This window comes from Lygodium microphyllum, chromosome 2 (assembly GCF_053477565.2).
Source record: "Lygodium microphyllum isolate KBCC chromosome 2, Lygodium_microphyllum_v1.1.10, whole genome shotgun sequence".
In the NCBI taxonomy this organism is placed as follows: Eukaryota; Viridiplantae; Streptophyta; class Polypodiopsida; order Schizaeales; family Lygodiaceae; genus Lygodium; species Lygodium microphyllum.
The window spans coordinates 51,522,025-51,594,113 of NC_141136.1; the positions used below are offsets into that span (position 1 = coordinate 51,522,025).

The 72,089-nt window shown below is 39.5% G+C and overlaps 1 protein-coding gene across 1 annotated transcript; it reads right to left on the bottom strand.

Annotated features, from left to right (window-relative positions):
* Positions 1-28,311: 28,311 nt before the first annotated feature.
* LOC148039724 (pentatricopeptide repeat-containing protein At2g33680-like) lies at positions 28,312-31,951 on the bottom strand. Its single transcript, XM_087693430.1, has one exon. It carries the CDS (start codon positions 31,365-31,367, stop codon positions 28,932-28,934), a length of 2,436 nt encoding a protein of 811 aa, XP_087549556.1. The 5' UTR covers positions 31,368-31,951; the 3' UTR covers positions 28,312-28,931.
* Positions 31,952-72,089: the final 40,138 nt, after the last annotated feature.

Here is a 72,089-nt window from a genome sequence, read left to right on the forward strand (position 1 = left end):
GGTCATGTTCCATTTCTACCCCCCGAGTCCCCCATTTGCCAGTGGCAAGCAGAGGACTTCCCATGATACTGCATGCCGGTTTTGCTTGCCTACAAAGCTCCGTATAAAGTTACTGCTTAGCTTCTCCATTCTAGCCCAACTTGATTAAAAGAAAGCATTTGCTCCAGCTAAAAATGTTGCAGCTGGGTTAATAATAGTGTTGACTACCACAATCCTACCAGTTAGACTGATTGGCAGTCTTTGAAACTTTCCAATCTTTGTCTCTACTTTGGATAGTAGTCAATCAAATCTCTGCTTCTCTTCACACCAATCCCCATAGGGTATCCCAAATACCTGAGGATTTGGCCCAGCTTAATCTCCTTGAAGCCATACTGCAGCAATTCATCTCACGTTTCCATCACAGAAATGTATAACATCTCAGTCTTCCTCATGCTTATCTGGGAACCTAAGACAAAATAGAATAACTGTTCATAAATATTGAGTAATGCTTCAATATTTTCTTTCCTAGCCTTGACGATAGCATTTGTGTACAAAAGATCGAGTTGTTTTGTAGTGGCAATCCCTTCAGAGCGCACTGCTGGATTTTGAAGCCTATCATTCTAAGCAAAGGGTCTGTGTATACAGCAAACAAAAGGGGGGCTAAAGGAAAACCTTGTCTCAGTGATCTCATAAGCTGGAAAGAGTGTGAGGTCAGCCCATCCACATTCACTCCTGCATATGCATTACTGAATAGCCTCGAGATCATTTTGCAAAACAGGGCTCCAAATTCCATACACTCCAATGTTGCAATAACGAACTCCCGTCTGATCCTGTCACAAGCCTTAATATCCATATCCATGTTGATCAAGACAAATTGCCCATTCCTCTATAAAGCATGATCCACTGCAGATATCAGGTTGAGAATATGATCGTGTATATGCTTGCCGTGAAGAAACCCATATTGGTCTCGACGGAAGGTTTTGGGCAATAAGAATTTGATTCTTAAAGTTGTTGCTTTGGCAATGATCTTATAGCACACATTTAATCGTAACTGGCCGCTACCATGTGATAGAAAGCATGTCAGTAGACTTGGGTGTGAGCTTTATCATGCCATGGCTGATTTTCTTCGGCAGGCAATCCTTGTTCCTAACTAATTGGCAAAATCGCGTACATCCTTACCGCACACATCCCAGAAAAAATTGTCAAAATTCCACCAGAATCCCAGCTAGTCCAGGCGATCTGCCTGACTTCATTTTCCTGACAACAAAGAACAATTCTTCAGCAGAGAAAGGTCAAGCAATTACTTATACTACCTCCGACGACACCCTTTCGATAAATGGAGCTCGCAAGGTACCCAGGGCTTCCTCATAGCCTGCATCAAGCCTTGGCTACAGACAATGCATGGAAGGTTTGGTTCACATCGGCTTCAAGTGCTAAAGGTCTGTCGCATGAACATTGTAGTTAATATGATGAGTAGTAGCATGTATCTTAAAACAAATTATTCTAAATAGCTTCTCTCTCAAGCACTTGCTGGCATGATTTTGATATCCTCAAATGTAGTGCAAGCTGATCCCAGCAATACTAAATGTAGAGGCACCAACTCTAAATGAGGAGGTGAACCTATTTGCCATGAGTTTGTGAGATTAAGCAAGCAACAACTTGGCTCAAATTTGAGTAGCATGTACCTTAGTACATGTTAAGCAGAGTGTTGGTGAAACACTTATTTATAGAGTTTTGACACCCTCAAATGTGATAGACATGGACATTGGAGCATTATTATTATTTTTTAAATGTAGAATGTGTTAAGTTGTATTAAAGAAGAAAAGTAGAGAAGTTTTTACATGAGGAGAGTATTGACCCACAAAACCATCCCACTTTTGCAATGGAGATGAAGGCTAATGTGATCTAATGCAATTATTTAGGGCCATAAGTTGAGGGACTAGGAGTCATTTTTGAAGTTACTACATTTCACAAAAAAGAGGGGGGAGGCCATATGTATGGACATGTTCTTGCTTGCTTTAGGGCTTCATAAAGAAGGCTTCCCTATGTTCCATTTGCAATTGGCGCTTCTCATGTACTTGAAATTTCCTAAGAGTGATAGATTCCTCTTCCTCACATGATTTTGATCCAAGCTCTCAATTCCTTGGCCATAGTTTCAAGGGGGACCCCTCCATAGAGAGAGTTTTTCATGTTGGATAGGATTGAAGCCACCTCTTTGACCTTCTGCTTAAATGCAACCACATTTTCTCATTTGCTTAGCTTCTAGTGGGCACTCTTGATCACCAGCCCTACCTCCTGCTTAGCTATGCCCTTGGCCAATCACAAAAATTGTGACAAAAGGTCCAAAGTGAGATGTTGGCTTCTATCATCCTTTTTTTCTTGCAAACATTTTTTCATTCCTAGACAACCATGTATGCCCTAAATAGATGCCCCTAATGCATGTCCATATTAGGGGAGGAAGGTTGTTAGCTTCCCCTAAAAGAATCTCTTTCCAATTGAGAGGATAAGGGTGATAGACCATATGACTAAGTGGAGCCAATTGAGGCCCTTTTGATTTTTAGGGCATCCAATGAACAAATGGGGCGATAGTTTCCTTTTCCTTTCCACATCTTGCACATAGGTCCATTGCCTATGCCTAGTTGAAAGGCTCTCTCTTGAGTCTAGATACTTTTATGTAGGATTAGCTAGAGCAAGTATGATATTTTAGGTTAGACACATCTTAACTAGATTTGTTGAAACTGGTAGTTCCATTGCTTGTCATTCCACTAGAGGAGCCACATGCCATTCAACTTACAGATCAATTGCCTATTAGGTGAGGGGAGGTTGGGCAGAGGGAAAAGCTTAGGCTACTGTTAACCGTCAGACGAACAAGGTGGAAAATTTGGAAAAGCTAAAGCAGAAGATAAAGGCCAAGACAAAGTGAAACGGAAGATGAAGGCGCACCAAGAAAAATCTAGAAACACAAGAAGCACAGAAAAGCCCTAAATAAGGGGAAAAGGCGCACAAGGAAAAGCGCAAGTCAATACTTTTGTAAAAGAGCACAAGCGCATCATGATTTAATTTAAGGAGCATCGGGCTCTCACCTATGCAATATGTAAATGTAGACGGGCGGTGGAAAGGAAGCTAGGAAGATAGAAGGACAATGGGAAAAAGGGCCTAGGCCATGGCTGGCCATGTAAAAAAGGGGATGACCGCCCAAAAGGGATTTAGGGTTTTATATATAAAGTTGAAAAGTGAATGAGAAGCTCATTCTTGTGTATGGCCAAAAGTGGCTCTCCTCTTCTTCTTCTTCTTCCTCTTCTTCTTGCTTGCTTGAGCTTGTGCTTGAGAGAGGGAGTGTGAGAGTGTGAGGGAGTGAGTGTGTGAGGGTGAGGGACCAAGGAGGAAAAGCTCTCCATCTTCTCCTCTCTTCTTCTTCTTCTCTTCTCTTTTCTTCTCTTGTCTTTCACGCGGCTATGGAGCTTGGAGCGTGAAGCTTGAGGATGGAGCTTGCTTAAAGCTTGCACTTGGATCGTGGAGCTACTGGAGTGCGCGGGAGAGGAGGTAACTCAATCGGCATGGAGGTAAGCTCACAACACCCGTAGATATGGATGGCGCATCGGCTATGTGAGAGGTAGCCATCAGTGCTCGGCTTGGAACACTTGAAATAATAAGCGGTCCGAGAGTCTTGGCGGTTGAGCGAAAGCTCCCACAGCTACATTTTCCAGCAAAACTTATTAGCAATCACATTGAGATTACATTGAATGATTAGGGGGTTAGAATGAGACCAACAAGCTCTTCTATTGTGTAGCACTCGCAAATCTATGGTATTAAGTCTAAATTTTGCTTTTAGATGGGCATCAGTCCCAGGCTACCTTTTGTTGTGAAAGGCCCACATATCTCCCCAAGTTTGGATTCCTTTCCTTTTCAATCATGCTATTTTTTTAAACGAGTCCTTCTTAATAGGCATTATAGTTAGGCTGCATCAAATTTAGTCCTCGATAGCCTAAGGTCGATCTTTGATTTTACTTGGTATTTCTAGCCTCTCTGCTTGTGCCTCTAGCACACTTCCCATATACATTTGATGAGGGGGGAAGCACCTATAGGTGAGAAACTTGTTTTGGAGAAGATGACACTATGGGTCGGGATTTTTATGAGTCACGAGTAGCTAGTTGCTTTGAAGTTGCTCAAGTTATGCATGAAGAGGATTGTCCATGTTTCTCTTGATGTTGCTGGCATCAAATAACCCACTCCCCTACTAGTTCATTAGCCATTCTATCTATGTATATTATTCCCATCCCCCCCTCTTTTTTGGTAGAGTGCAAGTTTGCCATGCCACTTTGGGTACTTTAAACTGTGTGGACACCCCTCCCCCCCCCCCCCCCCCAAAGAGAAAATTCTTGCGTAGTGCTTCCAATCGCTTAAGGTCAGTCTTGGGAGGCCTCTAACATGCTAGAAAATAAATGCAAGTAGGTGAATGATGTGGTTGAGTATTTGGACGCCATGTTTAACTTCATTTCATTTCGTTTAGTAAATTTAGTTTTTGTTTTTAGAATGACCCAATCCCATCTCTGTCTCGTCATGACCCCAAATCCCATCAGAATTCCAATAGGTCCAAAGATTTTACCTTTTGTTGACAACTAGGATCCAATGTCCATTATGGGGGTTGATCTATCAATGTCTTGAGGCCTATTAGTTTATGATCTACTCTTGAGTGTGAGATAGGGCAAAAGAGTTCTAGACATTCCCAAAAAGTAGTAAGAGAGGAGGGGTCATTGTTTAGGGTCGTAGTGGTGTCATGTGCAAACAAGTTTACGGTCATTTCTTTAGCTCTAGTAGTGAGTTTGATTCCTTTTGTTTTCCTTAGGTTGACTTGTTCCTCTATTAGCCAACTAAGTCAATCTACTACAATGGCAAAGAGTAAAGGGGCCAAAGGGCATCCTTGCCTAATAGATCTTTTAAGAGAAAAAGGGGTTGTTAGTTTCCCTAGTGATTGAAATTTTTGTGGAGGTATTCCAAAAAGGACTGAGACAAATTTTATATGAAGTCCCATTCTAATGTATCATATGCCTTATCAAAGTCAATTTTTAAAAATACAAAATCTTGGTTATTCTTTTGGGTATATCCCATCCCTTCCCAAAGATCTATTATTGCATCTAATATATACTATCCTTAAGGAACCCTTTCTACTTCTTTCTTATCCATTTCTCCATGTAAATTGAGAACCTTTTTGGAGAGGGTTATGGCAAAGACCTTGTATGTTGTGTTTAAACAAGTTATTGGCCTTCTCCAGCTAAGTATATCATATCTCTTTTTTGTGGATCTATTCTACAATACCCTCATTGATAAAGGATGGAAGTGCCCCATAACGAATTTCTTTCTTCCAAACTACTAGCAAGGGATTAATGAGTTCCTCTTGGAATGTTTGAAAGAATTCGTTGGGAAAACTGTATGGTCCAAGAGATTGACCTTTGGACATGTTGAGATTGCAAGCTCAACACATGTGGACATTGATGATGGGTTGCCTGGCTAGATGGATCCGCATGTCTACACTTAGCACGTCAGTGGTCATTATGATCATCACATGGCCACAATCATCGAGTAACCTTCCTCTTTTGTGTATGGTGTGTGTTTGATGCAACAGCTCAAGAAAGTCCCCATACCACACGATTCTTGACATAGTATCAGAGCAGTGCCTCTAAGAGAGTTTGGTTTTAAAGGCTGAAATGAAGGAGAAGAAGAAAGGATTCAAGCAAGCAAGCAATACATAATAAGCTGTCCCATTCTTCCACTCTTTCTCTTGGATAATACCTATGGAGGCACTAGAAGCAGGGTAGAGTGAAAATCTCAAATTGTTGCGAGATCTAGTGTGCGAGCAAAGCACTATATATTCTGTAGATAGGCCCTTAAGGACTATTGTGCTGTTTTTTTGGGTATTTGAGAAGGCCGGTTTGGGCCTCGTTTTAGAGGTGCAAGATTGTAGACAATAGTTTTCAGGGTATACTACGATTTCAACTGTATCAACCAAAAGTGGGTACATAGATTGCATATTTCAAATCTGTAAAATTTTAAGGTGTTTGCCAAAAAGAAAATATAAAATTTATATGCAAACAGGTTGCAAATTACATGTACTATTGAGCAATCAGCAAAAAAGATTGCTTGGTGTATTGTTGTACACTTAGTGTGAAAGGTTATAGAAGTCTTACTTGTTGTTTTGTATTATTTTTTGTGATAATGGCAAAGAATAGTGAAAATCCCATCATTGAGAAGCTTGACAAGAATAACTACCCTTCATGGAAGTTCCATGTAACGAACTTTCCCTTTGAAAAGAGCCTTTATGAGTTCATTTCAAGTGAAGAAAATGAGTTAGAGCTAAGTATCCCTACTATTGTAGATAAATTGAAGGCATGGAAAGAATGGAATGCAAAAGGCAAAAAGGTAATGTATTGACTATCTGCAATCATTGATAATACTTTTAGGACATATTGAGAATGTAAAAACTTCACATGCAACTTGGACAATTTTTTAGAACATGTTTTCAGTAAATACAAAGACACGAAAGATTGAACTCAAGCAAGAATTGAATACCTTAAAGAAAGAGAAAATATCTATCAATGGGTATGTTTTGAAGGTGAGGAGCATTGCAGATGCTTTAGCAACGATTGATATAATGCATGATGATGATGACGATTTGGTTTCATTTATTTTGGGTAGCCTTAATAATGAGAAGGGCTTGGAAATCATTTGTCACTTCTTTATATGTTCAAAAGCCATTTCCAGATTTTGATGCTCTCTCAAATTACCTAAGAGATCAACATGTAGGGTGACTCATCTGAAAGAAATGGTGATTAGGTCTAAGCATTTTACTCAAGTTCAGGAAGAGGATGTGGTAAATCCTCTTCGAGAGGTCGTGGTATGGGATGTACTAGTGATAGCCAGCAAAACAGGTTAAATCAGCAATTTGGTGAAATGTAGGTTTTAGGAGGCCTGGAGAGGTAGGGGGAGCTCTAGAGAAAGAGGTGGATGGCAGAACAGAGATTCTAAAAATTTTGCTATTGTTTGTAATTATTGTGGCAAAACAGGTCACATTGCAATCCATTATTATCCTAAGAATGATGATATCCACAGTTGTAAATTACAGCAAGGAACTATGCATCGTCTTCACGACTGAATGAAGACAAAAATGAGTGTATATTTGCTATACAACATTATGATGAAAGCTATTATAGGAAAAGAGACACATGATGATGTATGGTATGTTGATTCAGGTGCATCTAATCATATGATCAGTCATGTTGAATAGTTTGAGAGATGTAAGACTTATAAAATCTAGGTTATGTACATGCCACCCAATTTCACATATTGAAAAGGTTCCCTTGTCCTTGCATGATGGCCAGACAAAGAGTCTGTCAAACGTACTGCATGTGCCATCAATCACAAATAATTTAGTGTCTGTTGACCAAATGGTAGAGCAAGGGTTGTAGGTTTGATTTAATATAAAAGGTTCTTTTGTAGAAGACTTTAATTATAAGTGCATGTTGGTTACAAAGGGAAGTAGAGTTGGCTCCATGTTCACTTTAGATATTGGAATTTCTGTAATGAATGTTGCTATGTATGTTAAAGGAAAAGGAGTGGTTGCAAACATTCAAATATGACATAAACATATTAGATATATAAATGTGCAAATGTTAAAATTAATGCAGTCCAAAGGACTAGTTACATGGTTGCCTGCTTTCAGATTTGTAAAATTTCATAAATTGTGTGAAAGCTTTGTTCATTGGTGGATCTAGTTTTCCTAATGGAAATTTTCAACATAATTCTTTGCTTGTCCCCTTGGTTGGACAGTGTTGAGCCTTCCTACCCTTGTTCACTCACCGTTCTCTCACTTGAAGTTCCTAATTGTTAAGTTTGATGGTAAACTTCCCTCTTCTTAGCCACTTGCTTTGCTTCTTCTTGCTGAACCCTATTATCTTCTTCCTTCCCAAGGTTCCCTATAGAGTAAGAGACAGGAGAGCTCAGTGGAATGGGTAAGTGGTGCTCATGGATCAATGATTGTTATGGTGTTTTCTCCCCTTCCTCTTCTCCCCCACGGCCTCTTGAATTAGGGCCATTAACACTCCTCTGAAACCTACGTTTCATGCCTTGGATGCCAATTTTTTTCTTTCTAACTCAGCTCTCGCCACTGGGGATTCTCCAACTATGGCTCTTAGGGCTAATGCTACTACTTTAGCTGGTGCCCTAGATTTTTTTTCACACATAGGATTTCAAGTTAATTTTGTCTAGGGTTTTAGTTGCAATGCTCATGAGTAATGGTACCTGTATTTTGTTCATGAGTGGATTGTACCTCTGGCTCGAAAAGAGAGCATGCACCATCTTGGCTTGCAAACTAACAGTAGGCTCAAGTATGTCTCCTATGTTGATTCCATCATTTGTGTACACTTATTGCTTATTCATCCCCATCATGCCATACACATATCTCTTTGGTCCCTTTTTTGGCTTGTCAACTGATCCTAGAGCTTTCTCAACCAACTTTGGGTTGAGCATAACTTCCACAATCATGGTTTCATGTCCTTGTTTGATTGTCATTTTACCATTGATCTTCAAGGCATCAAAGGATCTAAGGATCTCTATGCACCTGTTGTGATCTATTTATTGGATGACCTTCTCTAAGCACTTGGCTAGATTTCATTGCTTGACAATCTACCTGGTTTCATCCTCAGTTGTTGCCATGAGTTCTTCCAACTTGTGTATGCTTTGGTATCGTAACTAGTTGAACACCTACATTTTTGTGGTTAGGTGATAGTTTTTCCATTCTTTCTCAAAAAATGATAGCCCTGCCATTTGGAATCCTGTCATAACCCAATAGCTTATAATGAGTTCTTTTTTAAGGACTATTTTTTCTTTAAAAGAAAAATTAAGTAGTTAGAAGGAATCATTATCAAATATTGAAATGTATAAGTCAAGGAATGAAAAATTTTTCCACAATCCATACATTCCAAATGTAAGAACTTTGTGAAGATTTTTTCACTGAATGAAAATCCAACTCATCTTTCTTTTTGGAGTTCAATCATATTTCAATTTTTATTTACTTTTCACCTTACTCCCTCCCCTCTTGGAGTGATAAGGATCCTTTCTAGGATTGGAGAATGAAGAGATACGGATGCTAGGTACACTCTTGATGTGCTCTAGTGTTTCAAGAGCCAATTGTTGAAGTTTGGGTTATACTCCAATGTAGCCTGTGGCAGTCCATATCTTGTGGGAAAATGGCCACATGTGTAATATAGGTCAAGACATCGGTTAAGAGATCACTTGAATTCAATATGCTAGCAACATGAAGTTCTTCTTCTATCAGGATCCTATGTAAGTATGCATTTAACATGACATTGTCTTCTAATGGTATGTTTCATGTCATAGCTAGTAGTCTAAATGAAGTTGGGGCCACGTAGGTGGGGTCATATTCAGAAGTCTTGATAGTGCATCTCTGTTTTGCATTGGTTATGATTTGCCAATCCACTTGTTCCCATTGGATGCAAAGAGAGTACCATTTACGTAGGAAATTGGATTCAAATTCAGCTAGCTTTTTTAGCTCATCAAGTTTATTGGGCAACGTTGGAACTTCGCTTTTCTTAAAGGATGTGATTAACCACTGGTTTAAGAAGTTTCTTGGGAAATTTTAGTGGTAATCGTTTCCTCTAAAATTGTGAAAGTTTTTGTGAATATTGATTCGAATTCCTCCCAAGAACAAGGCAAAGAGTGTACATCATTTGTTATTTGTTCGTCAAGCATGCCTAGGTCCAAGCGTTCATAGTTTCTAGCAAATAGTATGAAATGTGAGTCCAATCCTCTAATATAAGTCATAAGTCATCTCCCATGTTCAAGGACATATCAGATGCCAATTTGAGAATTGGTCAGTGTTGATAAGATAGTTTAAGGCCTACAGGTGGTTGGTTGACTCGACTAGATTGCTTAACTATGGATGCCTTCACTCTACGAGTTGGTCATTGAAGTGTTTGTGATTTGTCGTGTGTGATGGAGCTTGTGGTTTAGAGGCTGTGTGGGTCTCTATTTGTGTAGTGGGTGGTGCATTGGAGGTATTAGGGCAAGGCATATTGGTAGTGGGTCTGACTTTTGGATGATAGACCCATTGAGTGTTCATGGATTGGGCATCCTTTCTATCACTCTTATTTTTACCTCCCACTAGCTCAAGGGTACACAGATATTGGTTGTAAGATTGTGGTGGATGGGCAAGTGTGCCATTCATGGATTTAGGCAACCACACCAAGGTGTTTCCATCATAGAAGCCTTGGGAATGCAATAGGGCTTTTGGCATCCAATGCGGTTTGTGATCCTTTGCCTATTCCTGTGACACCAGCTTTACCTCTTATGTCTAAAGTATGGGACACAAGAGCCATGAAATCTTACATATGTGCCCTTGGTAGCCTATGATTTTTGCTTGGAAACCCACTTGGTTATCTGAATTGCAACTTTGGTTGGGGCTTCTAAGTGTTGCAAGTATTTTCCACTGGATATCTATGTGAATTCACTACCTCCTCCTTAGGGATGGCACTCGGTTTAACTACTGGTGGCATTGTGGGCTTTGACAAAGCTACAATACCCTTGCTAAAAGTCAAAACTATCCTAACATTGCCTATGGCAAGGTGGATGCACTGAGAGCTGTAGTCAACGTTGTAGTGACTCTGTTTCTTGAAACCCAAAAGTGATTCCTTGCCAACACCATGTTTGTTAAGCAGTACGTAAAAGATGATCAGGAGGCTCTCAATCTTGATAGAAACCATTACTTTGCCCTTTCCTAATATTGGATAGGATTGTCCTCCAAATAGGTTGAGTTTGGCATTAGTCGATTGCACTGATGAGGGTCCAATGATCATATGTGAGAATGTTGTTGTCAACTCCCTCGTCAATTAATTCATCAAAAGTATGTACCCTTTGGGCATTTTCCATTATGCACAAGTAGGTTGGTGCTACTATTTCTTCATCCTCATCATCTATGCTTGTGATAGTTGCCAGGTTCACATTCATGGGTGGTGCTATCATTAGAGGCTCATGTAATGGGTGTGATGGAGGGTAGTACTTGTTGATGCGATTTCCATTGAAAAAGCCTATCTCCTCTCCTTCTAGGGTTTCAAGCTCCACATTGCTAGTTTGATTAATGTTACAAACTTTGAAAGGTCCCAACCCCCTAAACTTCATCTTTTTGTTTGTGACCCTTTACATAGTACAACAAGACTAAGTCTCCTCATTCAAATTTTTGTTGTTTGACATGCTTGCCAAACCAATTCTTGTGTCATGCCTTCCCATAGATTAGGGCATGGGTTGCAATGAGTCAGGTTTCAGATAGGTATCCTAGTTCTACTAGGTGATTTGTCCATGCTTCCTTGCCATCCCATCTCTCTTGAACCGCTATTCTCAAGCTTGGAATGATTCTAGAACTCTACTAGTAGGATTGCTTCAGCTTGACAGTTGGCTTGAGGGTAATATGGTGAGGATTTGTTTATGGATTATCAAGAAGGTGGATATAAGTGGGCAATTTTTTCATTGATGAAGTGCATGCCTTGATGACTAATTGATTCTATGGGACATTTGAACTATGAGATCACTTTCTCCCAAAGAAATTTGGTAGTGATCCTACCATTGTTTTTTTGAGTTGCCGGAGCTTCGGCCCACTTGGTGAGATAGTCTATGGTGGCTACGATTATGTACCTTGCTTGTGAGTATTGTGCTACAAGAGTGATTGGACTAATGAAATCAATCCCCCATTTTTCAAATGATTGGCATGCTATTACTGGGTTCAACTCCATCTTATCCCTATAAATAGGGACTTTGGTTCACTAGCACTCATTATAGTGCTTCACAAACTTGGTTGCATCATGGAGTAGTGTAGGCCACCATAATTGAGACTAGAGCATCTTATGTGCTATATTGTCCCCACCATTTAAGTGTCCTCCAAAAATTCCACTATAGGTTTCTACAAGCACATCATGGATCTCATGCTCACAGATGCATCTCCTCAATAGTCCATCCTATCCTAATCAGTAGATTTGGATGAATAGGGTTGAATCCTTAGAATGAGACATTTTAGCCTAGCCTTCTCAATTGGATGTTCAGAAAATTTGTATTCTAAGATATGGACTATGTCATCTACCTATCAATAGGGTGTAAGGCGTGCTCTTAAAAAATATCTTTCATTGGGCATTCTAAAAAGATGTACATTGGGTAGGTCATCAATGCCTTGTCCTGCCACTTCTCTTGCGGTTATGTGAGGCATATGGTCAACCATGTAATGTTGTTTACCCTTGGGTACTAACACAAAAAATTCAAATTCCAATAGCAGAAGTAACCATCAAGCAATGCATCCAGTTGTCCATAGTTTGTTCACAAGATAAAGTAATGCTTGATTATCAACAAAGAAAGTAAAGGGTGTAGCTTGAAGATAATGTCAAAGTTTCTTAACAACAAACACCATAGCTAGACCTTCCCTTTCTATTGTGGAGTAGTTCATTTCTATTTAAGTGAGTTATCTACTTGCAAAGCTCACTAGGGCTAATCCAAGTTATGCTCTCCAGGTTGGCACCAAACTACTCCCACGGAGAATTTTGATGCATTAGTGTGCAATGGAAGGTAATGGACCAATTTGGGGCTTGCAGAATAGGTGCAATTATTAGAGCCTTTTTCAATTCTTCATAAGCATGTTGGCACTCCTTAGTCCACTCAAATACAATCAAAATCTTGTAAAGTGGTTGTGGAATGAGTGCATAATTCAACACAAACCATCGATGGTACCCCATATGGCCGAGGAAGCACTAAACTCCCTTGTACTTGGTTGGTGGTGGTAAATCAACAATCTAACTTTGGAAAAGTAAGTGGCAATGCCATTTTTTGAGACCACGTGCCCTAGGATACATTCATGGTTTATCCAGAACTCATATTCTAAGGGGTTAAGTGAGAGAACATATTGTCTATACCATTCAAAGACTATGCAGAGTTTGCCTAGGTGCACCTCCCACAACCAGAATGAACACATAGGTCATCAACAAATACTTCCAGCCACTTTCTAAGAATTTCCTTGAAAATAGCACACATAAGACACTAAAAGGTAGCAAGCATATTAGTGAGCCCAAATGGCATGACTATGTAGGAAAACACATCCCATTCTATTGTGAATGCCATTTTATGCTTGTCATCTAGGTGCACTTGCACTTGGTTATAGCCAGAGAAGGCATCCAGGAAACTGTAGGCTTTCTTCCCTGCCACTCTCTCAAGCATGTGCTCGATGTACAATAATGGATAATTGTCTCTTTTTGTCGCTCTGTAGATCTTTTTGTAATTTACACACACTTGTATCTTTCCATTATTCTTCAAGACAATTACTACGAGTGATACCCAATCCATGTGCTCAATCTCATAAATGAATCTAGTATATAATAGCTTGTATATTTTCTCCTTTAATGTATGAGCATCCTTTGGATTCATTGCGTATAGTCTTTGCTTGGCCGGTGTCGTGTTGGGGGTCATAGGAATGTTGTGAGTCACAATACTTGAGTCGATTCCTTTCAAATCTTCTAAGGACCAAGCGAATATATCTATAGACTCTCGTAATAAGAGATTAATGAGATTGTGCTCCTCTTGCTCAGTTAAGTCATCAGCTATGTACATGAGTTGACGCTTGCCCCCTTCCTTTACCAAGTTGACTTCCTTAACTTTAGCAGGTCCTTCAATGGGTTCACTAACTTGTCTTGCTTGTTTGGTGCCTAACAACACCACTATGTTGTCACCCTTCTTATAGTTAGTGAAGCGTTTGGGTAAGTCATGTGGTTTCTTTTGTCGTGTAGCTTCAGAGGACTTGGATTGTTTCCTTCTTTCTTCTTTGAGCCTCTTGTGCCTCAGATGGACCAAGAGGTCCTCTTTGGTGCATTTGGTCTTAGGTGGTAATGGGATTTATGGATCACGCTTAGAGTTAACTTTTGACTAAGAGTTGAACTCATAGCCTTCACTAGAAGAAGGAGTTTCCCCTAGTGATCATAGATCTAAGATTGATTCCCCCCTAAGCAATGGTGCGACACTTGATTAAACTAATCCAACTCACTCATGGTGCACTACATCCAGGTGCTCTAACCAGGTACTCTTTCCATTCTAAAAGCACCCGCCCCTTGGGCTTTAGAGTTTGCTCTTATTATTGGCTCAATCACTCATTCCTCTATGTTGTATTCTATGGTTTTGGCTTCTTTCTCACTTTCCTCACCACTAAAGATGTAGTCTTCATGCTCATCATCTGTGTCCTCATACTCAGATTGCTCATCATTCCCATGGTCTCCTTCATAGGACTTTTCTCATCTGCAATGAGGACCTAATTGTACCATAGATTTAGGTCATGCACCTTAGTCCATTGCCACTTGAGATTCTCCATTAGATCCTTAAGAGGTTCAAATATTGTAGCTAGGTCTCTAGCTAGCTCTCTTTTCAGGTACTCAAGAATTCTATGGAGTCCTAATTTATTAGGTGCTGGATGATGTTGCATCATTCTTGGGTATCTCAGAAGCTATGACTCCATTGGGTTTGCTAGCTACATCTATAGCTTTGTCTATAGTCATCCTTATCATCTGAGAAGGGCAAATCAATGGTTGCAAATACATGCATCCAACCACACTCATCCTCATGGCAAGGAATGTACCTAGTTAAGGGTCCATGTTTGTGCTTTCCTTGTGAGTCACCCTTCAGCATTGCAGAGATAGCATCAAGGTCAATTGGTGAGGTTTTTGAAGTGTCCATCTCTCTACTCAAACATCTTCTATTTCATTTCCCAAGAATGTCAGGACATTACCCCAATCCTCTATCACTATGGCATTTCTCATCCATGGCACCTAGAAAAATATTATAGTCCACTCCCTTCATGACTATGAAGTTAACCAAGAATTGAATCTATGCTATCTTTAGAGGCCAATCTTTTAGCACTATGAATGGTCTAACTTTCATTCCATTTGCTAATGTAACATTAAATCGTGTAGTTTCCACTGGTGGGTTTCCCAAGCTTGCAAAACTACATGGAACACTAACTCCTAATCATGTATCCACAATTCTTTTCCGTGTGGCATCACCTAATGCAACAACAGGCAAGACTGTGTGCATTTTTGTGCCCTCCCAAAAGGCATTCACTTGTAGAGATCTAGATAATGGGTTCAAGGTTAAGCTTGGTATATGTGTCTCTGCGTTAAGGTCCAGAAAGTCAATTGCTCCATGTTTGTTGGGTCATTCTACCCATTTCTTTAACACTTGCCATAGCCTAGGGTTTTGCCTAAGTGATTCTCCTAATGGCAAGGTTACATGAGTTGATATCAATGTTGTGAGCAAATTGCCAACCTTTTCCTTTTCCCCTGACTCAAGGCCTTTCTGTCAATGCTCTTGATCTATACGTCTATCCATGGCATTTGGATTCTGCTTGTGTGGTGCTACATGGGGTATTGATATGCCTCTTGATCTTAGGTGTGTAGGGGAGACTAGTTGACTCACACTAGAGAACTCATTAATCTCATCCTCCATGACAAGCTCTGTGTCCTACAAGTGCGCTTGAGCTTCTCTCACCCACTCTTTGACTTTGTCTACAACTTCTAATTGGTGTTTTGGGTCAGGGTATTCTCCAACCTTAGCACTTCCCTTTGCCACTGTCTTAGGAGCAGAGGTCTTTTGCCTATGTGCTTGTGACCTATTTTCCTTTGGTCAATGTGGTGGCACTATCAATTTTGAGTGTTATCTTCGCATCTACCCTCTTCCCCCTCAGATGTTGCATTTAAGTTGTTGGGTACAAGTAATGAGATACTGACTTGCTTCATTTGTACTCGGGTCATGATGTTGAGTGGGATTGGTATGGCCTCATCATTAGGTGTTTTGTCACTAAAGAGTCCAAGTGGTAGTGATGGCACAATTACAGTACTAGTGGAGGGATTCTATTTAGGGAAATTAGCATACAAATGTGTAACTCCACAATTTGGACATCTCAATTTAGTCTTGTCCTTGTTTGCTTGCTCCTTTTCATGGCAATTAGATGAAATGTTCTTAGGATGTCAACAAGTCCAACATGCTAGTGGATCTTGGTTTAGGCCCCCTCCTAGACCTCTACCTCTTTCCCTATCTAAAGCCATAACCAACACTAGTCTAAAGGCCATCAATATAGGATTACCTTCCTCATCATGAGACATAAGGATTCACATATGTCTTCTCTCTAGTGGCTCCTCTACAAAGTGTATTGGCATCACTCGATGGATGGGTCATATGGGTCGAGGTGGCCTTGGATTCCTATGGGATTGATGTCCATCCTAGGGGTACCTATTCCCTAAATAGTAGGGTTGAGTTTAGGGTTACCTATTACTAGCCATTGGATGTTGGTAGAGATAATGGAGCTCCTCTTTCAAAGTTGGGCTACCTATTCCCTAAATAGTAGGGTTGAGTTTAGGGTTATGAGTATGGGAGCCTTCTTGGCAACTGACAATCCAATGCATCATGTCCCAAACTACTACAATTATCACAAGGCTATGATCTAGGGTTGAGACATTCAGCTGGAAGATGATTTCCACCACAATTCACACATTGCATATGGGGTTGCACTAGCCTTCTTAGCATCTCTTGTAGCTTGGCCAACTCTGACTTCAAGTCAGCTATGTCTTGGTTTTGGTTGATTTTTTTTCCCTTATCCTATATGCCATGGCTTGACCGCTCACTAAGGATCATGGTTCTCTTGGTATTCCTAGAGGTGATGTTGACTCTTGAGCTTCTCTCTCTCAAAAAGTTATCCACACAAATTGCCTCTTCAAAGACCCTAGCTAACACGTCCCTTTGCAAGTTCAAGTTACTAGCTAAGGCCTTATAGAGCTCTTAATTTCAGATTCCATTGATAAGCACAGTGGAGACTACTCTCTCATTGGCTCACTCCGCCACTGGAATCCTCTTGTAGAGACTTCCCACATGAGTCTCATAGTCTCGAATTTCCTCCTTGTCTTTTAAGTTGGCATTCATCAACCCGACAATGAGTTTGTTTGAGTATCTAGCCTTGGGAAATGTTCATCATTGTCTAGGCTAGTAAACCAAGTTTGCCCCTTATCTCCTAGGCAAAATCCAAAAGCTTGAGAATGTTGAGCAAGGTCCATGAGGCAGTTTTATTGGAAGAGAGGGAGAGACAGAGAGTGAAGCATAACCATGAGCATCAACTCACCGGTGTCCTTCTTCTCAGTTATTCCATTCACCTAGTCTACTAATTAAAAGAGAGACTACAATAGGTTTTACACTAACCGTCATGTAACTATTGTTAGATCAAGTCTACACTGACTTATTCAGTGTCACACACATGTATAGCTGTATCTAGTTGGTGTTTGTCTGTCACATAGACATAAAGAGATATGGGTGGAGCTTGATTTCTAACACTCCCCCTCAAGCTCGACCCTTGTAATAGCCTTGAGCTTGCAATAATGTTTTGGAGACCCATCGCAACTTGACCATTCATCAAGGTTGGTAGTGCCGTCTCGGCCTTTTAGGTTTCGAGTGCGAGTTCTCAACCTTGCAGGGTTGTGGGAGCCTACTCCTAGGTGGAGGGCCTTGATGTTTAGGGATCCATTGAAGCTTTGGTCCATAGGCCTCAACTTTCACTCCCAAGATTTGCATACCTTGAGGTTTGGTGGGTTGTGACTAGTTACTGCCCCCCTCCTTAGACTTGATGATGGGTTTCTCTACCGGTGGCTTTGCAGGCATTGAAGGAGTCACGCAGTTCTTGTTGAAAGCGATGACTATGCATGCATTGCCTATGGTGAGGTGAATGCGCTAGGACTCGTAGTCGAAATTGTAATGAGTTTGCTTTCTAAACGTGTGTCATAACAGTGATATTGTACCTTCATCTTTAGTATTTGGCAGCACATAAAAGATCATTGGTATGCTTTCAAACTCGATAGAGATTGCTACTTTGCACTTTCCTAAGAGTGCATATGAATGGCCCCCAAATGGGCTAAGTTTGGCATTTATGGGCTATAACTACGGTTTGTCAATTTGGGTCCAATGCTTGTGAGTTAGGACATTAAAGTCAACTTCCTCATTGATCAATGCATTGAGGATAGTCGTGTGCTTGGCAATGACCATTATGCTTAGGTAAGCTAGTTATACTATTTTCTCATCCTCATCTTCAATCTCCGTAATTGTGGCCACTCATATGTTGACATGAGACTCTAACATTGGAGGTTCATGTAATGGGTGCGTGGGAGGGTAGTACTTTGATGTGAATGCTATTGAAGAAGCCTATGCCCTCTCCCTCTAGGGTTTCAAACTCCACATTACCAGTTCTAGTAATGGTGCAAACTCTAAAAGGCCCTAGCCCTCTAATCTTCATCTTTTGTTTATGTCACTTGACTGAGTACAAGAGCACTAAGTCTCCATGTTCAAATTCTTGCTATTTGACATGCTTGGCAAACCATCTTTTGCGTCTTTCTTTCTCACATATTAGTGTGTGGATGGCTAGAAATCAAGTTTCCTATAGGCATTCAAGCTCAATTAGGTGCTCTGTCCATGCCTTCTTCCCATCCCATCTTTCTTGAAGAGAGACTCTTAGGCTAGGAACCGAAGAACTCTACGGGCAGAATTGCTTCCATCCCATAGGTCAACTTAAAGGGAGTCTATCCTATAGCCATTTTATAGGCTATACGGTAGGCCCACAAGGCTACCATCAACTTGTTACCCCAGCCGCTACATGAAGCACAGACTACTTTGGTGAGGACGTTTACTAAGATTTTATTAGTATACTCACCCTGGCCATTCACTTGACGAGAGTAAGATGAAAACTTCCGATGAATGATTAGGAAGGTAGACAAGAGGTGAGCAATCACTTTATTAATGAAGTGCATGCCTTGGTCACTAACTAGTTCAATGTGATAGCCAAATCGTGAGATCACCTGCTCCCATAAGAACTTGGCAGTGGTCCTAGTGTCATTCTTGCAAGTTGATCATGCTTTAGCCCACTTAGTGAGATAATTTGTGGCAACAATAATGTAATTGGCTTGTGTTCTTTTATGAATTGTGTTGCATCATAGAAAAGGGTAGGCCACCATAGTTGAGATTGCAGCACCTTGTGGGTTGTTGTATCTCTGCTAAATTATCCTCTTGCAATCCCTCCATGTGCCTCTACTAGTATGTCATGCATTTCATGCTCACACACACATCTACATAACAACCCGCAGTCTATAAAGTTGGCATGCTACCCTATCAAGATAGGGTTGGATTTAAGGATGAGTCACCTAAGTCGGGCCTTCTCAATAGGTCATTCAGGGAGTCCGTGCTCCAGCACTTGGACTATATCGTCTACCCAATATGGTGTCAAGTCAATTGTAAATAAATCTCTTACACTAGACAGGTGAAACAGATGAACATCCGGCAATTCGTCCGAGATGCCCTGTCCACGACTTCTCACATGGGTATGTGAGACACATAGTCAGCCATGTAGTGATGCTTTTCCTTGCGTACTACTATGGAGAAGTCAAATTCCAAAATCAAAAGTAACCATCAAGTAATGTGTCATGTAGCACAAGACTTACTAACAAGATAAAGTAATGTCTAATGGTCAATGAAGAAGGTAAAAGGTGTGGCCAAAAGATAATGCCAAAATTTCTTTATAGCAAATACCATGGCTAAGACCCTATCTTTCCATTGTTGAGTAATTCATTTCTATACCCGTGAGTTGTTTGCTAGCAAAGCTCACTGGATAGTCTAGGTTGTGTTCACTAGGCTGGCACAACATGGCTTCCATAGTGAATTTTGAAGCATCGATGTGAACATGGAAAGTGATTGTCCAGTCCGGGGCTCGTAGAATTGCTGCAGTAGTTGGAACCTTTTCAATTCCTCGTATGCACATTGGCATTCCTCGGTCCACTCAAATATAATTAGCAATTTGTATAAAGGTCTAGCAATCGATACATAGTTCAATACAAAGCATCGATAGTATCCAGTGTGACCTAGGAAGCATTGAACTCCCTTGTAATCAAATGGGAGTGGAAGATTGACAATAACCGTGACTTTTGAGAAGTCTATATGGCAATGCCATTCTTTGACACCACGTGTCCTAGGATGCATCCATGCTTTACCCAGAACTCGCACTTCAAGGATTTCAGCGAGAGACGATATAACTAACATCGTTCAAAGACCACTCTGAGCTTATCTAAGCGTTCCTTCCATGTAGAGTGAACACACAAATCGTCTACAAAAACCTCTAACTCCTTTCTAAGCATGTCTTCGAAGATGGCACACATGAGCCTCTAAAAGGTAGCGGGTGCATTAATCAACCCAAAGGGAATGACCATGTAGGCAAAGAAACCCCAGTCAGTGGTGAATGTAGTCTTATGCCTATCATTAGGATGCAGTTGCACTTGATTGTATCTTGAGAAACCATCTAGGAAACTATAGGCTTCTTTACCAGCTACTCGTTCAAGCATGTGCTCAGTGTATGGCAATGGATGATTGTCTCTCTTTGTAGCAGCATTTACCTTCTTGTAGTTGATGCACACTCTAATCTTTCCATTCTTTTTCAGCACAATCACTATGGGCGAGACCAAGTCCATGTGCTCAATCTCATAAATGAATCCTACTCTCAAAAACTTATCAATTTCCTCTTTCACTACATGAGCATGCTTGGGATTCATTGGATATGGTTGTTGCTTGACCGCATCGGCCATCATGGGTATGTTGTGAGTCACTACACTCAGATCTGCCCCTTTTAGATTGCATTCTTATTTCCGAGTCTCAAATATACTTGGACTTAACAATTTACTTCCTACCTTGAATACCTTGAATATGAGAATTCTTGGAGTATCATTTTGCTCCTCTTAAGCATGTTCTACATATTGTCACTTATTTGAAAAAGGAAGTTCATTTGTGACACTAGCACTCCTCTTGATATGAACTTCGAGATTATCACTAAGAGTTCATTGATCCTTTTGTCATTCCTTAACAACATAGTTATCCTCAATGAAGTACAATTATCCATCTATTAGCTCATCACCCTTAATTTGTTCATGGATTTGAGCAAAGGTGGATTTAGATCCATCTTTTCTTACTCTCACAAGACCTAAATCCTCTTGAGTATAATTGAGGATCACCTAAATCCTTTGAAAAGATCCCATGAAGCCTAGGGAGTAAGTTTGTTATTTAATTGCCAAGATTGCATTGAGAGGATGTTATAAAAACTTGAGCTCCTTCATAAAGAAAATCCAGTCATTCTAAGTGTTGTATTTGTTTAATCTCTTGTGATCAACACTCTAAGTCTACAATATAATACAATTATATAGTGGCTATTCACCAATGTTTCATACTTGCTAATTAAGAAGGCTTACAAATACTAAATCTATACCATGATATAAAATATGAGACAATGCATACAGTAAATGTCAAATTCTTTTGAAAAACTATTAAGTAGGCAATTTGTTTTAAGTCACATAAGAACGCGGAATCTCGGATGCATTCATCTTAAAAATTATATAACCACATAACTAACTTAAACTTGAACCATTAAAAGCATGGTTGAGTATTAAGTTAGATTATATTTGATCAAACAGCCCATGAGGATCAAAGTGAGATAAAAAAGTCCAACTTACCTACAAAAATTCAAATAAATATAGTCATGTTGAAGAAAAAATTGGTTTACAAGAAAGCTAGTACCACCATTTAAGAGGGATATAAACAACTAAAGAGCACATTTTCTAACATTTGAAGGCTTCCAAAAGGATATGTAACTCTTAAAAAAAAGAAAAATAATTACAAGTCATATGATATGGTATTGATCACATAAAAGGTTATTTAGATAAATCTTAGCTCCGTTTCTTTTAGGGGATACATAGCCAATTCGCCATTCATACCATAGCGCTTACAAATATGCCCATTTATCTCATCAAGTGGGACCCTTTTTTATGAATCCATTCATCATTTGATATTCTAAAACATTAAATAGATGTTAATCATTGCTAAGGATGGAGAGGGAACGTTATATCAAAGCAATCAAACACATCCTCATAGAGGTAGCAAAGCTCTCATAGTATCCATACGAGGGTATATACATCAATATCTTAGATATAACAACCCTTTAATGTGGTATCTTGCAATTCAAGGGCTAATCATTTTCTGCATGCATAGTTTGCTTTACATTGCTCTAGATTTTTTACATACATTTTGTCATCATCAATACACTCTCGGTGTGGTTTGGGAAATGACTTTCTATTCTCTTAGAAATCCAAAGCTCTACCCCAATCTAAATTCCCACATGACAAACATCACCAACAAAATCTAATAGAATATTACCATGATATAGATCAATGTGTAACCACCTTACTTTATGCGAAGGACACATTCCTAAAATTAGTTCATGCATAAGTGATGTGATACATTTGCAAAATATATTTATTTCCACTATTTGATCAATTTTTAATTTAGTCTCTTCATTACTTTTTTAACATCAAAATCTTATTGGAAGCCAAGCTTACATAGCTAGCTTATTGAATCTCTATTAGTCATCTACAATGAAGGGTCATACTAAACATGGTGTCTATGTCCCAAGTCTTTATGGATTGGCATTGCAAGATACTATATTTAGCATCACTATTTTATCAACTAAAGAGATGCATCCACATTGGTCATTTAACTTTAGCAAAGGATCCTAAAGCATATTATGTCTTGGCATATAATTTACATAAACTAAGTTCATCCATGTACTTCTTGGTACTACATTAATCATATACATGTTTAAAAGCAAGCACTTGATCATCCATATTGCTTCACACAATAGTGTTACACTCAATAATCTCAAAATTTAAGAGTGAACTTTTGATTATATGACCCTATGTGTGTGTGTGTGTGTGTGTGTGTGTGTGTGTGTGTGTGTGTGTGTGTGTGTGTGTGTGTGTGTGTGTGTGTGTGTGTGTGTGTGTGTGTGTGTGTGTGTGTGTGTGTGTGTGTGTGTGTGTGTGTGTGTGTGTGTGTGTGTGTGTGTGTGTGTGTGTGTGTGTGTGTGTGTGTGTGTGTGTGTGTGTGTGTGTGTGTGTGTGTGTGTGTGTGTGTGTGTGTGTGTGTGTGTGTGTGTGTGTGTGTGTGTGTGTGTGTGTGTGTGTGTGTGTGTGTGTGTGTGAAACCAATGTGTTCTATTGGTTCAACTTGTTAGTATGGATGGTAAGGAAAAACCAATGCCCAAGAAAATATAAGTAAATTAGATTTAAAAATTATTTTTGAAATATATAAATATGAGATATTTAGATAAATATGCTCTATAGAGGAGATTAGAGAAGCTTGTTGGAACATTAAAAAAAGAGATATATTAAGATGTAAAGTGATCTCACAATAAAAAGATAAGTACATTGTCCAAAGGTGGCATCGGTTCAAATTGTGATGTGTTCTTCCAAGAAGAGAATACAAATGGAAAGATCACACAATCGTTAAAGACAAACTCTTCGAGAAGTGTGAGGAAAAACAAAAACCAAAGTGTGTGGTACTTGGGGATGTGTCCAAAAGATTAGAAGAAAAGTTGGCAATGCCTATGTAGAGCGCAAGAGAGGGTTCAACCTCTCAAATAGGCCATCGGGGGTGGATGTTCAACTTGGATGGTATCAAAAATAAAAGGTACCAAGGAGTTTTACATATAATTTGACTGACCTTGATATGGTAGACATTGAGAGTATAATTTTCCTTGCAAATATCACTTATAATTGTAACAATAACAAATATTAACTTGATGAAAATGACTCGAAAATGACATTGAGAGTATAATTTTCCTTGCAAATATCACTTATAATTGTAACAATAACAAATATTAACTTGATGAAAATGACTCGAAGATCTTCAATGAATTTGTGCATGACCATTAAGAATAAGTAAAGGAACATTATTTCATCTCTTCTTCAATATTTATTGCTGTGTAAAATGACCAAACAGGAAGTCTCACTAACTCTTTCTTGGTGTTTACCTTGATGTTAATTTCTTGTATTTTTTTTGTTTGCTTCAAAAAGATGACTAGTGTATTATGGAGATGCATCTACACATGTGAAAACAAGGATGAGGTGCTCAGTAGAACACATTTATGGGCTTGAGAAAAATTTTCATATTCACCTTTTTGGTATTACCTACATCTACATCCACTTTATAAAAGAAAACAAGATAAGTTTTGTATAGATAACCCTATATTTTTACTTATGGACCATAGAAAAGCAATATGCTTTTCCCTTTGATTTAGCTACCTTCTTCAACTACAAATCAAGCTCATATTCATTATGTCTTTTGTTATGGCTTGATAAGATATCAATCAAATGGACTATTTGTCTCTTTTTATCTTTAGAATTTATGTGTGTGTTACATGCAGTTGATATACTTTGTAGGCATGGTGGAGAAAATAATTTAAGATGAATTAGATATAAAGGATGCAATGATATAGTCCACTACCATCACAAAACAAGACAATACTAAGATCAATATGACAATGTAAGAGGGTCCTAAGATAGTGGTTGGATGGTTAGAATGTGTATTATTTCATTTCTATTTCAAATTTTGTGTTAAAGATCTAAGTATTCAAGCCTGATCGCAAAGCTACTAATGTGGATGTCCTTTGAAGTTCCATCATCATCAAAACTATGAGAATTCTTTTATGAACCTATAAGAGCTAGTTTGTGATCAATTCCATGATAAAACTAGTATTTTATATCTATTACATAAGGATTTATTAAACTCCTATATGAAAAAAATAAATTGATAGAAAGGGATTTATTATAGAGGGGGCTCCCATTGCCTCCTCTTAGAAGGGGTAGCAAGGGAAGGGTAAACAAAATCAAAATCAAGCTATGAGACCCAAGGCAACTCCCAATCATCTCTAAAATTAAGGTAGCAAAGTATACTGAAGAAAAATCGGTATTGTCAACATTGTCAGAAGGCTGGTCACTTTGACAACAAGTGTCGATCAAAGGCAAGAGACAAAATACCGAAAGTTAAGACTCAAACCCACGCCCTTCAATTGGGCAACCCTCAACAAGGGAGACATTATGGTGGCAATCCTTAGCAAAGGCAACAGCGAGGCCAGACCCATGTTTCCACTTATCAACAATCACAATCGACAACATTTTCAATGAAAGAGGACTTGTTTGATTGGTGTATAGAGGCCCACATCGTCTCCGAGAGACGTTTAAGGCATACATATAGATCTATGGTAGGAAAACTCTTTTGTTTGATTCACACTAGGCAAAATCTAGCTTACTCAATTAGTTTGCTTAGTATCTTAGCACACCTAGGATCTTACATTGGGTTGCATGTCTTCGTGTTTTGAAATATTTGTAATGTATCTATTCTTATAGCGTGACTTATGGTTCTAGTTTATGCTTGTAGGGGTACACTAACTTTGACTAGGTAGGAGATCCTAACACCCAACATTCCCATGGTGACCCTCTTCACCTTGGACACAGCACCCATCTCTTAGGCCAGCCATAAGCAAGAGATGGTGGCCACTTCCACAACCAAGGTTGAGTATTATGCTCTCCTTAATGGTAACACGGAGGGTATCTAGTTGAGGAGCTTACGAGCAATGCTCAAGTTCCCATGTTTTGTACATATTGTCCTACTATGACAACCAAAGTGTGATTGCACTAGTTGGTAACCCCATCATTACATCTTAGACGTAATGTGTTAGAATTCATTTTTACTTCACCAGAGAAAAAGTTGAGCTAGGCACCATGCACCTAGGGTTTGTGCCTTCACTAGATAAGTTTGCATGCATATTGACCAAGGTGGTTAATTGGTTGGTGCTTCAATACTTGCTACCCATGATCGGCTTGGATACACCCCCCTCTACTTCTTTAAATTAACGAGGAAAGTGATTCCTTCCAACCTTTTCTTCTAGTTCAAGGGGGTGGCTTTCTTCTCTTAGCGGTGACAGGATGTTATTTACATTTTCTTTTTCAAACATCGTGTATATTTTACTTTGTATCTTCATTCACATCATGAGGATAATTGCAAAATGGCACTAGGATAAGTGAACAATTTCCCTATAAGCGCATTGTCCAAGCAACACCATTGCATAGCATTTTACATGAGTATGATCAAACTTATATTGTCGCTTGCATAACTCCAATGCATTGGTATTTTGTTCTTGTAAACATGCATCTGTACGCATTTATCACTTTTCAATCTTTGGAGTGGTGGACTCTTGATCCACTGTATTCCTGGCATTGCACATAGCAATCTCCAAGGCATTCTCCCTTGCTTGCTTAGCTTCACTAGCTTACTTTCCACACTTTTTTCCCTCTCTAAATACACTCGATATTTGCTTTACACACCCTTAAGTTTATTCCTTTGTCATCGACAAACAATCATGGTAGGGATAGCTTGCTTATTTTGTGAAGAACTTGGGTCTAACCATTGTTAGTCTCTCATTAGTTACTTAATTGACTACAAGCCATACTTTTAAACAAACACTCAAGAAAAAAAAGTTCATTGTGATTTCATGCACCTTACAAAACTTGGTAGGCCACCGAGCAACCAACGTGCACTCTTTGTTTGATGCCATATCCTCTTTGGAATGATCTCTTAGACTCCCTTAGTACGATAAGCATCACTTCTATAGTCTTGATAGGCCACTAGGTAGCCAACGTACACCCTTTGTCTAGATGCCCTAGCTACTTTGGGATGGAACACCTTTGGGATAAAAACACCAAAACAAACAAAGCTTTGGGTTTCCCTTCATTTCTAGCTCAATTTTTTGCCTAAGAGGGGGTGTTGAGCTAAAATATGCATTATCTACTGAGTTAGTCTCTTAAACAATCCCAAAAATGTTTCATCAATGAAAAACCCTAAAACGAGAACCATTTCAAGAGAGTTAAAACGCGAAGAGATTCGAGGTCTTGAAACTTTTTATAAATAGGCAAGCTGCCCTCCATTCAACCCAATCTCATTTTTGCAAGCTTGAAATGCTCTAGCTTTGCTACCAACATCCTGTTTGCAAAGGATACCGCGGCTAAAGCTATCCATTACTGTCTTTTACACTTCAATGTACATTTCCAACCTTCCCTTCACAATCTACTCTCCCTAAAGTTGTCCCCTACTAACCTCTACTCTTTAGGTGGTTGTCATTAGCTAGTGACCTATTACCATACGTTTAGTGCTCTAATCAGCATGGCAATTGTCCACACTACTGTGTTTAGCCCTTACAACTACCACCTTGCACTCTATCATCCTCATACTATTGTGTTTCGTTATCCCTGTTGCCGCCTAAGCTATTGTCACTCTGTAAAGGCTAGGTTTTACATATTTTTCACTCTTCTACTTGCCCCGTGGCATCAATGTTTGTTGTGTTTACTATTGTCCAATATTTGAAGGCTACATTGCTACGTTTCGAGATCTATCAGGAGTATGACACTCTCTAACTCATTACCTTTGCCTCAGTCCTTGAGACATGAGTTCAAGGTACATTTTTCATTTCCTGCACGGTTTGTTTGCTACATGAATATCGTATTATATTTATTCATTCATTCATATCTTCACTATGTTCATTGTCTCTGAGTTACCCTAACCCTAACTATATCATGTGTTGAGCTCATGCTTTCTTGTACGCTTTTATTTATATGTTTCTGCATTAGGGTGTTTATTCACACCACCAACCATGAATGTTGGTCCAGAAACCATCTTTACATGAAAAACACTATCAACAATAGTTTCTTTTAGACTCAACTAGTATAGTGCAAGTTCTTCAACCTTTTCCCTTTGGCACATTTGTATGATCTTCACCTTTTCACTCATTTTGTTGAGATTTACTCAATCTCTTCACAACATAGTACTTGGCTTGTTCAGACTTGCCCCGAATTCATGAGTTTAAGCACCGCAATGCTTCAATCGCCTTCCCCATCAAATGTTCCTTCAAACCTTCTCCTTCACTCTCTTCGTCACTTTCTATGTTCTTATTTCTCTTCATCATAACTAGACTCAACCTTTGAATCCTCATCCTCTTCATCACTATTGTTTACATTGGACTCAATATCACTCGCCTCGTACTCACTTTCATCTTCACTAGACTCTATCTCTAAATTGGTATCCCCTTCTTTTCTTGGTATCCTTGGTCCTACACTATCCATTTCCTTTTCCATGAACTACTATAACAGTGGCTTCTCTTCATTGGTACTAAGTTTCAACTCAAGTGTCTTGTTAGGCATCATACCCACAACTACTTGGATTCTATAATCTTTTGCTACTTGCTTTTAGAAAATCATTGACATAACTCTACATATCCCACTATTGAGACTTCATAATCTCAACTCCAACTACATCAATTCTAGCATTCACTTGCTTTAGTCTATCCTTTAGGACACCTTCGGCCACGATCACACTTCATTTCCTTGACATGTTCCATTTTCTACCTCCACAAAGGCCCCATCTTTAACCCTTTCTAATTTGGTCTGTCAGCAATAGACCATACCTCTAATTAAGAGCCACATTACAAATAAAGATTTACTAATTTCCTTGGCTTCTCCTTTGAAGGAGGCTTTGATTTCCATGAAATCATGATTGGCTCATATGTATTTGAAGTATGTATTTGAAGAATTTTACCCACTCACTATAAATACATCCAAAGGTCAGGATTTTGTAGCTCATGGGAACTAATCCTGCAAAATGGCAGCTTCACTTCTGCCAAGCAACTTAATGGGTGAGATATAAAAATACATGATATGCACCGCTATGTATAATGACTCAATCCAAAAATGTATGTGGTGATGATATTTTCGTCATCAAAAAAATGAAACAGGAGCACGTAGTAGCAATTTCATCTCTGGGCACTTCAAACCATGACATTTGTTATGTGCTCTTACTTCATGAGCATGGGCTACTCATTTCTTAAATCCTGTGCTGAAGCTCAACGGCTTGTCATCAGTTTGGAAAATTCCCACCCAAAGGAACCAGAACAGCTGCTTCCTTTTCTATTACAAAGCAATATCCAGATTGGGTACATGGCCTCTCTTTCTCAAGTGCAAACTGACAGTTTCTAAAATCGCTGAAACTTCTTCACATGGAAGATTTCCAACCACAAATTCATGCATATGATAATTTGCCTCAATCACTGCACTTGCAAGCTTTTTCATGGCCCCTGCTGAATTCCTCAGTACCTCCATCTCACACACATCATGCCATCTTCCAGCCCCTGCATAAATGTTCTCCATTAGTACATAAGAGGTAGCAAGTTCTGGATCCATTTGGACTAGCTGCTCAAAGCATCTGAATCCCAATTCAGCTTCCCCATAAGTTTTGCAAGCAGTAAGCAAAGCTCTCCACACCTCTACACATGGTGCACATGGCATGCTTTCAAGAAACTTCTCTGCCTCATACAAGTGACCTGTCCGTCCAAGCAGATCAATCATACAAGTAAAGTGTTCAATTGTAGGTGAGATATCAAAGTCTTGTACCATCATTTTGAATAACTCTTGTCCCTTGACAGCCATATTAGCATGGCTGCAAGCACTAAGAAGGCAGGTGAATGTAACCTCATCAGGTCTCACACCATATTTTTGCATGTCCTCAAAATACTGTATTGCAATAGTACCATCATGATTGGAACCAAATCCACTTATCAAAGCATTCCATGAGATGACATCTTGAACTGGCAGCTTATCAAAACTAAACTGTGCCTCTAATGGGCAGCAACATTTTGCATACATATATACTAAGGAAGTGCCAATAAAAGAATCATTCTCAAGACCCTTTAGCAACACACTACTGTGCATTTCTTGCCCTTTGTGAACCTGCCCAATAATGCCACAAGCTTTAATTGCACAGGCAAGCATAGGGCCGTCCAAGGAATTTCCCTGCTCTTGCATCTGCTCAGAACATATCAATGCCTTTTCGGCAGGTCCATGTTCAGCATATCCAGCAATTAATACAGTCCATGAAAGAGTATCCCGGACTGCTAATTGGTCAAAAACTTTCTGGGCCTCAGTAAGTAATCCACATTTAGCATAAACACCGACCAGACCAGTTTGAATGAAAACTTCTCTTTCAAATCCCCTTTGTACTGCCTCCCTATGTAATGCATGGCTTTTGTGGAGATTCCCTGAGCTTCCACACAACTTTATAATGTGGGCTAATGTAAAAGGATCTGGTGATATGCTTTCAAACTGCATCTCATAAAAAAAGTCAGTTGCTTCTTGAACAAGACCAAGGTCAGTATAACCTGCAATCAATGCATTCCAGGTGACTGCATCCCGAGCTGGCAGGTCAATGAAGACATCTTGACACTCCGAAGATGAACCACATGCAGCATACATGCTCAGCAATGCACTTCCCACTACTGAATCTGTCTCAAACCCTTCTTGAATGATCTCCTGGTGTATTTCCCTGCCCTTGTCCATGGCTTTTGAGGTGCCACAAGCTTTCAAAGCACAAGCATATGTGAAATTATCAGGGGAAAAACCCTTCAGTTTCATCTGATTATAGCAAACTACTGCTTCATCAGCTAGTCCTTGTTCAGTGTATCCAACAAGCAATGCAGTCCACAGGACAACATCCTGGACTGGCAACGTGTTAAAGACTTCCTGTGCCTCCAAAAGGGCACCACATTTTACAAACATATCAACCAAAGCACTGCCAGTGCAAAGATCTCTTTCATAACCCCTTTCAACAACTTCTGTATAGATGGACTGGCCCTTCTCAAAGGCTTCTATGCTACTACAAGCTTTTAAAAGACAAGCAAATGTGTACATATTTGGTGAACATCCCTTAGTTTGCATAGATTCAAAACATTTTACTGCTTCATCAGCACCTCCAAGTTCAGCATATCCTGATATCAATGCAGTCCATGAGACCACATCATGAACCACCAGTTCATCAAAAACTACCTGTGCCTCTAGAAGTAAACCACCTTTCACATACATGTCCATCAAAGTACTGCCAGCGTGCAGGTCTTTTTCAAAACCCTTACGAATCATTTCAGTATGAATTGTTTGTCCATTTTTAACATCTGCTGACACTGCACAGGTTTTCAATAATGCCACAAAGGTATAGCTACTAGGACAAACACTATCTTCATGCATTTTCCCATACAAATAAAGAGCATGCTGCAAGTGGCCATCTTCAGCATGTCCCAGTATTAGTGAAGTCCAAGAATGTTCATTTCGATAAGCCAACGAGCTGAAAACCTGTTCAGCAGCTGGCACACTTCCACAGTCAACCAACATTGGCACAATGTGATTCCCCAAAACTACATGAGCTTCCAATCCATGACTGCAGATTTTTGCATGCACTTCTCTGGCATGGTCTATTCTTTTCCTTAAGCGGCACTCTTGCAACATGTGCACAAGAGTTTCCACGCAGGGAAGTTCTGATGTCCTATTCAGGGTGTGGAGAGTTCCTTGTAGATTCAGCATGTCCGAGCACCTTGATATTTTATTTCCGGTATAAACCTAAGGCAATCGCACTGGCCTCAGTTGAACTGCTAGAAAATGCCATGACTGCAGTTCTCTCTCCTTGTTGCCCTTTCAGCCAAAATGGCTTGAGGCATAGTTATATGATACAGTTGTAAAATAATTATGAGTGTGACCAGGCCAAGTCGCAGAAATGTGCATTCATATCAAGGGAGTTATGGACATGGAATTTCATATAGAATGTTATGTTTCAGCATCATCTTGGCGGCCACTTTGAGGATCCATGGAAAAAATCCACGGCAGCAGCCTTTATCCTGGTGCGATGCCTCTGTCTGCAACGGCTACGGAGGATGCCAGATGGTGGCCACCGTATGCTGAAATATAAGATGGCGGAGCTCACGAACGGAAGCAGCCATGGCGAGGTCTGCATCCTGCGGTGTGCGAGGGAGAGGCTTTTGCCAAGCCAAGTTGTCGAGGTTACCAAGTTACCGATAGGACTCTGATGATTAAAAAGGTCGATCAAGAACCAGGACATGTGCAGGGTCGAAAGGTCCCGGCTGCCCTTGAGGCTTGGATGCATAACATCAATTCGGACTCGGATGTGCCAAAACAACCCAAAAACCCCCCTCAACATGGCATACTCCCAATATTTAAAAAATCGAGGTTTAGTGTCAAGTAAATTGTTTTATTTGGATACAGAAGCTACTTTATAGTACCCCTAATGGACATAACCAAAGTGTGCAGGTGTCCATGAGCATTGCCCATTGCGAGATATTTTATTGGTTAGCTATTTGGCATAATAAAGGGATTGAAAGAATAAGTTACACATCATGTGAGCATGTGCATGTCCCCTCACAAGCATGCCACCATAATGCTTTCCAAGTTGTTTCCGAATTCGAAATGAATCTAGATTAACCACGACTATGGTTTCAAATTTCGTTGGACCCTCGAAAGTTGGGGCTTTGAATGGACTCTTATTCTTTCAAGAGTTTCCTCTAGAAATGAGACACAACTAGCTCACTTAGTCGACTGCTAATCCTCTCCCTCTCTATATGCCTATGAACGAAAAGAAAGCATGAAAGACTTAGTTTGTAGTCAACTTGCCTATCTCACCTTCTTCGTTGTAGTCCCCAATTGAAGGAGAAGTAGGTGACCACATGATCCAAGTGAATGTCTCTTGCATGCCAAGCCCTCAATCCACTGCCAATTTACTCCAATCCACACAACCAAGAAGAGGTAGAAGAGCAATAGAGGAGGAGGTTTTTCCTTCCCAATCCTTCACCTCTCCCTCACTCTCCAAGAACAAATATGGAGACAAGAAATGTCTGCATGGTATGCAAGAGAGGAAGAATCTCTCTCTCTCTCTCTCTCTCTCTCTCTCTCTCTCTCTCTCTCTCTCTCTCTCTCTCTCTCTCTCTCTCTCTCTCTCAATCAAAAGCACAAGCTATGGTGGACGCAAGAAGGTGAATAGAGAGCTTGAACATTACACAAGAATAAGACTCTCTATTCATGTTACACATCAAATACACGGTAGTTCCTAGATAAGTAGCCTCAACCCTTGTCCTCTTTTCCATATCTAGTCACTTCATTTTTGCATGCATATGGTTCATTTGATGAATAGACTTGCTCATGGATCTTTAGTTTACTCTTGTGGGTCTTGCATTTATGTAATGAATATAAAATAAAACACAAAAATATGACTCCAAGAGATATTGCAATTTGCATAATGTGTGATCTTATCTCTCACTAACATCAATTCTAATCAATGACTAACTGTTGGATTTAGAATTTTGGTTTCCTATGGAATTTTAATATCTATGCTATCTTTCTTATTATTTTAAAAATGTGGTTGGTCTTCTTTGACTCCTTTGAGTGAGCTACTAACCGCTTTGACCTTGACTTTTTCCAATAGATTTTTTGAAAACGTGTGCCTTTTTACGCCTTGCTATGTTTGGGGTTAACATTATCCTCATCTCTAGAGTGCTAGTCCCTTGGCATGTCCATCTAGTTGATGATGGAAATATCAAAGACTTTAGTGGCACCAACAATGTAAAGAGATGGAGAGGTAATGGTTGGGTTGGGAGTTGCTCCAAGTAGAGAATAGATGTTGATAGTGTTAGGACATCAATGAAAACATTGTGCTCTCTCCCTAAGGGTCGTGTCTAACTACAAGTGCTAGTGGTGTGGGTACTCATGCAATGCAGACACTAACATTAGGCAAGTTGAATCCTCCTAAGTGCATCCCACACTTGAGGACCTAATCATCGCACTTTTGGTTTGTGTGGTGAAATTCAAGGTGATAGGTCCTCTTAGCAAGCCCAAGGGTGTCGAACCTTGATGTGCCCTAAATATGCAATCTAGGGGAAGATATGTTAGGGGTTAGAGATGGAGTCAATTTTTTAAGGCCATTGGGTACACTTCTGATTTGAGAACCCTTAGGTGCAATTGTCCATGCATGTGCCTAGTTGAGGATGGAGTTTTCACTCTCTTTTATTGCTTATAGTTTTTCCCTTTTCTCTTCCCTCCTCCCCCCCCCCCCCTTTTCTTTTCTCTTTTTCGTTTGATGTGATTTACTTTTTAGTAATTGGTCATAAGGTTTGAGCAAGGCTTGCTATGTCCACTGGCTAATCTTTGACTGCTAGTTGTCTCTATATAGGATTTTGTAGAAGGAAAGGTTGAGAGTGTCATGTCCTATAGTAGCTCCAAGTAGTATGCAAGTAAATTGAGCTTAGCCATGGTAGCTCAATCGATGTTGACATTTACATCAAAGAACGGTGGTGGTAGTCAATCCTCATACATAGTTGGCTTTTTATTGAAGTAGAGGTATGATCAAGTGAAGATAATTGTAGGTCACTAGGAAAGCTAGATTTAAGGAAATTTGTGAAAGTTTTGATAAAGGTAAAAGATGATGACACCAACCCCCTTGGCTAGAACAAGAAAGTTGAGTCAAGATCCTTGGAATGTATTTTTAAAATATTTGGAAAGTTGAATCTCCCATGCCTATCAAGATCAAATGAATCAACATGTTGTCTTAAGTAAGGGCAATATGTCATATTGTCGCTCTACTTTGATGTGGTTTTGCAAAAGCCAAACCTTGCATGGTCATTGGTATCTAATGTAGTCCTTCTCCATGTTTATTGAACTCCATTAGCTTCTTTTGGCCTAAGCACGCATATGGCCTTCCAAGCATTGTTGTCCTTGGATTTCATGGGCTCACAAAGTCGAAGGAAATAGGAATATTAGCCTTAACTTTTGCAGATTTAAATTCCTTCATTAGCACTGCAAATTCTTGTGGCTTATTGAACTTTGGTATCTTTAAGGGTTTCTCATGAGGCACATGCTAGGTTGAAGACCTGAAAGGTCAAGTTGTTGCAACTTTATGTTGACTACTAGTGTGCTCTTCAATCTACTCTTGGGGCATGTCACTTTATCAAGGTCCCATTGGTCATCAAATATTGGGGATGGTGAGACCATTCAGGGTGGTTCTAGTGTTTCTTCAAGTTCTTGCTCTACTTCTTTGAGTCTTCCACTAGAAATTAATGGTCCTCCAAATGTTATAGTGCAATCACATCTTTGATCTCCTAGTTGGTAGTTAACATCTTTGTATGCTTTAATGAGGTCTTCTTTGAGACATTCTATCTATGGCTTAAGTACTAAGGTGCCAAAATTATTATGGAGAGTTGCTTCGACTATTGTGAGCTTCCTTCACAAGCTCTCTACATCACCTTTGTGGATGGTTGTATAGTAATCTTTATAGTTTTGAAGTCCTTATCGTGTTGAATGAGCATGAGGTTAGCTGGAACTAGCCAAGAGAACTCTCTGGCTAATAAGGTTCTCACTGAGGAGGAGTTACATGTTGCTAGTAGACTCGGACAAGGTGCCATGCTACTCGATGTTGCAAAATATCTATTGTTATTGAGTAAGCTACCACAAGTATTGGATGCGTGTGCCATACTCCAGTACAATCTGGAGTTCTACAATTGGTTTTTATCATTGTGAAGTGACATGGATTTGTAAATATGTACGTAAATAAACAATGAATTTTGTGACCTTGTATAGATAATATCAACACACACAAGAAATTATAGTCAAGCGCAGGGAGAAGAGTTGGTTTTGACAGGCTAAGCTCCTCAAGTCCTCCTCTCACCACACATTTAGAAGTCGTGTGACCATTCCCGTCTCCAGGTGGAGGGCATGTAACCCTCTTTACCGCCATAGGAATCCCTGACCAACATCTCCGATGGCGTAGATGGGGCACCATCCTTTTCTCTACACCTTTTCCCTTTTTGGTCCATCCTTCCAAGGACAAGCCCTGCTCCAATCCATGACAACCAGTCCACGCAGCTTAGCATAAGCCAAGATCTGCTATAGCTGGAATACGCTTCGTCGTCGAAGCAGAACACATATCATCACTAGGGCCGTCCCTTTACAACAAACACAACATGCCTCACCTCATCCCTCCTTGTCATATGCACTCAATAACCCACTATTTAATCCCTTCCATACAAATAGTTTTATCCTGCCTCAAGGCCTAATCCTTGGTTCGCATTTTGCAGGTTCCCCTATAGTAGTAGTCATGGACCACATAGTGCAGCTGGCCTGCAAGGAAGCTCTCCGCCGTCGGAGGGAGCATAAGGCACTAGCACCCCCACCAGAACTCTACGTGCCTACTCTAAAGAGGTACGCATCGAAAAGAGGCCCCAAACAACACTGCCCAAAACGTAGGCCAAAAACCCCCTAAGCCAAGAGGACGAGGGCTCAAGGGAGCACACGGGGTGTGGCAACACTGGCCGTGCAGGCCCCCACCAGACGCTCGGGCACCAGGTGCTTGAAAGAAAGTGTTCAACGCCCAAGTCATTGCAAGACCACCAACCTCACAAGAGCCATGATGGAAGCCTCATTGTCGAAAGCAAAAATCACCCTTGCGATTTTCCACATCGCGTGACCCGCAGCGTGATCAGTGGGGCAACTCTCTCCTTTTGAATCTAACTCTACACCTGGCACTCATGACAACTGTCACCGCAATTGCACCAACATCGCATGTTCCAAAGAGGGTTGCAAAATCTCAAGTGTATCTCCCCATCTCAACAATTGCACCAACATCGCATGTTTCAAAGACGGTTGCAAAGAGGGTTGCAAAATCTCAAGTGTATCTCCCCATCTCAACAACTGTTTCTCTAACAACGAGGCTAGGGCACAATCATCATTGTAATATCCATTTCCTAAGCCTTCAAATCTCGACATTTCCCAACCCATTGAAAGGCTGATAGCCTCAACATATTGCAATGGTTGTACTCAAGTAAGTCCAAAAAAAAAAGCGAGAAAAGAAAAAGCAAAAGAATAGAAAAGAAAAGAAAATATAAGAAACGAAAAGCTAAGAAGCACCCACGATCATAGCCCGTTGTCTTCTAAATACGTAATATCTAAGTATACATGAGCACTCACATAATATCTGCACCGAAATATATACACAGTTTGAGTCCTCGAGTGTAGGACAATACTCTCAGCTTGCTTAGAGTTTGACTTGTCTCCCAAACTAATTGAACTACATCTTGTGCACGATAAAGAAGACTAGCACTACCCCTAGGGAGAGACCACCTATGAGAGGTTTTCAATTGCAGGTATTGAAAACTCCAACGAAAGTGTCGTTCGCTCTTCATCGACCACTCAACTCTGAATTCTTATCCTTTATCATCTTGCAAGCCCCCCAAGAATCATCATGTGCAGAATCCCCAACCAACCAACACTTGTGCTGGCTATCAATGCAATCCCCAACAAAGAACAACCCTACCACTAGCCACCTAGGCCACTAACGTGCCCCCAACGACCTTCCTCCACACCACTACCAACACTCCTCCACGGCAACCACAGATGTCCCTTCCACCCACATCTTCAATGCATGCCAAAGCCTGCTACCTACGACGATGAGTGCCATGGGACTGGCACTCGTCTAGGAGGGGGTAATGTTAACTGTCAAACGAACAAGGTGGAAAATCTGAAAAATCTAAAGCAGAAGACAAAGGCCAAGGCAAAAGTGAAACGGAAGACGAAGGCACGCCAAGTAAAACATGGAAGCACAAGAAGTGCAGAAAAGTCCTAAATAAAGAAAAAAGACGCACAAGAAAAAGCGCAAGTCAATACTTTTGTAAAAGAGCACAAGTGCATCATGATTTAATTTAAAGAGTGCTGGGCTCTCACCCATGCAATTTGTAAGGATAGATGGGCAGTAGGAAGGAAGCTAGGAAGATAGAAGGACAATGGGAAAAAAGGCCTCACGGGGCCAGCCATGTAAAAAGGGGGATAAGGGGATGACCGCCCAAAAGGGATTTAGGGTTTTGTATATAAATTTGAAAAGTGCATGAGAAGCTCATTCTTGTGTGTGGCCAAAAGTGGCTCTTCTCCTCTTCTTTTTCTTCTTGTTCTTGATTGCTAGAGCTTGTGCTTGAGAGAGGAAGCGTGAGAGTGTGAGTGAGTGAGTGTGTGAGGGTGAGGGATCGGGGAGGAGAAGCTCTCCATCTTCTCCTCTCTTCTTCTCTTTTGTTGTCTTGCTCGTGGCAATGGAGCTTGGAGCGTGGAGCTTGCACTTAGATTGTGGAGCTACCGAAGTGCGTGGGAGAGGAGGTAACTCGATTGGCATGGAGGTAAGCTCACTACACCCATAGATATGGACAACGCGTCGGCTATATGAGAGGTAGCCATTAGTGCTCGGCTTGGAACACTTGAAGCAATAAGCAGTCCGTGGGTCTTGGCAGTTGAGCGAAAGCTCCCACAAAAAGTTACATCCTTTTGTAGCATTGCAAGGTACCATGTATATTTGTGTGCATATTTTCTTATGTGCGGTGGTCTTTCCGTTGTGGGTTTATTTATGTACATCTTAAAGGAATGGTTTTTAATTTATGTATAGAAAGAATGGGTTCTATAATAGAGATTCACTCAGCTTGAGGAATCAGTCGATCATTGAAGTCTAGATTATACTAGAGGCCAGTATACACATCACAAAAAATATTTGTAAAATTGGAACAATAAATGAATACTAAAGAATGTGCAAAAAATAGTGTAGAAAAATAGTATTCTTCGATCATTATATTCGTAAAAGAGGCATCGGCCATGTTGTTGCATTTGAATTATGGGAATATCAAGAAACTAATAGATTCAAATGACACATTAAGGTGGACATGCATAAAGTGATAGGACACATGGTTGTTTTAGCCGCAACATGTGACACAACCCAATGGATGGTTGTGTGGTAGCCATGACCCAAACCCACATATCTCTCAATGGTTATATTCAAACTAAGTCCAATCAATTAATTGAACCTCACCTAGAGCCTTGAACCTTGAAATGAGGCACATCAAGTAGTCATAAGCAAAGCCTAGATGTAGTACTAGGAGTACTTATGACCCTCTTGAGCAATTGTCTATCTAATGAATTACATGGGTTAAAAACAAAAACCTACAGGAAATGCATATATTAAGTAACAAAAGGAAAAAAAAGGATGAATAGATTGCAATCACTGATGATTTGCAGCAATAAATAGGTGATTGCTAGATGGTTTCTACATATACATCCGCATCTTTCTTTCCTTCATCACTAATATTGTCATGCTTTTTCATTTTCTCAACCTCTATCTCATAAAAAACTCTCAATTCTATAGCTTTACTTTTCAACCTCCATTGATATAGCATCATTAGTAGTATCTTTAACATCATTAGCATGCAAAACATGAATATTCACATCAATAGGTATCTTCCAAAACAGAAAAGCAAAAAAGTACAACTCTATTGCATCTTCTCTCATTTATCCGATATCCAAAAGTAAAACACATTTATGTATCTTAGAATGAAACAAAATATATAATCATCCATGTCATTATCTTGATTCTCTATCTATATGTTTCATCTACAAATGTTTCTTGACTACTTAATAGACCCTTGAATGTTTCACTTTCAAGAATTCCTGCTTAGCCGTAGAATTTTGCACCATCTTCTCGGCAAAATATTTTGTTCTATCCTCACACTCTAGTTGATATATTAGACAGAATATTAGACAAGACCTTTGCTACATAAACTTAAATATCCATTGTTTTATTCTACAAATTTGGCATCAATGCTACTCTAGCATCCTTAGCCTCCCTTTTAGCATCAACGACATTCTCAAGTTTTCCTTCCCACTTTTGGACCTATTATTGGAGGCTAGATAAACATGGAAAAGTCGAGGTCTCTTTATCTAGCCTCAACTATTCCATGTTTTTAGAAATAAATGAGCCTTACAAAACTTCATATGATCTATTAACTACAATCCCTAGCTAGACACAATTTTGGCACACGTGTCTTTTTGTTTGTTGCAATGGTGATATTCTCTTTTCCAACATCTCCAACTCTACCAAGCGTTCAACATTATTTTATGCAAGCAACATTTATTCTTTCTCTACTTTGGACTTGAGCTCTTTAGACTACTATGTAGACATTTTTGCAAGCAATTTCCCTTGCAACACTTGTTGTTGCAACTCCTCTATCAGCTATTGCAATTGTTCCTTCTAGTTAGTGTGATCAAGTTGAAAATTTGTAAACATGCAAATAACTATGATGCTTTGGACACTTATTTTCATAATGTGTTTTTCCTTCACAAATTCCTCCACATTCACCATATACTTGCTAGTCATGCCCATTAAACTTAAACACATTTGTTCAAGCATATTAACTATCATGGGAAATTTTGTCCCATGTCTATTGCAGCATCTATTTCCTTGACTCATTGCCAAGCCATGAAAGTTCTACTTGGAATGCTACCAATGGATGTAGATCCTATTGTGGCAAAATTATTTTCTGATTGCAATGGCACCAATGGATATAGATCTTGTTGTGGCAAATTTATGACCATCCAACCTACCTAGCTTTGACTTTACTTTTTTCTAGTTAGATTATGTTCCTCATCAAATTTAGGATCTAGGTAGGTGTTGACTAAGTTTTATGGAGATTATCCCCTTCCAATAAATGCAGAGAAAATAATTTTGGTTGAAAAGAGATTTGCATTACGGGTGTTTGGCATTGAGTATGGATGCCAATCTTTAAAGGCTCCAAACTATATATCATCATGTGCTACTACTCATTCATTGCAATGGGGGTCAAGGATGTGTGCAATCTACATCCTTACTCAAAAATACAATTTTTGTGTCGAACGAAATACATGGTTCCTATGGAGTCATTGCTTCCAGTAGTACTAGCATTACATGTGCAGCTGCCAACCTTAGAGAATGAGGATGATGAAATGCCAACAAAGAAGATGGAACCATCCTCTTTGAGCAAATGTAGGGAGGAATAAAAGCTTGTATTAACTACTCTTTGAGCCCCATTTCTGGCATTGTCTTTCCCTAGAGGCCAACTATTGTAAAAACTTCTCATTTACACATGAATTATTGTAAGCTTTTGTCTCTTTTGTTTTGCCATTTGTAATGCAAGGGCTATGTTTGAGTTTTGCCGTGTCCTTTTCACTTATGCTATTGTTCTATATCAAATTACTCTATAAAACCATTAGAAAACTTATAGTAGGCTATTTGCCTTTTGTGCACCATTGTCGTGTCTTGTATGTCAGAGGTACCTAGTCGTGGCTTGGTAATGGGACTTCTCCATTCCTTGAGTGGACCAAATCGACAAACTCCCATATTGCCACACAAACCAGAGGGATCATGACTATAAATAATATGTTGTTCATGAGAAATGAGAGATGAGGTTAATTAAGAGCTAAGCAATAAGTTCAAGGCATAGAAACCCAAAATGATGTCCCTTACTATATAGTGCATGAGATTATCTACTCCCCATGCTACCTTCATGGAGGTTTTGAATTTGTTGAGGGCCTTCTTGAAGCCCGAGAGATCCTCCATGACCCATTGGTTGTAATGAACGTGAGAAGAACTTGACGTGGAGTTCCTTTTTTTGAGATTTCCATGAAGGCCCAAAAAAAATCTAGCCTTACGTCCACCTATTGAGGGGTTTCCTTGGAGCAATGTTCTCATTTTTTAATCTATGAGGATTTGCTTTGATCACAACATTGCCCCTATGGAGACCACTGTTTGACAAGACCCTCTCAACAGCCCTGATAGCATCACCCTTGGCCTTTTGGGGTTACAGTTTCCATGAAAATCCAATGTTCAAGTGCACAAATTTCTCTACTATTCTACATAAAGCATATAATGTGCACATGTGGATGTTTGATAAATGTATATCTAGAACTACTTGAAGGTTTGGATCTTTCGTGTGTCTGCTAGGTGCCTTATTCTAACTAGTAGCATTGCACTCCTTGGCCATGGCCATGGCCATATAGTAAATGCAAGGACTCTTAAAAGTTGCACCTCTTGACATGATATACATGCACTTCTGTATTTTTAAGTATGTTGCCATGTGCCACTCCAATTTATATTGTCCAAAGCCTTCAGCACTTAGTTTCTTCCCTACTTATTGAGCATTGATCACCTCAGGTATAGAAGTTCATTGAAACACCCAGTGTGACATGCCAAAATCTTCCGTGTCAACTTGAAATGCTCCCAACCACAAGATATCTTGCTTTGATGGCATGTTAAAGTGCACTAAGCCCTCTATACCTTCATCGCCCTCACTACCTGGTTGAAGAGCCCTATTAATTAGGGTGATAGAAACTCTCTCCATCTTCTTACTCTTTACAATCTCTGTTTCATCCAGCTTTATAACAAAAATTGCAAGCCTATAAAACTTGATCATGGCTCTCTACAAAGTTCTCAGGTCAAAGAATATGTAGTTACCACTATCGTACTTTACCACTCTCTTCCTTCTAGGATAGATATCTATGATGTGAAAGCACTCAGCAAGGGCTTCCAAGACTCTCTAGTTGATGTTGCATGTTGTTTGTTAAACTGAGGATGGCTTTGGAAGTAGATACTCCTTTACCCTTTTCTTCTTCAATGTCTCTTGCGTGACTTTGAATAGTTAAGTATAGCTTTGCTTGCTAATTCCCACCTTGTGTAGGGTGCTTTGGATGTCCTCTTTATCTAGGAAAGACCTTTGTAGGAACTTTTCAGTGCATTATTCTTTGGCCTTCCTAAACCTCTTCTCTCGGCCAACACATTCCCTTCATCTTTGGGAGGAATGATGTTGCTATAGGCTGGCGATGGTTCTTCCATATTCCTCATTACTTTGTCTAGATGGAGAGTGGCCCTACCGGTCACAACAAAAACGATGACACACATATGAGTAGGGATTTCTAATGCATCCATAAAATGCTCTCAAAACACAATAGAAGAATTAAACTAATTTAGCGTGAGTGACCAAATGTTACCATATTGATGTCATTCTTCTCTTGCAACCTCCACTTGCAAGCTTGAGTGTCTCAATATTCTTCATACTCCTTTGCCTTTCACGTGATCCAAGAGTCATTTCCTTCCATTTGGCTACACATAGTTGGGTTCCAAGTCTCCTTATTTTTCCTTGGCTCTTCTCTGGTTGTTTTCTCGTTGTATTTATTTCCTAACATAACCATTCGTTATCTTGCTTCAAAATTCAAGAATGGCCTACTAGATTTTGAGTATATGCTAGAAGCCCTTGATGCCCATCTCCAACAAACCTCAGTAATGAGGAACACAAAGAGAATGAATGGATACTTGTTGTCATAGGATCTAGAGGATACAACCTGTCATCAGCCCATAAATCGATGTTCTTATCGCCCTTTGTCTCATTGCTTCCAATGCACTTGATGTGTAACTAGACACCTTGTTTCTTTTGCGAACATGTGCACACTCATCATCTAGATCAATATGGAGGTGGTATGGATATTTATGGTTATCCATTCTTGAAATTGAGTTACCAAGAGGTGATCCAAGATTGCAATGGAAGTGGTTTCAAGGGACAAGAGGTGATCCAAGCTTGCAATGGAAGTGGTTTTTTATAGTCTCTTGAGATAAAAATTTGAAAACAATGAGGAAATATTTTGAGAGAGTCATTGACTCGTGAAGGGAAACAGTGAGGCATTGAAGGTAACAAGTGCATGTGATGCTTTTGAGGTTCATCGTCTATGAATGATAGACAATGAAAGTACTAAGGTACAAAACGGTCAACATTCCCCAAGATTGTGAAACATTATTAAATAATGTTTTTATAAATAAAATTGTATCCATATATTATTTTTTATTAATTGCATCACACTTTCTCTCTCCTCAATTTCTTGTAGGGCCAAAAAGTGACCTCAAATCTCCCATGGCAGCTAAGGGGCTTTACGAATCCCTTACGTGCAAAGATCATCCATGAATGGATCTATTAGAAGGCATTATCCCCTAACTTCCTATGTCTATAGGAGATTAAAGCCCAAGACTTGTACTAGGAAAAAAACCTCCATATCATTTCTTAAGAATACATATGGCATTCGTGCAAACATGCAAGGGTACTAGGGGTACCACTATAGGTGTTCATAACCGATTAAAACACCTTATTCTCCAAAGTGTTAGTGATATTGACAATAAATGGGTGGTTGATATTATCAAGGGGAAGAAGAAATAACAGTGGCATCAGTGTATGGTACAAGGTTAGCCCTAGGTGGGGCAAGACTTTGGCGATTGCTAACATCCATTCAATGCTCTCTGATACTAAGTGGGGATTTTAATATGGTAGAATCTATTAGGGATATATTTGAAGGGAAAGGCTTGGTTTTATCTTGCCAGCAAAAGAAAGAGTGGACCAATCTAATAGGATATCATGGATTAGTAGACACAAGCCCCTATTCTATGTTTACATGATGGGAGAATAATTAGAGACCCCCCATATTTGTAAAACTTGATTGGACATATATTATATATCAACCAACCTCCTAGAGATCTACTTGGATTGCAAGCAAAAAGTGATGCATTATATCGTCTTGTTAGACCATAAACCTATTCTTACAATCTTATGTTCCTTGAAAGCAACCTCCATCAAAGTGGACTAGATCTAGCTAACCCTACTCTATTCTAGTTTCAACATACCCAGAGAGGTTTTGTTGATATTTGGAGAAACCAAATAAGGCAACAGAGAAGAGCTAAGACATACTTGGAAGTGATCAAGTTTGAAAATTGCATTAACATTGGAGAAGCCCACCTACAAGATGAATTATCAAGAACAAAAGCCAAAACTAAGGAGGGAAGATGTGATTGAAGTAGAGAACCTTTAAAAGTTCTCCAGTAAATGGTGGTTTGATAAGTTGAATAGATCCTCCAAGGAAATTTCCACCTGTTAAGACATAACCATGCCAAGGATAGGGTTCCCCTCCTCAAAAAGCCCGATGGATCCCATGCAAAAGACCAATACAAGAATTTGCCCCTAGTCCATGACCATTTCTATTCCATATTTAGCCAACCTAGTTCACCCACACCCCAACAAACATCGACCAAAAGCCAAAATTTCCCTTTGTTGTTAAAAAGTTTTCCCCTAAGAAGTAGCTAATATTCTTCATTTGGACTTGATGTCTTCAGAATTGATGGATACCATTAAATCAATATCATGTCAAGAATCACATGGTGGGGGGACTTCCTTGAGTCGTTGTGCTAAACACACACCATACACAAAAGAGGAAGCTTATTCAAGGACACAAGAGGGGAGATGGAGACCAAATGTTTTCTTGTTGGTTTTTCCTTCTTCTTCCACACACAATACAATGTATACAAAGTATAATTTAGATATAACATAAAGGAAAGTGGCTTACTAAGTCAAAAAATGCATAACTGATTGTACTAATCGATTGTTGGTGCTATAACTATACCAGCTGTAGGTAGGTGCAACAACCTAAATATAATAAGTGATAAGTCAATGGCCATGTGAGGATCATAATGACCATTGATGTGCTAAGTGTAGACATGCATACCCACCTAGCCAGGTGGTCCATCATCAATGTCCGCACGTGTTGAGCTTGCCATCTCAACACTCCCCCTCAAGCTCAACTATATCTCTGCAACTCCAAGTAAGCTTCGAAACTTTTGAAGATTCTCTGTATCCAATGCCTTTGTGAAAATGTCAGCTATCTGATCTTGCATGTTGACATATACCAAGTCAATCTCTCTTGTAAGTATCTTCTCTCTCACAAAGTAGTAGTGCATCTCAATGTATTTTGTCCTCGCATTGCTCATGTTGTCATAGTGAATGACAATTGGACCATCTCCTTGCACATCCAAATCACCCAATAACTTTTGTAGCCACACCACCTCACATATTGCCATAGCATCATCTCTATACTCGACAAAGCAACTGTAGGTTGCTTTTTGTTGCTCCTCTAAGTAACTGCTGCATTGCCAAGAGAAAACATAAATCCACTAGTAGATCTTTTGTCTAACATGCTACCAACCCAATTTACATCTGTGTATCCAAACACCTGTACATGCTTATCTGTCTCATAAAAAGTCCATAATGTAAAGTGGACTTCACATACCTCAATATGTGTCTAATTGCATCCAAATGAGGCTTTCTAGGTATCTGCATAAACTAACTAACAAGCCCAATAGCATAGCTTGGCCATGTGATAGTCATGTAAATCAGACTTCCTACTATCCCCTTGAATATACCAGGGTCTCCTATCTCATCCCCAACATTAGCACTCAACTTCACATTTTGCTCCAATGGTATTGAAAGAGGCTTACATGCTATCATACCATACTTGGATAACACATCCAAGCCATACTACCTTTGGGATAGCCATATACCATCATCACATATGATCACCTCAATACCAAGAAAGTAACTCAGTTCACCCAAATCCTTCATCTCAAACTTCCTCTTCAAAAAGTCCTTAACTTTAGGAATCCCATTGTCACCTCACATATAATAATCAAGTCATTCACATAGATGACTATGATCATCAAACATGCATCTCTCTTTCTAATATAAAGTGAGTGATCAACATAAAAAATATAAAAGACAATATTGACAATATACTTTCTAATCTCGTTAGACCATGCTCTAGGTGCTTGCTTCAGCTCATAGAGTACATTCTTTAACCTACATACATATGTGGGATGCTCTAAATCCTCATAACCTGTTTGTTACTCCATATACACCTCTTCTTGCAATTCACCATGCAAGAAGGCATTCTTAACATCCATTTATTGCAAGTTTCAAACTTTGGCTGTTGCCAAAGCAATCATGCATCTAACAATTGCCATTCTAGCAACTAGACTGAATGTCTCTTCATAATCTATGCCATATGTTTGAGCATAGCCTTTTGCAACTAGCCTAGCCTTATATCTATTAATCAAACCATATGCATTATACTTGATTTTGTAAACCCACTTACAACCAATAGCTTTCTTACCCTTAGGCAAGGGTACCAAATCCCAAGTCTTATTGGCTTCTAATGCAACAATCTCCTCATCCATTGCTGCATCCCAATGAGCATGACCAACAACATCCTCAAAACAAGTGGACTCAACATCCTTAACTACCTTCACTATATAAGTATAATGGTGAGCTACATAACCTTCAAACCCAAATCTTTTAACAAGGTATTTGACCCTATTAAACATGCATACCACTAGATCACTCCATGGAGCCTTTATATTACTATGTGCTCTCTATTCTCCTCACATCCTTGACTAAAGGAATATCAAGCTCATCATCCAAACTCTTTAACCACTAGAATCTCCATCAAATCCCAAATGGCTAGTAGATGCATTATTACCATCCAACACTTTCGTCTTTTCTTTGTTTTTATTTGCAATACTTGTAGATCCACTTGCAGATGTGGGGCTACTCTTTAGTCTCCCAGACCAAGGGCTAACTATAGGTGTAGTACCAGATGATGTTTCTGGTCCACTAATACTTTGTGATTCTTGCTTTTCTGTCTGGACATAGCTATCATGATCATTATCATCATCTAAGACATCATCAATAGATGCACACCAACTACTCATCTCATAAAAAATAGCGTTCATGCTAACTCTAAACTCACATGTGATAACAAAGTTATACCAATGATATCATTTCTGCTTTAAGAATATCCGATAAAAATACATTTTTCAGACTTTTGATCAAGCTTTTTTCACAGCTCATCTGGCACATGAATATATGCGATACAACCAAATACTTTCAAGTATGACACATCAAGTTTCTTGCAAGTAAAGCATTCTTGGGGGGTCATCACATGAACTACAGTCATGGGAGCTCTATTCATAATATAGATAGTAGTATGAATAACTTCAGACCAAAAATATTTTAGCATATTCTTTTCAACCATCAATATCCGTGCAACTTTTGCAATATGCCTATTTTTTCTTTCTACAACCCCATTTTGCTGTGGGGTATATCTACAAGTAAACTATCTCTTTATCCCATGAGACCTCAAGAAGCCACTAAAGTCATTAGAGAAGTACTCTCCCCCTCTATCTGATCTCAAGTATTTAACTTTCAAGACTATTTCTATTTCAACAACTGCCTTGAAAGATTTGAAGTGCTCAAATACATCATTCTTTTCCTTCATGAAATATACCCATAGCTTACTTGAGAAATCATCAATAAATGTGACAAAGTATTTGCTGCCTCTAAGAGATACATTTTGTGTAGCCTCCCAAACAAAGGGTTGAAGAATAATCAAGGAAGCTCAAAGAGAGACATAAAAAGAGGTAGGAAGAAAGATTGAGATGAGAGGAGGAGGAGAAAGCGACCCTTTCCATAAGAAGATCAGTAGAATAACCCTCTCAATCCCAAGAGCTAGCCATGATGAGCCCAACTCATGAAGATGTGCCTAGCACAAGTGCTATTGTGCAGAGGAGGCTGAATGAAGACCAGTGGTAGAAAGCAAGGGAAAGGCCCCCATGCATACAATATCACCAATCATGGCTATCACAACCACCCCAACATAAAGAGCCATAGAATTGGTGGTCAATAAAAGTAACATGATGGCCTGGATGCAATACCTATTGGGCAAAGTGCATGAGATGGCACAACGACATCAAAAGGGCCCCAATGGTAGGAGCGAAGAGACCAACAGTGACGATGTAGAATCTTGCCAAGGTCCAAAGGTGCCACAAGGTATCCATCACTTTGATACCATCGATAGCGTATAACATAGAAGAATATGATGAGCTAGTGAAAGAGCTCTAGAGCCAATGTGAGAGAATGAATGAGGAAAGAAAAGTTATGCTTCCCAAGCTAGAAGTAGAAAAGGAAGGTTTCACAACTTTTTGATTGGAAAAAAAAGGTAAATGATGATATGCGCAAAGGAAGTGACAGTGCTGAAAGAGGCCTTGAAGGTAAGATGGGCTAAAGAAAATATGAAGGACTTGTATGAAGAAGAAAGGGAAAGCCACATGGCTTTAGACCAACTATGTGCCTTAAACTCCAAGGAAAACAAATGTTTGGAGTTAGAAAATAAGGAGTTGAAGAGATAGAGAGAGGAGTTGAGACAAGAGTTGCATGCTACAAAGATAAGAGATAGAGAGAGGAGTTGAGACAAGAGTTGGATGCTACAAAGATGCAAAAAGATGAAGAGGCCATGAAGAATATGGAAGAGCTATATAATCAATTCCATGTAGCATTCCATGAACAAGGTATCTCAAGGGGGCAAGTGAAATGTTAGGGCCAAGACAAAGAAAGGATGCTTGTACTATGAAAGGAGTAAAAGAAAATGGCAACTACCCTCTCACAAGAACATAACTAGAGCCTTGAATAGATGAAAGAGAGAGCCGAAGGATGGGAAAAAAAGTGGGACCTATAGTATGAGGAATCTCATTCTAAAGATGTACCATTATGCAACCTTGGACACCTTTGAGATCTTTGAGGCAGTGACTTGTTAGTTGATTCCCTGATAGTGAAATCACTTTGTAGTCTCCCTAGCCAATTATGCCTTTGTTGATAATATCTTTCTTAATTGTGGTCTTGAGAGGATTTTACAATTGCCTCTTGATGTTAGTCTAGGGCTACTATCTAATATGGGGACTGCTTGTTGCTGATATGTCCTATTTTGGCTATTGATGGTTAGTATGGGTTATGAGCGAGGTGGCGATTTACCATCTTCCTGTTTTATCATGGACACATCAAATCGTACAATGGCATAACACCCCTTAGCATTTATGCAAGGAGGTTAGCTAATAATTTGATGCATTTAGTGTAGGGCCTAAATGGCCATCCTCTTGGTCTAGTTTTGTACTTTAATAGGGTTTATGTGGGAACCAAAATAATTGGTTTTGCTGAATGGTATGCTTCATGGTTTATCTCATTTGGTCAAGAGGGCCATTTATTTGTTTGGTGCGGGTGTGGTTAATAGATTTTGTTTTAGTGCTGCCCTAAACAAGTTCAACAAAGTACTTGGAGGGAGCCTCTTTCTGCATAAAAGCTTCTTGTAGCCAAGTCCAGGTGATATCCTTTCTTTGCAAGTTCTTTCCCTTTATGCCGTATGTGTGTATGTATGTGGGGGATTTTGCTTTTATTGGGGATTGCCTATCAAGGCATGAAATCCTAGGGTTAGGTTAGGTGCATCTAGGGAGGTTTGAGTAGTTGTCCACCTCCTATGCAAAGACATTGTTGAGCACTCTTAGAGCTATTTTTGAGGGTAGTCCTAGTGACCCTATTCTACTAGCCTACTAGGCAGTTGTTTCTAAGAATCCATGTTAGTGTGAGATAGCTAGGGAAGCTTGCCAAATAAAAGAGGAAAAAATAATGAATATAATTGAAGTATATAAGATACGTGGGTGTGTAAAAAGGGATTTTTAACCCTTAGAAAAATAGAAATAAAGGAATAAAAATTCCAAGGCTAGATGTTCATTGCCTTGCAAAGGCTTGGTAGGTTCTTGGGGACGAGTCCTTGCGAGCACCGATGCCTTGACTTCCTAGGGATGGCATTTAGATGGAAAAAAAAGGATGGTTGGAGCGAAAATAAAAGTGAGTGGCAATAAAAAGGAAAATTGTGTTGCCTTGTGAGAGCTTGGTGGGTTCTTGAATACCAAGACTAAACTTGAGACTGATACCTTATTCTCCTTGGGTTACAATATGCTCAGCTCTCTCCTTTTTACGCATCTAAGTATAAAGTAATAAAGAAAAAAATGTGGTAAAATAAAAAAATACATGATTTTCAATAGACCAGGCTATAGGAGTCCTCATATAGTAGGAGTTCCTAGTCCAGTTGTCCTAGGTCAGTTAGGCAAGTCAGAACACCACTTAGGATGACTCCTTTGATAGGTCTTTTAGCCAGTTATGTTGGAGCAGTTGGTTAGAAACTAGCTTCAGATCTCTGTCAGACTATGCTTGGCCTATTCCTTGTGGACTTCATGCCTTGATTTTGTCAAGGGGTAGGGTGAGGGCTGTGTTTGTACTTTGTGGTGTATTTTATTTGTAGCAACTTGATACTTGTTATGGTTTATGTTTGTGCAGATCAATTCGTGGGTTGGACAGGCTGAGTCACCCTATCTCACGATTGCCAATGAAAGCTGAATTTTAGAGCTAAATTTAAGGTGTAAATGTGGCCCAAGATCCATAAATGTGGCAGTTTTGAATTAGTAGATCACAAATCGAGGAGCTACAATTTTTCTAAGTGGATTTCGATGTCGAGAATCCAATGCAAGTGTCAATTCATCAATTAGAGTCCGTTCGACCCCCCATTTAATGGCCACAAGATTTATGAAGGAGCTCTTAACTGGAAACTAGAAGCCAAGTGACAGAGGCTAGGATAATAGATTTCATTGTTAGAAAGCTACCTGACTAATCGGATTGTGAATCCGAGGTCGTTTGCCCCTCCCTTTGACTGGAAACCACTTGTGGGAGAGTGTGAACGCAAGAACATGAACCAATTATTTTAAAGGTTAAGGGTTAGTTATGTTTAAAAGAGGAAGAAAATAGAGGGGGTGAAAAGTTTTTTATGCCCCATTTTTTGGAAAAAATGGAGATTCGTGATTAATAGAATCATGCTCCTCCTCGACTCCATGGATTCATGCAATTCTTCACTTCAGATTGCTCTAGACCACGCATGATTTGGTGAAGTAAATGAAAAGATAAAAATTCAATATTTCTCTCTCTTGTTTTGTTCTTTGTTCCAATGCATGTATGTGTGAGAGAGAGGGAGGGAGGGCTGAGGTGATGGATTCATGGTTGTGGGATGCATCGGATATGTAATAGCTCGTAGATCGAATGATTTGGGTATGCCAGTAGTTGCTAGAAAATAGTGTCAACATCTCCAGTTTTCTGAAATACGATGCATTGCATATGAAGCTTATAGAGCAAGCAGTCTTTTATTGAATTTTATGACGAATCTTTCGTTCTTATTATGAAAAATGATTGAAAATATTTGAATATCCTTGAATATGTCTAAAATTATAGAATAATTAGTCATTTCTAGCAATTCACATAATGAAAATTAAAACCGTAAAACCCGAAATGTGAGATTTAGTAGAAAAATGATAATTTCATGGGTTTTAATTGTTCAAATGGTGTTCTTATGGAGTGATATTAAATGTAATGTTGAATCACAATCCCAATAGACTTTATAAATTTGAAAATAAAACAAACCAATAATTACTATTAAAATAAATTATGAAAATTGATTAAAAATAGTTTTTTTGATGAAAAATCTAAATTTTATAAGTTAAAAGTACAATAAATTAGGTATATATGTGTGGATGTATGGCGAAGGTAGGACATGGGGAATGGCCTCAGCCTACATCCATCTTTATATGAACATGTGTGTTTATCACTTTTCTACACGAAAAAAATAACATGAAACCCCCTCTTAAACTAGTGCACAATTGCAAAACCTAAACGGTAGATGGAAAGGGGTTTTGAAAAGTTAAGTATCAATTAAATTCTGGTTTTCATGCATATCATGACATATAGGACTAACTTCATTTAAGTTTAAAGGAACAATATCATAGATTAGTCTAGTATTGTTTCTAAGCAATGAAGCAATACATTAGAAAAGAAATCATTGAAATAATGTTTTTTTCACATGACACATTGGTTGATTTGTGGTTAATTTGTTTGAGCACTATATAGCATTATACCTTGCATTTGCATTCTTATACATGGTATCAAGAAAGAGGAAATCCTGAATGCATTGTAATTGGTTGCTAAAACTATTGGCCAACGATGAGAGTGTGAGGATTCTTGAGTTGTAGGATAGTGTGATTTTCTTTGGGGATTGATTAAGTGAGGGGAAAAATATATATACTGGAATATGCAACTTGGAAAAAAAGTGGATAATGTTTGAGACGGCGCATCCTGGGGCCAATTGTCGGGGTGTAGGAGAGTTGCATAAGTTACAAGAATCAACTGGGGGATGTTCTATATGTGTGTGCAATGAGGTGTTAGTCACTTGTATGTGTGGTATACTACCTTTGTTGGAGTTGGGATGGGACAATTGACTTTATGACCACTAGAACTGGCCGTAGATATTCTAGATATTTAGTTAAGTTTAAAAATCATCATGTTGAAGAAGCCCAATGGATGCACACCTGTGACCTAAGTGCTTACCCCTCACTGCTCTCTCCACATTGAGCTAATAGCAATTGAGGAAAATTGCTATCCCACCCTGGGGGTATGATGCTAGGAGGCATATTTCATTGTGGATTCCGTGAGGTTTTTCGGTGGATTCAATAAAACTATATGTATTTTCCGGGGCTCGTACACAATGTGGGTTCCTTGTGCAAGAAGTTGACGAGGACACCTATCCTTTTCAGGCGTCAAATTAATGTGCACGTGGGTGATTCTGCAAAATACATATTTAAATTAAAGGATGTTTATGAGTTTAGAGTGCACTCGTATTAAATTAAGGTTAGGATAGAGTTTCAACTATTAGAATATTAAGCTCCCATATTACTCTTCAGTTAATCTATCTTTATGTGTGTGACCGACATCTGGATACAGTTGTACACATGTGTGACATTCAATAAGCCAGTGTAGTCAGTGACTCAATCATAGTTAGTCTTGGTTAGTCATACCTATGTGTGTAAGTCTCTTTAAGTGAGTATGATGGAAGAATAATGGAAGAAGAACAACAATGAGCTTAGGCTCATCTTTTGCTCCACTCTGTCTCTCTCCCTCTCTTCCAATATGATATTAGATCCTGAACGCTTGAAGCTTGAAGGCTTGGCAGTGGCCATTTGACATCAAGACATTAGATTTGAAGAAAACGTCATCAAAGGAGACTGTGTCTGCATCCCTTTTTTTTTATAGAAGCTATATCTTGTTATAGAAATTGTTTTTGGAGAAATGGCCCACATCTCTTGACCATTTTGATGTGGTCTACAACTTTTCAGAAGATTTTTTTTTTCAAATTCCTCATAGATTTTGAGATATTCAGCACCACAGACATGTGCAGACTTCATGTTTACTACAATAAACAGCAGGTGGTTCCAGGGCACTGGTGGCTTTCATCCTAAAAATGTATATGCCCTTATTATCATGCATTTGAACATGATATTGGAGTGTTAAATGCTCATTTTTGGAGCTTATTTGTAGGCTGGAAATAGTGAACTGGTTGCTATCCTGAATTTGGAAACAATATATCTACACAGTTGAAGTATCTGTGATGCTTATTTGCTACTGACAAATGCTTGGATCATACCACTTGAGTGGTAGATGATTTTTGGGATACTGTGGGTGTTGAAAGTATAAATTTTGGACTGATTTGTTATTGGTTATACTAGGGTATTGATTGGTCATTGTCTGTAGGAAGGACACATATCATCTTCACTTGACATACATGCAATATATTCTGACCGGTTGGACATGTATCAACTCATGCATAGAGTGGCAACTGAATGAGATGTTTTGGGGCTGTTTTGAGGTCTGAATACTCTTGTTTTAACATAGAAAATACTACTGGTTATAGTAGTGGATTAGTTGTATTTGGTACTACTACTTGCATATAGTACAAACATTGATGCTTGTATGGACATAGTTTGTTGCTGGAATGTTTCGCCACTACCATAGAATGTTTTGAACTGATTTGAGCTTGGTTTATACTCAGTTGACTGTGTTCTTTTTTCACTGATGGAATACAGTTTACAGCAAGCAGGTTGCAGGAAAATTGTTCCTGAACTGCAGGAAAAATGTCATGAATTGTAGAAAACTGTCTTGAATTGCAAGAAAGTGTCATGAATAGCAAGAAACTGCTCCTAAACTGTTGGATAAGGAGTTAGATACCTACAAGTTGTATACATCATTGAATGCCTAAGTTGCAACTATGGCAAATGCTCAAGGCACTGACAATATCACTCAAATTGTGGGAGAAAAGCTGGACAACAAAAATTCTACTTTATATGGAAGTTTCGTATGAAGAATTTTTTAGTTGGCAGAGGTTATTAGGACCTATGTATAGGTGATGAGACTGAACCTGAAATAACTAAAAGGAATCCGATAAATGATATAAAAAAAAGGGCTCATAAGCAACGGACTGAGAGAGCATGCAAGGTGTTACATTGGTTTTCCTTATGTATATCAGATACCATGGTTATACAGATTACTGGATGCAGTTTTCCAAAGGATGCATGGGACATACTCATGAAGAATTATGGAAATGTAACACATGCAAGAAAGATTCAGCTGAAGCAACAGTTCAATAACATGTCTAGGAATGGTAGAAACATTCAGGCCTACACTACAGAGATCAAGAATATAGCGGATCAGCTTGCCACTATTGGATCTTCAGTGTTTGAGGATGATATGATTGCAGTGACATTGAATGGACTTGGGAAAGAGTATAAAGCATTTGATACATCTATTTCTATGAGAGATGAATCCCCTGATTGGAATGAGCTGATTGCTTTGTTGCTGCATGAGGAAGTTAAGCTTGGGCTGAATACATGTTCTAGTATGTCTCAAAGCAGAGACATTGTTCTTTACTCTAGCTAGCGTGGCAGAGGCGATAGAGGCCGTGGCCCTTTTCAAGGTCGAGGAGACACTTGAAACACTTATGGATAGCAACAATAGAATGCATGGCATGGCATGGGCATGAATACATAAGGACAGCATGGATCTTGTGGTTTTTGAGGTAGGGGGAGATTCCCTAGAGGTAGAGGAGGATCCTGGCAGTCAAATGATCAGTCCATCAAGGACAAGGACAGTCATTATTGTGGTAGATATGGGCATATAGCCAAAGATTGTCATAAGAAGCAGGCTGACATGAAAGCCAAGGGTAGACTTCATCTAGAAAAGTTCCTAATGATTAGGGTGATAGGTTGTTTGCCATGCAGCATGTGTCTAAGAATGCATCTAGGTAGAACAGAGATGAGAGATGGTACATTGATTCAGGGGCTTCATTTCATATGACACCCCATGGAGAATGGTGTGATGAGATGGTTGTAGGTTTCCATGGACAAGTTTGTACTGGGGATGACACCCAACATAGTATTCAACATAAAGGAGTTGTACCTTTGTTGATGCCTAATGGCAAGAAAAAGAGCTTGCATGATGTACTACATGTACCTACAATAACCAATAATATTTTGTCAGTTGGACAGATGGAAAAACAGAATCCGCAGGTGAGATTTAATAGAGATGGATGCTTTGTTGAAGAATATGGTAATAGCTGCAAATTGATTGCTAGAGGCTGAAGAGATGGCAGAATGTTTACTCTTGATGCATCAATTCTAGAATTGAAAGCAACTATATTTGCACATGATGGTGGTGCTATATACGGGATGTTGAGATATGGCATAAGTGGATTGGTCATGTGAATGTATAAAGGCTGAAATCTATGCAATAGAAGGAGATTGTGCTTGGACTGCCTAAGTTCAAGTATCATGACTTTGGACATGTATGTGATGCATGTCAGTTTGGAAAGCAGGCACGGTTTCCATTTATGAGACATGTATGGAATAGCTCACAACCCTTGTAGTTGGTACATTCAGATGTATGGGGTCCGTTTCATAATGTTTCGTTTGGTGGTGCTCGTTACTATGTATCCTTCATTGATGATTTCAGTAGGTGCACTTGGCTTTACATATTGAAACATAAGGATGATGTGTTTGATACATTCAAGGACTTCAAGAAGCATGCTGAAAATGAGTTGAGCTGTAAAATTTCATGTCTTAGATCAGATGGAGGTGGAGAATATGTCTCTAATTACTTTGATAGGTACCTTGCTAAATATGGGATTAGAAGATAGTTAACTTGCAGCTATACACCACAACAAAATGGTGTAGCAAAAAGGAAAAATAGGATAATGATGGAATTGACAAGAGCTATGCTAAATGAGAAGAGTTTTCCAAATGGTTATTGGGCTGAAGCAGTAGTGATTGCTATCTATGTGCTGAATAGAACCCCTATAACATGGATTCATGATGTAACTCCATATGAGAGGTTGTATGGTCATAAGCTTGACATTTCACACTTGAATGTATTTGGCAGCATTGCATATGTGCATGTTCTTGATGAAAAGAGGAAAAAATTGGATCCTAAAGCTATCAAGAGTGTATTCCTTGGTTATGCACAAGACCGGAAAGCTTACAAGTGTTATGTACCATCTACACATGAGACATTGATTAGCAAATATGTTTTTGATGAGATGGCATCATGGTATGGTAATCCTGTTGCAGTGGCTACTGATGGATCAACCAGCACTAGTAATGTTGAAAATACACCTACAGTGCATACATCTATGAGTGGTCCTACAGGTGATGGGTCACCTACAATAAGTCCTTGGTCAGGACGCTTGCGAAGTCGTACTCCTACATCCACTGACATGGATATGTCAGTGAGGGGGAGATTGGACAAAGGAAAAGAAAAGATGCTTGAGGATGTGACAGGTCCACTTACAGTGCAAGATATGAGTCATCCAATAGCGATAGTTTGGATAGTGAGTTGGGTATTCCGTCTACTATGACACTTGGAGCAAGGCAGAGTCGTTATGTACCGCCTCAAGAGACGCAAGCTCAGAGTGAGCCACAGTTACGAAGATCTGAGAGAGTCAGAAAACCAATTGATAGGTTTTCATACACTGGTTATTCAGACCACCATTATGCATATATGGCTAGTGTGACATGTTACAAAGAACCTACAAAGTTTGATGATGCAATTATAGATGATAACTAATATGCTGCCATGGATGAGGAGTATGTAGCCCTGGCTAAAAATGAGACATGGGAATTGGTTGAGTTTCCTGAAGGCAAAGTCCCCATTGGCTGCAAATGGGTGTGCAAGGTTAAGTGCAAGTCAGATGGTTCGTTAGAATGCTATAAGGCCAGGCTGGTTGCAAAAGGGTATACGCAGCAGTATGGCCTTAACTATGAGGAAACTTTTAGTCCGGTGGCTAAAATGGCAACAATCAGAATTGTCATTGCTTTGGCAACATGCAAAGGCTGGAAATTATGGCAAATGGACATCAAGAATTCTTTCTTGAATGGTGATTTTGTTGAGGAAGTATATATGGAGCAGCCTGAAGGCTACGTTCACCGGGAACTTCCCTACACATATATGTAAGCTGAAAAAGGCTTTCTATGGGCTAAAACATGCACCTAAAGCATGGAATGCTTGGATCATCACTTATTTACATCAACATGAATTTAGATTGGGTGATGCAGATCACAGTATGTTCACGAAGAAGACAGATCATGGATGTGTGTTTCTAGTGGTTTACGTAGATGATCTTAGCATCACTAGAGATGATGAAGAGGGCATTGCTGAAATTAAATCATTTTTACATGCTAAACTTAGATTCAAAGACCTTGGTGAGCTGAAGTATTTTCTTGGGATTGAGGTAATCTCTACGCCTCAAGGTATATGGCTGCTTCTACAGAAGCAGTATGCTCATGACATGTTACAGAAGTATGATATGGCTGAATGCAAGCCTATGGAGACACCACTTGATTAGAATGTCAAGCTGTAGATTGATGTTGGGAATGGCATGGAGAATGTGACCATGTGACGATAGATGGTGGGTAGCTTGATATACTTGACTATTACCCATCCTGACTTATGTTATGCAGTGGGGTTGATTAGTCAATTCATGCAGAAGCCTCGCAAACCACATTTAGATGCAGTTAGGAGGATCATGAGATATGTAAAGGGTACTACAATGTTTTATGCATATGGAAAATCCCTTGACTTGACCAAGTCTCTTGGTAAATAAAAGTTCATATACTTTAGACAACTACTTGGAGTTTATCAGACGGTTTGAGCTTGAGGGGGAGTGTTAGAATATCAAGCTCCCGTTACTCTTCAGTTAATTTAACTTTATGTGTGTGATCGACATTAGCTGGATACAGTTGTACATGTGTGTGACATTCAATAAGTCGGTGTAGTCAGTGACTCAGACTTGGTTAGTCATACTTATGTGTGTAAGTCTCTTTCAGTGAGTATGATGGAAGAATAATGGAAGAAGAACAACAATGAGCTTAGGCTCATCTTCTGCTCCAGTTTGTCTCTCTCCCTCTCTTCCAATACCAACCTATTTATTTATTTTGTAGCTAAAGACTGCTAGGTATTCACTTTTGTGGATCTTATCTTATTATTTTCTAACAATTGTGAATGCTTCAGTTGATGTCTAGAGCAGGCAATGGTGGCATTGGGAAGCATTAGGTGATGACGTGTATTAAGATTACCTAGAAGAAATTATCATTTTAGATGGGCGTGTGTCTTATCATTTAAGGCGTGACGCCAACATTTATTTAGGTGTGCTTATTTATTAAAGCGCTTGACAAACATTTATTATTTTGTATACGCATAGACGTTCGGTTTAAATATTTCATTATTGGACATTATATTTGGGCACAACCCAACTTTTTGGATATCCAAACACTTTATTCTTTATTTGGGTAAAAGCAAACACAAAAGCCAAAGCATGCTATTTGTAAATTGGGCTATTTTTTAGCTTGGAGATTAATAAATTTATAAATACATGCCTTGTAAAGTGCTCACACAAGGCATGGGGGGAGATTGTATCCAATTTGTCTTTTTGTCTCATGTCGTGCAAACCTCTCTTCTTGCTTTATGAGCTTTTGTAGAGTTCTTTATTCTTGGGGACCTTTCGGCATTCACTACGCATGCATACATCATCCGATTTGTGCATCAGTATTTCACAGAGAACATGTGTAACTTCAAAAGGATACACAACAAATTGAAAAATAATGGGATGTATTAGGTATTATATCAATGGAAGGGGAAAAGGCTAGAATATATGATCTCTCTAACTTTGATAATCTCCAACTAAATGCAATGTGGAAATGTTGAAAATAACTATGCGAGCCCTCCAATCTTTCACATTGATCATATCCATCATGAGAGGAGGTTGAAGACATTGCTAGTCCCTCACACGCACCATCACCTATGTGAGCCATACAATATATATTATATCTCATGTTATGGATTCCATGGCATGTTAGTTCATTCTCTTAGTTCTTATGATTTCTCTTCCATGGTTCATTTTTCTCAATTGTATGCTTTTGCTTCTATTGCTTTGCTTGTTCTTAGACACTTTCCTTTTGGAAGTATTTCTTGGCTCAAGTCTTTGCTCCTTTCTCCTCTCTCTTTTGTTTCACTTTAGATTCCATCCTCATTCTCAACTTGTTAGGCTCCTCACGGCCCAAAGGCATCTTTAAATCCACATGTTTCATTTCGACGATTCCCTTACTTCTACCCCTCTCTTCTCTTCTTTCTCCTCTTTTCTACCTACTTTATTTCATATCTTGATTTCTTTTCCATGAAGTAGCACATCACATTCCACTCCTATAGAAATCTCCAGTAGTAGGTTTCATTTATTGCCATAATAAAATTTCCCCATCTAATATTGTCAAGAATCGTGTGGTGGGGGGACTTGCTTGAGATGCTCTGCCAAACGCACACTATATACACAAGAGGAAGCTCACTCAAGAACACAAGAAGAGAGATGGAGGCCAAAACGTTTTCTTGTTGATTTCTTCTTCTTCTTCCACACACCATAAAATGTGCACAAAGTATAGATAAGATACAACATAAAGAAAAGTGGCCTACTAAGTCAAACAGTACATAATAAACTACACTAATCGATCGACACTATATCTATGCCAACTGTATAGGTATATGTAACAAACTAAATATAATAAGTGATAAGTTAGTCATAGTGGCAGCTCTATACTCAGCCTCTGTACTTGATAAAGCAACTATAGGTTGCTTTTTGCTGCTCCATGTAATTATTGCACTACCAAGGGAAAACATGAATCCACTGGTAGATCTTTTGTCTGACATGCTACCAGCTCAATTTGCATCTATGTATCCAAACACTTGTACATCCTTACCTACCTTAAAAAAAGTCCATAATGTAAAGTGGACTTTACATACCTCAATATGTGTCTAACTGCATCTAACGGAGGATTTTTAGGCATATGCATAAACTGACAGACAAGGCCAATATCATAGTGTAATGTGTCCACATGTCTACTTGTAGGACACGCCTTGGCAGCCCATCGAGAAGAGAGTCCAGAAAGCACCGCCCGGCACTCCCATGGAATGTCACGGGGTTTGTGATCTAGGTCTTCCCGAGTCTGCCACGTAGCGGAAGCATTCCGGCCATTCCCACTTAGGATCGACTTGAATCCGGGTTTTCCTAATGGTCAAGTTCCTCGGAGGTAACTAGCGTCGAGCCCCAGACAAACTACTTTATGCAGAAACATCAGGGTCAAAGTGGATTTATACTGCACTTGGTTCAAGGAGAATGGGAAACGAGAGGGATGCGAAGCTTGACCTCTCTACCCGTAAGGCATAGTCCCATTCTGTTCCCCTAAAACAGTATAAATCGGGACTCTAGCTTTCTAGATTCTAGGTCATCGTTACCTTGCTGTTAATTCCGTTGAGAAAAGTTCCTGGCCAACCAAGACCACCCTTCCATAGGACGCACCCATGGTCACATCCACTGCACTTTCCTCGGGTTGCTTTAGTTATCTAATTACCTACCACATTTAGTTTGACAAGCAAAAACAACTTCCTTAATTAACCAATTAATCACTGGTTCCTTCACGTAACTTAAGCACTGACATAGAAAAACAATGTCAAGCAAGTTCCTTTTCAACATTTGATCTTTATTTATCAATCTTTGGAATACATCATATAATCCAACCCAAAGGCAATTCCATAATCCGCCCGAAGGCAATTCCAGCAATCCTCAGGGATCGCTATTCCAAGTTTCTGCCCATAGATTAGTATGCGGGCCTCGAGATCCAATCTCGCGTCACGTCGGCCTCTTGTGTAGGACCCGAAGGCAAGGGATTTACGGCCAGAGCCCCCTCTGGCACCCAAGCATCCTCCTCCTCCAAGTAGCACCCACGGAGAGACCTCTCGCGGCGGGTTCGGTCCACATACCTGGCGCAGCTAACAACCCCCTTGGATAGGGTCAGGCAGACAGTCGGGGGTAACTGATGTTGCCTCTCCCTTTAGGCCTTCAACCTGAAGCATTAATTATTTTTTGAGCTTTAGTTCCTTGAGCAAAGAAGTACAAACAGTGTTCCTAATTGTACAAACACAATCAAACCAGTGGTCGTTTGTATGGCCAACTGCTAAGGTGTGAATCCTTCTCTCCGAATGCATCCAACATTCGATCTGGGATCAATTGCGACTTGGCAAGATCCCCAAGGGTTTTGTTGTTTGTTTACCCTTTTATCCTTGGGTTAGGGTTTATACCCTGTTAACCCAAATTAACAAACACCTTAGGTCCCTTATATTAAGGTTAATAAATCCTAGGTAACCGCGTTGTCCTAACTTAATTAGTCAATTTCTTACTAGGCAATTCATAATTACCCTAACTTGGAAAATCAACCTCAAAGAAGGGTGATGTAGTAGGATGTCTACTCATCCTCTTACAAATTAGACTTGTACGTAGAACTCACCAACCTTGTTCTAAGGAGTGGCAATACTATTTTGTGATTTAACACAAAATCATGCGACGTTGTAACTTGTTGCATGAGACAAGCGTTGCACCTAACTTGTGGAATTATTTCTCCCATCACACGATATTCCTTGGTCAAGAATACTTTGGTCAAGAAGTAGGGTTTGGGAGTCCTCTTGACCCAATCCAACCCTAACCATACTAGGCCGACAACGTTTGGCCCTAGGGTTTCTAAGCTCAAATGGAAGTCTAGTATTTGGCCAATTGATCCTTAGGGTAAGAACCCTAGATTTTCCTTGCATAGGCGTTCAGCTAACCCTAACATTCTGTGAATGTGGATAGGATCTTTGAGGTCGGAAATATTAAGTCGGTTTCCTGAGTGCGATACTAGGCAGAATTTCATCGCGACTTAGTTCTACCTAGCGCATTGAGGTGATCATCATTTGAGATACACCATTACAAGCGATTTACCTAATTGATCTAATTGTCTTGCAACAAGAGGTGATTTTTCCTTAGAAGAGATGCAAATACTTTTCCTAAGAGATGTAAATAAATTCAAGATACAACATTCCATGGAAATATGTGATTCATAGACTTTTTCCTTCTATGCAACTATAAGATTTACAATGACCATTTCTTTTCCTTGCCTAAGCTATAATGATTGACAATTTAGGGCTACTCGTATAAACCCTACGTTGATTTACATCAAGAACTATGCTTATAAAGCCTTCATTTAATGCATTGAATTCAAGCTTTAATATGAAAATGCAACCTTTCCTAAATACAAACTTTGATAAAAGAATTCCATGCATGAGCGAATGCCATGAGACCATTAATGATTTAATTCGTCCTTCAACACTTAGCCCAACCTAGGATGTAATTATCATCGCATACAATTAGCAAGGTACATAAATCCCTTTCGTGAATTGCAACTACTCGGACAACATTTAATGGACATCAACGATTATCTCCTATGAATCACAACTAGGAAATTATTTCCTAAGTGCATTATGCGTTGTTCTTTTCCGCGAGGCAATCTAGGATGCATTTAGACAAATCCATCTTTTTAGCCTATGCAATATGCGTTCAGGATTGCAACTTGGAAGTGCAAGTAATTTCAAATGCATGACATGCACTAACTTCGTAAACGAATGAATAAATGCATTTAAACTTTCCTAAAAACCATCATGCTTAAGGCATCCCTTTCATGCGAGAATACAATTGGAACCTGGGTATTAAGATTCAGAGCGTTGTCCACACGTGTACTCGGGTTGAAAGCTCCCACGTGTGCGCCTTGCGTCTTTTGCTTGGAAGCCATTAAATCTCGGTTCAGCAACTTCCTCTTGGCTTACTTTCGCGTATCGAATCCTCTTTGCCCGGGATCTACTCTTCTGCGTGGGACACGGCCCTTGCAGATACGGTTTTAGGAAACATGAGATGGTGTGGATGAATAAGGCTTATGAAAGCCTTGTTTAGAAGCTTCTAAAGAAGCTTCTAAGCTTCTATTCCACTGGATGATGGGGAGAGAGAAAGAAATGATGAAGGAGATGATGATGAGGATAATGATTATGATGATGACGATGGGTGAGGACAGCAGGGCGCGGCAAGTGGTTGCAACTTCCCTGGCATTTTGACATGTTCGGCCTTAATGCGTTGACAAGACAAACATTTCGTGACATATTTGAGAACGTCACCTTTAAGCCTCTCCCAATAATAGCTTTTTTTGACCGCATTGAGGGTCTTGGCATAGCCAAGATGTCCTGAAAAGGGGAGTCATGAGCTTCCCAAAGTATCTTCTGCTTGAGTGATTGGCTTGCCAGTATACATAATCTCGTCCTATAGTAGACAAGTCCACTATTGATAGAGAATTCTTGATACTTTGTTTGTAGCTTCGGGTCTTGATCCTTGATAGGGATCTCCCTTAGCAATTTCTGATAGGTTGGGTCATGGCATGCCTCTTCTTTAGCTAGCTCAAGAATTGGATTGTTTGGCATGGATACCTTTGTGGCTAGGGATCTAGCTGTTGATGGATCTTGTAAAATCAGAGAATTCAGAAATGCCTTGCGATTGAGTGCATCACCAACTACATTCTCCTTTCCAAGCCGGTATTTGATTTCAAAATCATATTCCTCCAGCACTTCAATCCATCGACGTTGCCTCATATTGAGCTCATTCTAGGTAAAAATTCATTTAAGACTTTTATGATCCGTCACTAAGGTAAATTTGTTACCCAGCAAGTAGTGTCTCCAAAGCTTGAGAGCATGGATGACAGCCAATAGCTCCAGATCGTGGATAGCATAATTCCTTTCATGGCTCTTCAGTTTCCTTGAAGAGTATGCTACAGGATGACCTTCTTGCATAAGCACACATCCTAAGGCAAGTGTGCTAGCATCAGTTATTACTTCAAACTCCTTACTAAGATTTGGAAGTTTCAGAATAGGTGCTGATACCAAGCTTTGCTTTAGTTTGTCAAAGCTAGATTGTTCAGTAGGTGACCATACAATTGATGCTTGCTTCTTTAATAGATCGGTCAGCAATGCTGCAATCAAAGCATAATTTTTTATAAAGACCTTGTACCATCCTGTCAATCCAAGAAAACTACGTATTTCTTTGACAGTTGTTGGTGTCGGCCACACCAGAACGTCTCTGGCCGGTGGATCTATTGAAATTCCTTCAGTTCATACGATAAATCCCAGATATTCAATCTGTCGCTTGAAGAATGCATACTTCTTCTTCTTGGCATAAAGCTTGTGTGCCCTCATTGTTTCGAGAACAATGCAAAGCTGGGGTCATGATTTTCTTCCTGTTTGGAGTACACTAGGGTATCTTCAAAGAAGATGAGTAAAAAGTCATCGAGATAGGGCCTAAAGATATCTTGCATTAGCCTATTGAAGGTAGTAGGAGCATTTGTCAGCCCGAATGACATGACCAGGAACTCAAAGTGTCCATACCTTGTGCTGAATGCCATCTTTGGGATATCTTCTTCCTTATCCTTATCTAATAATAACCAGACCTAAAATCAATCTTAGAGAAGATCTTCGCACCTTGAAGATGGTCAAGAAGTTCATCTATTCTTGGAATGGGATATTTGTTCTTAATGGTTGATTGATTCAACCCTCTGTAATCAATACATAGCCGAAGCGTTCCGTCTTTCTTCTTCTAGAATAGCACTGGAGCTCCCCATAGCGAACTGCTAGGACAGATGTAGCCTTGGTCTAACAGTTGCTTGAGTTTCTCCTTCAGCTCAATTGCTTTTGGGATGGACATTCTATATGGCCTCTTTGCAATTGGTGCAGCTCCTAACGCTAGCTTGATTTCATGATCGACTTCCCTTCGAGGAGGAAGTTCTGTCAGCTCTTCAAGAAATACGTCTGCGTACTCCTTTAGCCATGAGGGTTCTTCCCTAGACTCCTAGTTCTGATCTAGCTTATTTAGCTTAATCAAATAGACAGGTAGTCCCTTTCTAACCCCTTTTATTATCTGAGATGCTTTGGCCAGTTGAATTTTTGGCTTCCCAGCCTCTCCTTGAGTTGCGACCAATTCCCCTTCAGAATTTCGAAAGGAAACTTGGCCCTTTCCACAGTGGATGTGGGCATCATTAGGTTTAAGCCAATCCATTCCGAGCAAACACGCGTGGATAGCTAGGTTCATAACCCTAAATCTGATCGAAGTCGACTTTCCTCCCAGTAGGAATTCCACCTTAGCAGTTTGCTTGGTACAAGTGACCTCATGAGCATTTGCTAATTCCACAAGCAAGGTAGATGCATCTTTTGTGGCTATTCCTAATCTTCTTGCACAAACTGGTGAAATGAAGGAATGTGTACTGCCATAATCAATCAAGGTTTTGAAGCTTTTACCTTGATAATCCGATGGTGTTTGAATCACCGAGAATTGGCGATTTGGGCCTTTCTTGTGAAGAGCGGTATGGATTGTTGCCCTCTCAATGTGTGCTTCCATGGATGGGTCTTCTTCATCACACAGCTCCTTGTTGGCAACACTAGAGGTTCTCCCTCTGGCCATGACGGCGGCTCCTTGGCCATGGATGGTTCCTTGGGATGGCCCTTGACATTGTCCTTTGCCAAGCTTGGGACATTGCCTTTTGAAATGACCAGGCTTGTTGCAATGGAAGCAATGGGGATTGCAGCCATTACCTTGGGTAGGAACGAAGTTGTTGACACTGTTGGTCCTAGCTTTCTTCCTTTGTGCTTGATTCTATCCCTGCGTTCTCTTAGCCTGGGACCTATACACTCCCTTGTTCTGATCCTTGTATGACCAAGTCCTATTATTTCTTGCTACACCTCTTGTATTATGGGTGCAGCTCGAATGAGCGCGTCTTGTAGGTTTGTTGGGCGCATTGACTCCAGACGGGTGTTTATGGGGGTGGGTTTAATCTGGCACAAAACTTTGACACCTGTTGTGTCATATCCATTTGTGGCGTGTACTTTAAAAGAGAGACGAACTTTGAATAGTATGCATCAAGGGATAGACCAAGCTGCTTTAGTTCATAGAACTCGTTCATCTTCTGCGTGCGGTAGCTAGGTGGTAGATATCTTCCTCGCATAGATCTTTTAAGCTTCTCCCAAGTAACTAACCCTTCTGAGATCCCTTGGTCTCTGCACCATTGCTTCCACAAAGTCTTGCTTTGCCGGTAAGCTTTAGTTTGACGAGCATCGCTTGGTTAGCGGGTGCAGTACTTGCTGCTTTGAAATAATCCTCCATGGATTCGATCCAGATCTTGGCAATAGTTTGGATGGTCCTTCCCTTACCATCGAATTCTAGTGGCTTGATTTGCTTGAGAAGAAACTTCTTCTCCTAAATTACAGCCGTACTTGGTATAGGGCTCAGACTAGGAATCTGCACTTGAGGTTGTGCTTGGGTATTAAAATTCGTTACGTGAAAAAATTGCTAAACATTTTTCACATTGTATTACATGCCCAATTCAGCTTTTAGCCAAGTGACCTAATCACTTAACTCCGTACTAACACTTACAACCAAGACAGTCATTGATAAAGAAAGTCTATTTCATTCATATGGGCATAGCCCTTTCGAGTACATTTATTTGGGAAGGTAGGGCAAGCTGATACATTAATTTGGGGAGAATAAGATTGTGTTACATTCGGCTATGGGAACTGAGTAATAATATGGATTGGGGTCATGGATTTTCAGGAATCGATAGGTCATAGGAAGCTTAGGGTATCCCTTCCTTTGATACCCATTCTTCTCATAACGTCCCAACACCTTGATTCTGTCGGCAAGGATTACTTGAGTCACTTCCTCGTACACATACTTGTTCTGCTTGACCTTTCAACCGCCGACATGTAGGGTTGCGTTTGCGTGAGCCTCAACAAAGATGAACAGCTTTGCGATCTTTAAGTCCTCCATCCACTTGATTCTCTTCAAGTTGGTCTGAAGGTACGCAAGTCGTGGGCAGCTATGTAATAAATTCTTGAATCACCCGTCCATCTCCATTCCATGTACAGGAGCGAAGGATTGTAGATGTGATCTAGGATATTCATCATACCTAGCCTCCATCGATAATCTAAAGTACGCATCGCAATCATAAGCATAACCTGAAACACCAAGAATTTGTTCCATGCTTCGCGACTCTACAGGCCAACATTCGTAAGTAAGTAAGGAAATGTTCTTAACATCAACATTTGCTCTATTTCTCCTTATTAAGTTTCCTTGAAAATATTAGATCCTCGTTGATTGGCTTTGATACCAACTGTAACGTGTCCACTTGTCTACTTGTAGGACACGTCTTGGTAGCCCATCGGGAAGAGAGTCTAGAAAGCGCTGCCTGGCACTCCCATGGAATGTCACAGGGTTTGTGATCTAGGTCTTCCCGAGTCTGCCATGTAGCGAAAGCATTCCGATTGATCCTAAGTGGGAACGGTCGGAATGCTTCCACTACGTGGCAGACTCGAGAAGACCTAGATCGCAAACCCCGTGACATTCCATGGGAGTGCTGGGTGGCGCTTTCTGGACTGTCTTCCCGATGGGCTGCCAAGATGTGTCCTACAAGTAGACAGGTCGACACGTTACACATAGCTCAAGTATGGCCTTGTGATAGTCATGTAAATGAGACCCCCTACTATCCTCTTGAACATAGTAGGGTCTTCTATCTCATCCCCAACGTTAGCACTGAACTTTACATTTTTTTCCAATGGTACTGAAAGAGGCTTAAATGTTGTCATACCATACTTGGATAACATATCCAAGCCATATTGCATTTGGGATAGCCATATACTGTCATCACATCTGATCACCTCAATACCAAGAAACTATCTAAGCTCACCTAAATCCTTCATCTCAAACTTCTTCTTCAAGAAGTCCTTAACTTCAACAATCCCATATCCAAGCCATACTGCCTTTGGGATAGCCATATACTGTCATCACATCTGATCACCTCAATACCAAGAAACTATCTCACCTCACCCAAATCCTTCATCTCAAACTTCTTCTTCAAGAAGTCCTTAACTTCAACAATCCCATTATCACTATCACTTCTAATAATCAAGTCATCCACATAGATGACTATGATGACCAAACCTACATCTCCACTTCTCAGATAAAGTGAGTGATTGGCATCAAAAATATTAAAGCCAATATGACAAGATACTCTCCAATCTTGTCAGACCATGCTCTAGGTGCTTACTTTAGCCCATAGAGTGCCTTCTTTAACTCGCACACACATGTGGGATACTCTAAATCCTCATAACTTGCTGGTTGCTCCATATACATCTCTTTTTGAAATTCACCATGCAAGAAAGTATTCTTAACGTCCATTTTCTGCAGACTCCAATCTTTAACTGCTGCTAAGGTAATCATGCATCTAATAGCTGCCATCCTAGCAACTGGACTAAATGTCTCTTCATAATCTATGCCATATGTTTGAGCATAGCCTTTTGCAACTAGCTTAGCCTTATACCTAGTAATCGGATCATTTGCATTATGCTTGACTTTGTAAACCCACTTATAGCCAATACCTTTCTTACCCTTAGGGAAGGGTACCAAACCCTAAGTCTTATTGGCTTCTAATGCAACCATATCCTCATCCATTGCTACATCCCAATGAGCATGACCAATAGCATCCTCAAAACAAGTTGGCTCAACATCCTCAACTACCTTCACAATATAAGCATAATGGTGAGTTGTATAACCTTCAAAAGCAAATCTTGTAACATATATCTGACCTTGCTAGACATGCATTCCACTGGATCACTTAGTGGAGCCTTTACATTACTATGTGCTCTCTATACACCTAGTGTCCTGATTGAAGGAATACCAAGCTCATCATCTAAACTCTATGAACCACTAGAATCTCCATCAAATCCCAAATGACTAGTAGATGCATCATTACCATCCACCTGAAGATGTGGGGCTACTCCTTAGTCTCCCAGTCCAAGAGCTAACTATAGATATAGTACTAGATGATATTTCTAGTCCATTAAGGCTATGTGATTATTGCTTTTCTTTTTACACATAACTATCATGATCATGATCATCAACTAATGCATCGCCACTAGATAGTATACCAATTGCTCATCTCATAAAAAATTACATCTCTACTCACTTTGGGCTCACCTATGATAGGATTGTAAGAATGATACCCTTTTTGTTTTAAAGAGTATCCAATAAAAATACACTTTGCAACCTTTGGATCAAGCTTCTTTCATAGCTCACCTAGCACATGAACATATGCAATATAGCCAAACGCTTTTAAGTGTGACACATCAGGCTTCTTGCCTATAAAGAATTCTTCAGGGGTCATGCCATGAACTGCAATTGTGGGAGTTTTGTTCATAATATAGACAACAATATGAACAATTTTAGACCAAAAATGTTTTGGCATATTCTTTTTAGCCATCAATGCGCTCGTGCAACTTCTGCAATATGCCTATTTTTTCTTTCTACAACCCCATTTTTTGTGGGGTATACCTGCAAGTAAATTGTCTCTTTATCCCATAAGACCTCAAGAAGCCAGTAAACTCATTAGAGAGATACTCTCCCCCTCCATCTGATCTCAAGCATTTAACTGTCAAACATGTTTCTATTTCAACAATTGCCTTGAAAGATTTGAAGTGCTCAAATACATCACTCTTTTCCTTCATGAAATATACCCATAGCTTCCTTAAACAATCATCAATAAATGTGACAAAGTATTTGTTGCCACCAAGAGATACATTCTGTGTAGGCCCCCAAATATCTATATGCACAACATCAAGTATATTTTTTTATCACATCTCTATCATGCAAAAAGGGTTGTCTTGATTGCTTACCAAACTAACATGCTTCACATACTTTATGAAATTTTGCAACTCTAAAAGAAGGCAACCTTGTAACCAATCCTTTGGACTGTATTAATTTCAGCCTTTGTATATTTGTGTGTCCAATATATTTATGCCATATTTCAATGTCTGCAATCACTCATTTTTCTTTAGCATACATAACATCATTCATTATAGAAATTCTAACATCTAAAGTAAACATGCAACCAACTCTACTTCCTTTTGCGACCAACCTGCACTTATCATTAAAGTCTTCTACAAAACAACCTTTTGCATTAAATAAAACCTACAACCCTTGCTCTACCATTTTGCCAACAGTCACTAAATTCTTTATGATTGATGGCATTATAATACATCTGTCAGACTCTTTTTCTGAGTGTCATGCAAGGACAATGTAACTTTTTCAATGTATGAAATTGGGTGGCATGAATCATCACCCGTCTGCACATAACCTAGATTTTGCAAGTCCTGTATCTCTCCAAACCATTCAACATGACTAGTCATATGATTAGATGCACCTGAATCGACATACCATACGTCATCATGTGTCCCCTTTCTTGTAACAACATTCATCATATACTGGATAATAAATAGATGCTCATTTTTGTATTCATTCTGTCATGAAGATGATGCATAGTTTCCTTGCTGCAATTTACCACTACAAATATCATCCTTAGCATAACAATGGGTTGCAATATGACATGTTTTTCCATAATAATAGTAAACAATAATATTTTTCCACAATAATGGCAAACAATAGCATAATTTCTAGAACCTCTGTTCTGCCATCCATCTCTTCCTCTAGAGCTCCCCTTGCCTCTGAAGTTTCCATGGCCTCCTAAAACATGCATTTCACCAAATTGTTGATTTAACCTATTTTACTAGTTATCACCAGCTCATCCATACCACAGCCTCTTGAAGAGAATTTGCCACATCCCCTTCTTGAACTTCAATAGAATACTTAGACTTGTTCACCATATCTTTCATATGAGTCACCCTGTATATTGATCTCTTTGGTAATCATGAGAGAGACCAACTCATCAAAATCTGGAAATATCTTCCATACATATACAGAAGCGACAAATGATTTTCAAGCCTTCTCATTATTAAGGCCACTCAAAGTAGATGAAACCAAATCATCATCATCAGACATTGCATCAATTGCTACTAAAGCATTTGCAATGCTCCTCACCTTCAAATATACTCATTGATAGATGTTTTCCCTTTCTTCAATGTATTCAAATCAAGTTGAATGTTTCAAGCCTTTGTGTTTACTAAAAACATATTCTCAAAAATTATGTGAAGTTTTTACATTCCTAATATGTCCCAACATAGTATTATCAATGACTGCAGATAACCAATAATCACCTTTTTGTATTTTGCATTCCATTTTTTTCACGCCTTTAATTCATCTGGAGTCACATGGATACTTAGCTTCGGCTCCTTTTCTTCACCTGCAACGAACTTATAAAGGCCCTTTCCAATGAGGAAGTTCGTCACATGAAACTTCCATGAAGGGTAGTTGTTCTTGTCAAGCTTCTCAATGATGGGATTTCCATTGTTCTCTACCATAATCACAAAAATGATATAGAATAGCAAGCAACTCTTCTACAACCTTTCACAGCAAGTGCACAACAATACTCCAAGCAACCATTTTCACTAATTACTC

Bases quoted from the DNA above. Each gene is read 5' to 3' on its own strand.
- LOC148039724 (XM_087693430.1), bottom strand. From the start codon at position 31,367: ATGCTGAATCTACAAGGAACTCTCCACACCCTGAATAGGACATCAGAA.